The sequence below is a fragment of the Lolium perenne genome, chromosome 1, assembly GCF_019359855.2.
Source record: "Lolium perenne isolate Kyuss_39 chromosome 1, Kyuss_2.0, whole genome shotgun sequence".
In the NCBI taxonomy this organism is placed as follows: Eukaryota; Viridiplantae; Streptophyta; class Magnoliopsida; order Poales; family Poaceae; genus Lolium; species Lolium perenne.
Window position 1 is genome coordinate 52,479,277 of NC_067244.2, and position 72,089 is coordinate 52,551,365.

General features: G+C 44.7%; 1 protein-coding gene across 3 annotated transcripts; it reads left to right on the top strand.

Annotated features, from left to right (window-relative positions):
* The first annotated feature begins 18,142 nt into the window (after window positions 1-18,142).
* LOC127292240 (E3 ubiquitin-protein ligase UPL6) lies at window positions 18,143-31,896 on the top strand. Of its 3 annotated transcripts, none has more exons than XM_051321614.2 (27): window positions 18,143-18,261; window positions 18,356-18,553; window positions 19,328-19,425; window positions 19,503-19,627; window positions 20,244-20,355; window positions 20,780-20,960; window positions 21,560-21,742; window positions 21,970-22,152; window positions 23,213-23,282; window positions 24,715-24,833; window positions 24,929-25,233; window positions 25,389-25,485; window positions 25,628-25,771; window positions 26,313-26,399; window positions 26,481-26,567; window positions 26,660-26,800; window positions 26,911-27,036; window positions 27,239-27,337; window positions 28,143-28,210; window positions 28,602-28,668; window positions 29,050-29,220; window positions 29,305-29,394; window positions 29,677-29,757; window positions 30,758-30,831; window positions 31,167-31,238; window positions 31,323-31,412; window positions 31,532-31,896. In XM_051321614.2, exons 2-27 carry the CDS (start codon window positions 18,395-18,397, stop codon window positions 31,596-31,598), a joined length of 3,096 nt encoding a protein of 1,031 aa, XP_051177574.1. In that variant the 5' UTR covers window positions 18,143-18,261; window positions 18,356-18,394; the 3' UTR covers window positions 31,599-31,896. The 3 variants fall into 3 exon arrangements, with proteins under 3 accessions (XP_051177574.1, XP_051177560.1, XP_051177568.1); XM_051321600.2 differs by having other exon boundaries at window positions 18,160-18,261; window positions 18,369-18,553; XM_051321608.2 differs by having other exon boundaries at window positions 18,163-18,261; window positions 18,366-18,553.
* Window positions 31,897-72,089: the final 40,193 nt, after the last annotated feature.

The following is a 72,089-nucleotide window of genomic DNA, read 5'->3' on the forward strand; positions in this document are numbered from 1 at the left end:
TAACAATTTAACGAAGAAGAAACTTCGCCATGAATACTATGAGTAGAGCCTAAGGACATATTTGTCCATATGCAACAGCGGAGCGTGTCTCTCTCCCACACGATGAATGCTAGGATCCATTTTATTCAAACAAAACAAAAACAAAAACAAACCGACGCTCCAAGAAAAGCACATAAGATGTGATGGAATAAAAATATAGTTTCAGGGGAGGAACCTGATAATGTTGTCGATGAAGAAGGGGATGCCTTGGGCATCCCCAAGCTTAGACGCTTGAGTCTTCTTGATATATGCAGGGGTGAACCACCGGGGCATCCCCAAGCTTAGAGCTTTCACTCTCCTTGATCATGTTGTATCATCTCCCTCTCTTGATCCTTGAAAACTTCCTCCACACCAAACTTAGAACAACTCATTAGAGGGTTAGTGCACAATCAAAATATACATGTTCAGAGGTGACATAATCATTCTTAACACTTCTGGACATTGCACAAAGCTACTGAAAGTCAATGGAATCAAAATATCCATCGAACATAACAAAACAGGCAATGCGAAATAAAAGGCAGAATCTGTCAAAACAGAATAGTTCGTATTGATGAATTTTATCGAGGCACCAGACTTGCTCAAATGAAAATGCTCAAATTGAATGAAAGTTGCGTACATATCTGAGGATCACTCACGTAAATTGGCATAATTTTCTGAGTTACCTACAGAGAATTTTGCCCAGATTCGTGACAGCAAAGAAATCTGTTTCTGCGCAGTAATCCAAATCTAGTATGAACTTTACTATCAACGACTTTACTTGGCACAACAAAACACTAAACTAAGATAAGGAGAGGTTGCTACAGTAGTAAACAACTTCCAAGACACAAAATAAAAAAAAAGTACTGTAGTAAAAACATGGGTTGTCTCCCATAAGCGCTTTTCTTTAACGCCTTTCAGCTAGGCGCAGAAAGTGTGTATCAAGTATTATCAATAGACGAAGTGTCAACATCATAATTTGTTCTAATAATAGATTCAAAAGGTAACTTCAATCTCTTTCTAGGGAAGTGTTCCATACCTTTCTTGAGAGGAAATTGATATTTTATATTACCTTCCTTCATATCGATGATAGCACCAACAGTTCGAAGAAAAGGTCTTCCCAATATAATGGGACAAGATGCATTGCATTCAATATCCAAGACAACAAAATCAACGGGGACAAGATTATTGTTAACGGTAATGCGAACATTATCAACTTTCCCCAAAGGTTTCTTTGTAGAATGATCAGCAAGATTAACATCCAAATAACAATTTTTCAGCGGTGGCAAGTCAAGCATATTATAAATTTTCTTAGGCATAACAGAAATACTTGCACCAAGATCACATAAAGCATTACAATCAAAATCTTTGACCTTCATCTTAATGATGGGTTCCCAACCATCCTCTAGCTTTCTAGGAATAGAGGCTTCGCGCTCTAGTTTCTCTTCTCTAGCTTTTATGAGAGCATTTGTAATATGTTGCGTGAAAGCCAAATTTATAGCACTAGCATTAGGACTTTTAGCAAGTTTTTGTAAGAACTTTATAACTTCAGAGATGTGGCAATCATCAAAATTCAAACCATTATAATCTAAAGCAACGGGATCATCATCCCCAATGTTGGAAAAAATTTCAGCAGTTTTATCACAGGCAGTTTCAACAGTTTTAGCAGTTTCAGGCAGTTTTTCGCGCTTTGCATTAGAAGTGGAAACATTGCTAACACCAATTCTTTTTTTATTAATAGTAGGAGGTGCAGCAACTTGTGTAGCATTAGCATTACTAGTGGTGGTAATAGTCCAAACTTTAGCTATATTATCTTCTTTTTCATTTTCTTCTCTTTCCCACCTAGCACGCAATTCGGCCATCAATCTTATATTCTCATTAATTCTAACTTGGATGGCATTTGCTGTAGTAACAATTTTATTATGATGATTTTCATTAGGCATAACTTTCGATTTGAAGAGATCAACATCAGCAGCAAGACTATCGACTTTAGAAGCAAGTATATCAATTTTCCCAAGCTTTTCTTCAACAGATTTGTTAAAAGCAGTTTGTGTACTAATAAATTCTTTAAGCATGGCTTCAAGTCCAGGGGGTGTATTCCTATTATTGTTGTAAGAATTCCCATAAGAATTACCATAGCCGTTGCCATTATTATAAGGATATGGCCTATAGTTGTTACTAGAATTGTTCCGGTAAGCATTGTTGTTGAAATTATTATTTTTAATGAAGTTTACATCAACATGTTCTTCTTGGGCAACCAATGAAGCTAACGGAACATTATTAGGATCAACATTAGTCCTATCATTCACAAGCATAGACATAATAGCATCAATCTTATCACTCAAGGAAGAGGTTTCTTCGACAGAATTTACCTTCTTACCTTGTGGAGCTCTTTCCGTGTGCCATTCAGAGTAATTGATCATCATATTATCAAGAAGCTTTGTTGCTTCACCAAGAGTGATGAACATAAAGGTACCTCCAGCAGCTGAATCCAATAGGTTCCGCGAAGAAAAATTCAGTCCTGCATAAAAGGTTTGGATGATCATCCAAGTAGTCAGTCCATGGGTTGGGCAATTTTTAACTAGAGATTTCATTCTTTCCCATGCTTGTGCAACATGCTCAGTATCCAGTTGTTTAAAATTCATTATGCTACTCCTCAAAGATATAATTTTAGCAGGGGGATAATATCTACCAATAAAAGCATCCTTGCATTTAGTCCATGAATCAATACTATTCTTAGGCAGAGATAGCAACCAATCTTTAGCTCTTCCTCTTAATGAGAAAGGGAACAATTTTAATTTTATAATGTCACCATCTACATCTTTATACTTTTGCATTTCACACAATTCAACAAAATTATTGAGATGGGCAGCAGCATCATCAGAACTAACACCAGAAAATTGCTCTCGCATAACAAGATTTAGTAAAGCAGGTTTTATTTCAAAGAATTCTGCTGTAGTAGCAGGTGGAGAAATAGGTGTGCATAAGAAATCATTATTATTTGTGGTTGTGAAGTCACACAACTTAGTATTTTCAGGAGTACCCATTTTAGCAATAGTAAATAAAGCAAACTAGATAAAGTAAATGCAAGTAACTAATTTTTTTGTGTTTTTGATATAGCAAACAAGACAACAAATAAAGTAAAACTAGCTACTAATTTTTTTGTATTTTGATTTAGTGCAGCAAACAAAGTAGTAAATAAAGCTAAGCAAGACAAAAACAAAGTAAAGAGATTGGGATGTGGAGACTCCCCTTGCAGCGTGTCTTGATCTCCCCGGCAACGGCGCCAGAAAAAGTGCTTGATACGCGTACAGCACGCGTCCGTTGGGAACCCCAAGAGGAAGGTGTGATGCGTACAGCGGCAAGTTTTTCCTCAGTATGAAACCAAGGTTTAATCGAACCAGTAGGAGTCAAGAAGCACGTTGAAGGTTGATGGCGGCGAGATGTAGTGCGGCGCAACACCAGGGATTCCGGCGCCAACGTGGAACCTGCACAACACAAACCAAGTACTTTGCCCCAACAAAACAGCGAGGTTGTCAATCTCACCGGCTTGCTGTAACAAAAGATTAGATGTATAGTGTGGATGATGATTGTTTGCAGAAAACAGTAGAACAAGTATTGCAGTAGATTGTATTTCAGTATAGAGAATTGGACCGGGGTCCACAGTTCACTAGAGGTGTCTCTCCCATAAGATAAACAACATGTTGGGTGAACAAATTACAGTTGGGCAATTGACAAATAAAGAGGGCATGACCATGCACATACATATTATGATGAGTATAGTGAGATTTAATTGGGCATTACGACAAAGTACATAGACCGCTATCCAAAGATGCATCTATGCCTAAAAAGTCCACCTTCAGGTTATCATCCGAACCCCCTCCAGTATTAAGTTGCTAACAACAGACAATTGCATTAAGTATTGCGCGTAATGTAATCAGTAACTACATCCTCGAACATAGCACCAATGTTTTATCCCTAGTGGCAATAGCACATCCATAATCTTAGAGGTTTCTGTCACTCCCCCAGATTCACGGAGACATGAACCCACTATCGAGCATAAATACCCCCTCTTGGAGTTACAAGCATCTACTTGGCCAGAGCATCTACTAGTAACGGAGAGCATGCAAGATCATAAACAACACATATATATAAATTGATAATCAACATAACAAGTATTCTCTATTCATCGGATCCCAACAAACACAACATATAGAATTACAGATAGATGATCTTGATCATGTTCGGCAGCTCACAAGACCCGACAATTAAGCACAATGGGGAGAAGACAACCATCTAGCTACTGCTATGGACCCATAGTCCAGGGGTAGACTACTCACACATCAATCCGGAGGCGACCATGGCGGCGTAGAGTCCTCCGGGAGATGATTCCCCTCTCCGGCAGGGTGCCGGAGGCGATCTCCTGAATCCCCCGAGATGGGATTGGCGGCGGCGGCGTCTCTGGAAGGTTTTCCGTATCGTGGCTCTCGATACTGGGGGTTTCGCAACGAAGGCTATTTGTAGGCAGAAGGGCAGGTCAAGGGGCGTCACGAGGGGCCCACACCCTAGGTCGGCGCGGCCAGGGCTTGGGCCGTGCCGCCCTGTGGTTTGGCCACCTCGTGGCCCCACTTCGTTGACTCTTCGGTCTTCTGGAAGCTTCGTGGCAAAATAGGACCCTGGGCGTTGATTTCGTCCAATTCCGAGAATATTTCCTTACTAGGATTTCTGAGACCAAAAACAGCAGAAACAAAGAATCGGCACTTCGGCATCTTGTTAATAGGTTAGTTCCAGAAAATGCACGAATATGACATAAAGTGTGCATAAAACATGTAGATATCATCAATAATGTGGCATGGAACATAAGAAATTATCGATACGTCGGAGACGTATCAACCACTGAAATTATCAGCGGTCACCCGTTGCAGGTACAACCATGTTTCATATTTTTGTGTGCTTGTAAGATCATAGATTCTCTACGTGTCCAAGTAAACAGGTGGAAGTTCAATTGATTATCAGATTCTGAATAATTCGTTACCATTTGTTTACTCACAGCCGGAGCCGGAGTCCGCATGCGTCTATCCTGACTACTAAAATCATGAGTGAATTTACAATCAATCCACGTTTTGACACTGGAAATGTAGCTCCAAATTGTACGCGTTTAAGATTAAAACCATTAAATGATTTATAAATATGTCAATATGTCAGGTCAAAGAGGTGATCACTGTGGTGGACACAGCGCTGGTTTGCTAAAGGTCATCTATTTCAAGCTTTATACTGCCTACTTGGACAAAGACCACGGTTCAGTAGCTCCCCTGTTACGCAGCAAACATCTCTTGTTTACTCATCTTGCCTCCACTGTTCTGGCATTATCACTTCCATTCGCCTGATGCAAAATGAGCTTCTGAGGCAGCATACTTCTTCAAGGAAGGCATGGACATCATCCTTGGCGCTGGCCCTACAAAAGAACAGAGGACTACGTGGAGTGGCCAAGCGGACCAAACCGAGTAAGCTTCACGATCTGGCGACGGGCCACAAAATGTTGCTCTCTTCATCTTGGAAGGCCTCCATGGAGTCGCTCCTTGGTCACACTTCTTGTGGAAGGGTGATGGTGAGAAGCTAGCTGGTTCACACCGTTGACTATAAGCACTGAAATTATCTGTAATTATTAGTTGCAGGTTTCACCATCTTCCATATTTTTTGTTCTTGTTCAAATCTTAGTTCTTTGTATATGCGCAAATAATAGGACAAAATCACTATGAGGACTGGGTATAGCCAACACGCCAATGACGGCCACGGCGCACTGGCAGAGACAGGGGGACCAGCAGGGCCCCTGCCACCCCCCCTTCCCTAAAATTTGTATTTACGCGTAGATCCCTGCCTCTCTATGCCAAACTACAGCTATAAGCTACAGATTTTTTGCTCCGCCCCCTCTAATAGATGTTGTTTTCACTTTGGCCCCCCTGATTCAGTTTTGCTGCATCTGCCATTGCCACGGCGGAATAGCCTACCACACGTCCACACGATGGTGAGAAAGGCATTTTATACAACGGCACAACGACATCAAAGACCACGTTCAAAGGAGCACGAAGACAGTTAATTTTTTTTCCAACATGGGGAATGATCCATCACTTTGCTATACGTTGTTAGATAGAATATAAGACCCCTATGTGCCTTTTCAGCAAAATAGTACCTCTAAGAAGGATGGGCGAGTTCAACACCTTGAACTCCAGCCACTGAGTTACTTAGTTCTCAAAGATGACAGTTAAGATTATTTACCTTCATTATCCAGATTAGGATTCAATTTTGCATCTTTTATGGTCACTCGCCATTTGCATCACCTAAACTTTAGGTTGTTGTGATGCTGAGAGACACGCCTAATCTAATATGCTGTTCCTGGACTAAGATGTTAAGTGAGAAAGATTATTACTGCTTGGAAGCTCTTAACTGGGGTCATTACTCTAGATAAAGCATATGAGAAACTTGATGTTTCACCCTTCGTAGGAGATTCTATAACCTCACTTGCACTGAAATTATTTAATGAGTTTTATGCTCTATTCATGCATGTTTACTATGATGGGAATTATAACTACAACAGTGAAATGTCAAACGCTATTTTAAAATAAATAAACAAATAAACATATCAAAATCATGTTAGTATGACATGTCATCATAACAGACACGACCGTACCATATTTTATCTATTATATTGGCATGTAATTAAGAATTCCAATGGCGTTGATCTCAGTGCATGTAACACCTATTCATGTGACAATCTATGAGGATTTGTAGGTTCATATTTACTTCTTGTACAACTTAAATAGTTTGCTTCGTAGAAACCTAATTACATGTACTCAACATCCAGTGAAAAGAGCTTGCCCACGGTACGAAAGGTTTGGCATAATTCTATCTGAAATGGTAAGGGTCATACAATGCAGATTCGACTTTGCCAATGTTCTCGAGTACAAGGGTAACACGACAAATAATTATGTCGAAGTTTGCTGAGTGGATGCACTAGGTGGAGTTGGAGGCAGTAAAAAAAGTTGAGGCATAAAGAGAGAGGAGAGAAGACAGATGGTAAGAAGTGAGGGAGCACCTTGGTGTATTGTGGTCGTTGACAAAGAAAAAATACAAGTTTGTTCCAACTTCCATGAACTTGATCGAGTTTGTGTCATGTGCGATAAGTTGACCTTTCAGTTGATCTCTCTATATTTGTTTTGTTGTTTTGTGGCAGCGGACCAACTCGAATATAATGGGAGTATAAATAATATGTTCAACAAGCACCTCTTGTTCTCCAAACTCGGTTATATATAGTTGGAAATAAGAATTTCAACTATATTTATATAACCTTTATGTAGATTTTAATTGCAAATCTGGAAGATTAATGTAGAATTCAAAATAAAAACGTGTTGTGTTCACAAAATTAAAACGAGAGAGTGACTATGGTTCCATAAAATAGTTAACTATAATGAGTGCAAAGGAGTCCAATTTGTTTCGTGTTCACAAAATTAAAGGACCGTTTAACAAGCATTTTTCAGTGACGGAGGCAAGTTTTTTGGACACCCGTTAAGCCGCTCTAAGACGAGCGTGAGCCGCCTCTGGTTCAATTGGATAATATCACGGATGACTACGACAAGTATAATACATAGACGAAGCCTAACTGGCTAACTCCCGGGCATAACAACATCATGCGAATTTTGTACATTGCAGAGTCCATTGAGATAAATCTCCCAGTGAAAGTTTACTCAACAAGATATAATTTTTGGGTTGTTGATTTCTATGATGTCGAAGTAAACTTTGTACTCGGATAGATATGCCATTCGTGACAAGAAATAACTTGATGGAACCGTAGCAACGCACGGGCATTCAACTAGTAGAACGAGTATTGCAGTAGATTGTATTCGATGTAAAAGAATGGACCGGGGTCCACAGTTCACTAGTGGTGTCTCTCCGATAAGAATAAGCATGTTGGGTGAACAAATTACAGATGGGCAATTGACAAATAAAGAGGGCATGACCATGCACATACATGTTATGATGAGTATTGTGAGATTTAATTGGGCATTACGACAAAGTACATAGACCGCTATCCAGCATGCATCTATACCTAAAAAGTCCAACTTCAGGTTATCATTCGAACCCCCTCCAGTATTAAGTTGCAAACAACAGACAATTGCATTAAGTATGATGCGTAATGTAATCAATAAATATATCCTTAGACATAGCATTGATGTTTTATCCCTAGTGGCAACAACACATCCACAACCTTAGAGGTTGCTGTCACTCCCCCAGATTTAATGGAGGCATGAACCCACTATCGAGCATAAATACTCCCTCTTGAAGTTACAAGCAAAAACTTGGCCAGAGCCTCTACTAGCAACGGAGAGCATGCAAGATCATAAACAACACATAGATGATAGATTGATAATCAACATAATATAGCATTCATTATTCATCGGATCCCAACAAACGCAACATGTAGCATTACAGATAGATGATCTTGATCATGTTAGGCAGCTCACAAGATCCAACAATGATAGCACAATTAGGAGAAGACGACCATCTAGCTACTGCTATGGACCCATAGTCCAGGGGTGAACTACTCACACATCACTCCGGAGGCGACCATGGCGGTGAAGAGTCCTCCGGGAGATGATTCCCCTCTCCGGCAGGGTGCCGGAGGCGATCTCCTGAATCCCCCGAGATGGGATTGGCGGCGGCGGAGTCTCTGGAAGGTTTTCCGTATCGTGGCTCTCGGTACTGGAGTTATTCTCGACAAAGGCTTAAGTAGGCGGAAGGGTAGGTTAGGGGGCGCCACGAGGGGCCCACACCACAGGCCGGCGCGGACAGGGCCTGGGCCGCGCCGCCCTGGTGTGTGGCCGCCTCGTCGCTCCACTTCGTTTCCTCTCTGGACTTCTGGAAGCTTCGTGGAAAAATAAGATCCTGGGCGTTGATTTCGTCCAATTCCGAGAATATTTCCTAACTAGGATTTCTGAAACCAAAAACAGCAGAAAACAGCAACTGGCTCTTCGGCATCTCGTTAATAGGTTAGTGCCGAAAAATGCATAAATATGACATAAAGTATGTATAAAACATGTGAGTATCATCATAAAAGTAGCATGGAACATAAGAAATTATCGATACGTTGGAGACGTATCAGGGGATTCAGGAGATCGCCTCCGGCACCCTGTCGGAGAGGGGAATCATCTCCCGGAGGACTCTTCATCACCATGATCGCCTCCGGATTGATGTGTGAGTAGTTCATCCTTGGACTATGGGTCCATGGTTGTCTTCTCCTCATTGTGCTATCATGTTAGATCTTGTGAGCTGCCTATCATGATCAAGATCATCTATTTGTAATGCTACATGTTGTGTTTGTTGGGATCCGATGAATATGGAATACTATGTCAAGTTGATTATCAATCTATCATATATGTGTTGTTTATGTTCTTGCATGCTCTCCGTTGCTAGTAGAGGCTCTGGCCAAGTTGATACTTGTAACTCCAAGAGGGAGTATTTATGCTCGATAGTGGGTTCATGCCTCCATTGAATCTGGAACAGTGATAGAAAGTTCTATGGTTGTGGATGTGCTGTTGCCACTAGGGATAAAACATCAATGCTTTGTCTAAGGATATTTGTGTTGATTACATTACGCACCATACTTAATGCAATTGTCCGTTGTTTGCAACTTAATACTGGAAGAGGTGCGGATGCTAACCCGAAGGTGGACTTTTTAGGCATAGATGCATGCTGGATAGCGGTCTATGTTTGTCGTAATGCCCTGATTAAATCTCATAGTATTCATCATGATATGTATGTGCATTGTTATGCCCTCTCTATTTGTCAATTGCCCAACTGTAATTTGTTCACCCAACATGCTATTTATCTTATTGGAGAGACACCACTATTGAACTGTGGACCCCGGTCCATTCTTTTACATCTGAAATACAATCTACTGCAATACTTGTTCTTTACTGTTCTTCGCAAATCCCAAACATCATCTTCCACACTATACATTTAATCCTTTGTTTACAGCAAGCCGGTGAGATTGACAACCTCACTGTTACGTTGGGGCAAAGTACTTTGATTGTGTTGTGCAGGTTCCACGTTGGCGCCGGAATCCCTGGTGTTGCGCCGCACTACACTTCGCCACCAACAACCTTCACGTGATCCTTGACTCCTACTGGTTCGATAACCTTGGTTTCTTACTGAGGGAAAACTTGCTGCTGTACGCATCACACCTTCCTCTTGGGGTTCCCAACGGACGTCTTGCTTTACTTTATTTTATTTACTGCTTTGTTTGTTCATTATATAAAAAATACAAAAAAATTAGTTACTTGATTTACTTGATTTACTATCTTGTTTGCGTTCTCTATACTAAAAACACAAAAAAAAAATTAGTTACTTGCATTTACTTTATTTTAATTCATCATGTTTCCTCCTAAGTTCACTCTGAAAGATATACCGGTAGGACGAGGGTCTATCATTGGAATAGATAATATAGAAGCCACCCATGTTAGTATGGATGAAGATTTTGAAGATACACCCTTGGTAAAAGCTGTTCCTACTTATGAAAGTGCTACTGCCTATTTAGTACACATGTTGGAAACTAGATTTGTTAATCTCAATCCCATAATTCAACATATGTTTCTTACACTCTCTGATATGGAAATGGGAGAAAAGAGAAATTTTGTTTTAGATGTCCTTCTTAGAGAATTTGGTGATGTAGCAAGAGAAGCTAGAAAAGTCTTTATTAAATATAAGATGCTTGGCTTTTATACCAACTTTGCTAGTACCCTTGAAAAAATAGAAAAAGATAGATTAAAGTACACTAATAAAGTTAATTGTGAAGGGGAGATTAAAGCATCAATACCTTGCAAGCTCTTAGGAATGTGCGAGGCACTAGAAAAGAATTTTGATTGGATTGTTCCTGAAAATTTGTTTGATGAGAATAGCAAGCCTAAGAGTAATGAAAAAGGAGCCTCTGAAACTTACATAGATAAGATACAATGCATAGTTGAGAAAACTCCAAACCCCTCTATCGATGCTTCATCTTTTGATAATACTTGATTCACACTTTCTGCGCCTAGCTGAAAGGCGTTAAAGAAAAGCGCTTATGGGAGAGAACCCATTATTTTACTTCTGCACTTTTATTTTATATTTGAGTCTTGGAAGTTGTTACTACTGTAGCAACCTCTCCTTATCTTTATTTTATTGCATTGTTGTGCCAAGTAAAGTCTTTGATAGTAGGGTTGATACTAGATTTGGATTACTGCGCAGAAACAGATTTCTTACTGTCACGAAATTGAGCAGCCCCGTCTGTAGGTAACTCAGAAAAATCTGCCAATTTACGTGCGTGATCCTCAGATATGTACGCAGCTTTCATTCAATTTGAGCTTTTTCATCTGAGCAAGTTAAGTGCCCCAGAAAAATTCGTCTTTACGGACTGTTCTGTTTTGACAGATTCTGCCTTTTATTTCGCATTGCCTCTTTTTGCTATGTTTGATGGATTTTTTTATTCCATTAACTTTCAGTAGCTTTGTGCAATGACCAGAAGTGTTAAGAATGATTATGTCACCTCTGAATATGTGAATTTTTGATTATGCACTAACCCTCTAATGAGTTTGTTTTGAGTTTGGTGTGGAGGAAGTTTTCAAGAGTCAAGAGAGGAGGATGATACAACATGATCAAGAAGAGTGAAAGGTCTAAGACTGGGGATGCCCCCGTGGTTCATCCCTGCATATTTTAAGAAGACTCAAGCATCTAAGCTTGGGGGGCATCCCTTCTTCATCGACAACTTATCAGGTCACCTCTAGTGAAACTATATTTTTATTCCGTCACATCTTATGTGCTTTACTTGGAGCGTCTGTATGTTTTTATTTTTGTTTGTGTTTGAATAAAATCAGATCCTAGCATTCTTTGTTTGGGAGAGAGACACGCTCAGCTGTTGCATATGAACACATGTGTTCTTAGCTTCACTTTTAATGTTCATGGCGAAGGATGAAACTGCTTCGTTCATTGTTATATGGTTGGAAACGGAAAATGCTTCATGTGGTAATTGGTATAATGTCTTGAATAATTTGATACTTGGCAATTGTTGTGCTCAAATAGATCATGTTTAAGCTCTTGCATCATGTACTTTGCACCTATTAATGAAGAACTACATAGAGCTTGTTAAAATTTGGTTTGCATGATTGGTTTCTCTAGAGTCTAGATATTTTCTGGTGAGGTGTTTGAACAACAAGGAAGACAAATGTAGAGTCTTATAATGCTCGCAATAGTTTTTTATGTAAGTTTCGTTGTACCGGTTCATACTTGTGTTTGCTTCGAACAACCTTGCTAGCCTAAGCCTTGTATTGAGTGGGAATACTTCTCGTGCATCCAAAATCCTTGAGCCAAAAACTATGCCATTTGTGTCCACCATACCTACCTACTACATGGTATTTCTCTGCCATTCTAAAGTAAATTACTTGAGTGCTACCTTTAAAATTCCATTCTTTGTCTTTGCAATATATAGCTCATGGGAAAATAACCTTAAAAACTATTGTGGTATTGAATATGTAGCTTATGTATCTTATTTCTTATAAGTTGCTTGTTGAGCGGTAACCATGTTTCTGGGGACACCATCAACTATTACACCTTTGTTGAATATCATGTGAGTTGCTATGCATGTTCGTCTTGTCTGAAGTAAGGGTGATTTATCATGATCAAATGGTTTGAGTATGCATATTGTTAGAGAAGAACATTGGGCCGCTAACTAAAGCCATGAATCATGGTGGAAGTTTCAGTTTGGACACTAATCCTCAATCTCTTATGAGAATATTATCTGTTGTTGAATGCTTATGCATTAAAGAGGAGTCCATTATCTGTTTTCTATGTTGTCCCGGTATGGATGTCTAAGTTGAGAATAATCAAAAGCGAGAAATCCAATGCGAACTTTCTCCTTAGACCTTTGTACAGGCGGCATAGAGGTACCCCTTTGTGACACTTGGTTGAAACATATGTTATGCAATGATAATCCATGTAAATCCAAGCTAATTAGGACAAGGTGCGAGCACTATTGGTATTCTATGCATGAGGCTTGCAACTTATAGGATGTCTTATGCATAACACATATGAATTATTACTACCGTTGACAAAATTGTTTCTATGTTTTCAAAAATAAAAGCTCTAGCACAAAAATAGTAATCCATGCTTCCCTCTGCGAAGGGCCTTTCTTTTACTTTTATGTTGAGTCAGTTTACCTACTTCTTTCTATTTTAGAAGCAAACACTTGTGTCAACTATGTGCATTGATTCCTACATACTTGCTTATTTGCATTCATCATATTACTTCGTGTTGACAATTATCCATGAGATATACATGTTGAAGTTGAAAGCAACCGCTGAAACTTATATCTTCATTTGTGTTGCTTCAAAGGTTTCTACTATGAATCTATTGCTTTATGAGTTAACTCTTATGCAAGTCTTATTGATGCTTGTCTTGAAAGTACTATTCATGAAAAGTCTTTGCTATATGATTCAGTTGTTTAATCATTGTCTTTGCCATTGCTTCGAATCACTGCATTCATCTCATATGCTTTACAATAGTATTGATCAAGATTATGATAGCATGTCACTTCAGAAATTATCTTTGTTATCGTTTACCTACTCGAGGGCGAGTAGGAACTAAGCTTGGGGATGCTTAATACGTCTCAAACGTATCTATAATTTCTTATGTTCCATGCTACTTTTATGATGATACTCACATGTTTTATACACACTTTATGTCATTTATATGCATTTTCGGCACTAACCTATTGACGAGATGCCGAAGAGACAGTTGCTGTTTTCTGCTGTTTTTGGTTTCAGAAATCCTACAAAGGAAATATTCTCGGAATTGGACAAAATCAACGCCCAGGGTCTTATTTTTCCACGGAGCTTCCAGAAGACCGAAGGGGTTACGAAGTAGGGCGACGAGGTGCCGCCACCATAGGGCCGCGCGGCCAGGGTGGGGCCCACGCCGCCCTATGGTGTGGGTCCCTCGTCAGCCCCCGACTCTGCCCTTCCGCCTACATATACTCTCCGTCGCGAAAACCCTATTACCGAGAGCCACGATACGGAAATACTTCCAGAGACGCAGCCGCCGCCAATCCCATCTCGGGGGATTCAGGAGATCGCCTCCGGCACCCTGCCGGAGAGGGGAATCATCTCTCGGAGGACTCTTCATCACCATGATCGCCTCCGGATTGATGTGTGAGTAGTTCATCCTTGGACTGTGGGTCCATAGCAGTAGCTAGATGGTTGTCTTCTCCTCATTGTGCTATCATGTTAGATCTTGTGAGCTGCCTATCATGATCAAGATCATCTATTTGTAATCCTACATGTTGTGTTTGTTGGGATCCGATGAATATGGAATACTATGTCAAGTTGATTATCAATCTATCATATATATGTTGTTTATGTTCTTGCATGCTCTCCGTTGCTAGTAGAGGCTCTGGCCAAGTTGATACTTGTAACTCCAAGAGGGAGTATTTATGCTCGATAGTGGGTTCATGCCTCCATTGAATCTGGGACAGTGACAAAAAGTTCTAAGGTTGTGGATGTGCTGTTGCCACTAGGGATGAAACATCAATGCTTTGTCTAAGGATATTTGTGTTGATTACATTACGCACCATACTTAATGCAATTATCTGTTGTTTGCAACTTAATACTGGAAGGGGTGCGGATGCTAACCCGAAGGTGGACTTTTTAGGCATAGATGCATGCTGGATAGCGGTCTATGTACTTTGTCGTAATACCCTGATTAAATCTCATAGTATTCATCATGATATGTATGTGCATTGTTATGCCCTCTCTATTTGTCAATTGCCCAACTGTAATTTGTTCACCTAACATGCTATTTATCTTATTGGAGAGACACCACTAGTGAACTGTGGACCCCGGTCCATTCTTTTACATCTGAAATACAATCTACTGCAATACTTGTTCTTTACTGTTCTTCGCAAACAAACATCATCTTCCACACTATACATTTAATCCTTTGTTTACAGCAAGCCGGTGAGATTGACAACCTCACTGTTACGTTGGGGCAAAGTACTTTGATTGTGTTGTGCAGGTTCCACGTTGGCGCCGGAATCCCTGGTGTTGCGTCGCACTACACTCCGCCATCAACAACCTTCACGTGATCCTTGAATCCTACTGGTTCGATAACCTTGGTTTCTTAGTGAGGGAAAACTTGCTGCTGTACGCATCACACCTTCCTCTTGGGGTTCCAACGGACGTGTGCTTCACGCGTATCACTCACTAAATGTGTGTGTCACATTGCATAGTCCACTACAGAAAAGACTAACTAGATACGATTCGTTTGAGCTTATTGTTGCCGCTATGAATGACAACATTATTGAAACATTATTCTCGACATTGCCACCGTCAAAACACCGTCACTCAAAACCCTAACCCTAATATGTGTACGCTCGAGTAAGGACCTGTCAGCGGAGTAACATTGTAAGAAGAAGGAACACAACACCCACCGGCGGCGACACGAGGGACTTGGTTGCCAACTTCACCTTTGTGGCCTCCTTTGTCGCGGAGTTGGTTATCCTAACCGATCTGTGAATCCGTCACTCCTGCTGTGCTACATGTACGGCCTGATTGTTTGCTCGCAACGTTTGTTTGCATCTATAGAATATGGCTCTATGGATGCTGCCTGGGTAAATGCACCTCTAATCCACATTGTGCAAGTTGTTTGGTTGCCAACAATTTTTACTCCGCATCAGTTGTGAAGCAAAGTCCCTAGCGTTTGGTTGCCCACAAATTGTGTTTCAGCAAATGCACGTATGTTTGGTTACATCCAGCATGCTCAATACGATCACCTCCACACTTCTTACTGAGCTTGCCCAGTTCACCGAATGTGCCCACAAGGTGTTTGACGAAATAGGAAATAACATGACAACAACCATAGATCACATAATCAGCAAGGCTAGAATACGTATATTAGTTCTAGTAGTGGAGCTGCAGCTCGTGATGCAACATAAGTTCATCAACCGAGGGGTTACGTAAATACCACTTCACAAAATATACATACGTGACATCAATGGATGCGGTGTTCATCATCAGCAGCAAAACAACCAAGGCAACAAGCATCCAATGCTCCGACTCCTCACATGTGATACTTCATCAGGAAGGCGTTAAACTAGACCATCCTGCCATCAAGGGTCATCGTGAGATACCTGGTCCCCTATGCCTTGTGATCCATGAGGTGGCTCAGAGCACGGTGGACCGCTGCGGGAGTGAGCGGAGCAGCTGGAACACGGCCGATGTAGATCCTCTTTATTTGAGCATAGTTCTCTATGGGCTTATTGAGGAACTATGCATCCCTAGGGTGACTTCCTCATGTGCAAGCTAACATCATCCATCATAATTTACTTAGAATTAAGTGCAAGAGAAGTGGCAATGCCCTAACCTTGGTCCATAGTATGCATCATCGTCCATCATGATAGCTGATGTCTTCTCCACCCAACGCACCCCTCCATCTTCTTCAGTCTGCATATATAAACCCACTTTGCTCTCCAGTGCCTCAGATGGTTGTAGACCTGAGTGACACAGACCTGACGGCCAATGTACTTCAGAATAGCCTCAACAATCGCTTCCAGGTCACGGTTCCTGAACAACGACACTCCAGCCTTATCCTCCGTGACCAACTCGTACACCCCTATTCAACACGAAGGTGGACAGAGCGGCATGCCATATCATATTGTTGTTCTTCCTGATGGAGCATTACTTATCATGCACCAGGATATACCGGAGTGGCACAACATGCAACACAAACTTGGGCGACATATCAGGAGAGGTCGCGTCCTATACAAACAACCGAAGTATCAAAGTGCAAGAATAATGGTAAGCAAGCTAGATTTGTGACGCATATAATCTCTGGGGACAACATTATGCAACAATGGGAACCAAGCAAACATGGTAACAAGCTTCAGTGAAGTTCCAAACATGTTGTGGGCACACAGATTGACCGTAACATAGTAGTAATCTTCTCCGCCTGTTGCCATGTATAAGTGCATAGATGGTACAAGGAGTAGTTGTACACATTGTAGAACCAATCCTCGTACCAACTATCGCACTTATACATGTACGACGTAGTTTAGAAGAACCTAGAAATAGGTGTTCAACAAAATAACGCACTGTAGGCTTACAGATCTAAGCAAGAACTAAGCAAAACTAGTCTACGGTTATAGATTGAAGCAAGAACTAAGCAAAGCTACTGTACTCTTACAAATTGAAGCAAGCCCTTATAGATCAAAGCATAAACGTAGCAAAAGTACACTAAAAGTACAAATCGAAGCATCAAACTAAGGTAAAGTACTTTAGATCTTACAGATCGAAACAACAAGTAAGCAAAACAAGTAGATCGAACCAAGATCCCTACACACACCAGAAGCCTTAGTGTAGGTGTAAGCTAGGGTTGGGAGGTACTCACAATGATATGGTAGTCCGACCCAACGGAGGAAGATGACGACATGTCGATCTGGCAGCGGAGGAAGAAGAGCCGCTACGGAGGTCCACCGGTTTGAGAAGAGCCCGTCCCTTACTTTGGACGCCGGCGAACATCTATGGACGAAGAGCTCGAAAGGTGGAAAATGGTGGCGCGCCTTTGGACGGTGAGGCGGGGATATGTAAATAGGGGTGGGAGTCTTGGCGGGAGGTGACAAAATTTCTTCCGTTGTAGTTTCCTCTACGCGCGCAGGATCCCGCCATCCCTCCCTCGCATGACTGCGACACATTTTGACTCCAGCGAGCGTGAGACAAGGCTGCATCGGTAGAAACCGTCGAATTGAGGATTCCTCCGCATACATTTTTTCAGATGCTTTAAAGTTCGTGCGATGCAGTGAATCTTTCTCAACCAAAATCCGATTTTCGTCTCCCGCATGCGAGAAAATGCATTTTTTTTACGTGCGAGAAAATGCATTGTTGGCAAGGAAACATGGAGAAAGTTTCTTCCACGAGGGACGGGAGCTCTTCCACGTCACCACGCGTGGACGCCCACGTCACTGCCTGCGCGGGTTTGCACTACGATCGGCAGGGGCAGAACCGTCATACGGAAATATCACCCACCCCTTGTCTTCTCTTCTCCTCCCAGGCCCGAGACGAGACCGCACCCATCTCCTTTCCCCTCTCGACTCGCAGCTTCCGAACTCGGTCGCTGCATCCATCTCCCGTCCTCGCAAACCCTAGACCCCCGATCGAGCCGAGCCCCATTCCGGTACGCCCCGATCGGCCTCGCATCCCCTTCCGACGCGATTTTCTTGCGGATTTTTCCTGATTTTTTCCCTCTTTTCCTGGGGTGGTGGCGGCAGTGGTGTCCAGCAGGCGCGCGGGCGGGCGGAGCCGGCAGGATGTTCTTCTCCGGCGACCCGACCTCGCGGAAGCGGGTCGACATGGGCGGCCGCAGCAACAAGGAGCGCGACCGCCAGGTGCTGCTCGAGCAGACGCGCGAGGAGCGACGGCGACGCCTAGCGCTGCGCCTACAGAACTCATCCGCTACCAAGATCCAGGTATGTCCCTGCGGGTGTTCGCTCACTCGTGATCGCTACCCGGGGGCATGCCCTCATGGGGGTTGCGACTTGCGCTTAATTAAAGTGGCGATGTTTCGACTTTCGAGGGAGGGTTTATTTATGCGCTCTCTAAACTGTGTTTACAGTTTATTATACCTGAGATCCAGACTCTGAGCATTCTGGCCTAGCGGTATTTCACTCCGTGTCACCAGATAGGAGAACTTTTCAGCATTGTTGCAAGTTTTAGGTTGAATAGTTCTACTCCAAGAATTACACTGTCAGTGTTTTGTGCTTGTGTGAAGTTTTAGGTTGAATAATTCTCCAGCACGATAGGGTCTGTCGGAAGAGTAAATGTAGTTGAAGGAATTTATTTTCGCATGATGCGGCAGGACACGGGGGAGTTCAGGTTGCGTAGGCTGGTCGAGGAACTATAGCGATTCCTATTGGTTTTTGGGTGTGACGAGGCAAATTAATCGAGTGTTCAGGTTTGTATGAATGTGCGCTTCTACTGGGATCAAGGGGGTGTTAAAAGCTGAGAAGCTTTAATGGTTCCACTTTTTTGTTTGTCGGGCGTTACGAGGCGTGCGTGGGAAAAGTTCACGCGTAGTCGTTTCGCCTTAATCGACTATGGCATATCCGACGACCTAACATCTTATTAAACCGCAATCCTGTTTCTCGTGACAAGCTGTTGCGTCCAGAATCGCTTTCAGCTTCCCGTGTATATGCATATTCATGTTCCCGAAATAGAATTTGACTAGTAATTGTGAGCTGCAGAAATGCTTCAGAGGGAAGAGGGCATTCGAACTGGCACGCGCTGAAGTTCGAGAAAACTTCTGTTCTACTTTTGGGGAGCACTGCCAGAGGGTAGATAGGTAAGCATTACACTAAATATATTAAGTTTAGTCTTTTCTTGTCTCTCTCTCTGACCAGCTTTGTGGTACTGAATCAGGAACTGCTTCAGCGCTAATTCTGACTTTCTTCGTCAATTGCTCTTCTTCTTCAATGCAAGTAAAGACGATGACATTGCTATACTTTCTCAAGTCTGCAACTTACTTCTGCAGTATGTTAAAAATGGTACGTATCAATCTTCTCTTTACCAGTGTTGCTGTTCTTTCCACCGTATGCTAAGTTTGATCCTAGTGTTATTGGGGTATTTATCCTCTTTCTATATAATATCCACCAGATATGCCTTTATGTCATTCCGTTTAGCGTATTTGAATCCCTTTATGACAGCTGCCATACTGGTATCATATTCTCAATTTAGAGCCTTTATTCGTGGACCTAGTTACAACTGCCTGTTCTCCTAGGTGCAAACAGCTACTTCTTGTTTAGTATGCTTCATGAGTGGCATTTGACTAATGCCAATAACTTGAAATAAAAACTATGCCAATAAATTTATTCTCTGTAAACTCTTGATATTATTGATTCAGTATGAACTTCCTAGGCATTATTAGACATTTTTAGGTACTCCCTCCGATCCATATTAATTGTCCCTAATATGGATGTATCTAGACACATTTTATTCCTAGATACATCTATACTGGCGACAAGTAATATTATTCGGAGGGAGTAGTATAATGTTTTTCTATTGACTTGTATTCTATTTGTGTGCAGCCTCATCGACATGATATTCATTTTCACTACTCCTATGACATTAGCTGTATTCATCTTTTTTACCTTTCGGTTGTAGGAGATGCTGTAAGTCTCTTCGCTGGTGTGAATTACTCCTCAGTGGAACCTCTCGTTATACATAGGGTAAAAAAACTCGCACTCATCTGTGTGTATGCAGTCCATCAGAAGAGGTGAGTTCAATTATTGATAGCTAATATTTCGAATATTCTTCTTTATCTGTTCTTACTAATCACATGATTCAAAAATACATTTATTCATCCTAAGTGGAATGAATACCCTATGAAGTTCTATTTCTGCTCAAGATCAGCTTGTGCCGAGTGAACTTTTGTGAATGGAACATGCAGTTACCATCTCACTAGGGGATGCCCTACATCTTAATTTGATTTAAGTTTTGTTGTGTGTTGCCAGCACATGAAAATTGTATCGATATAGTTGCTTTATTGATATTGCCTTCTCAGTTGATATTTTATCGTCTGCTTCTTTTTCTTGCTGAACTTATGTAGCCGATGTGCATGCTCCAGCTGGTGCTATTTTTCTATCATTAATGATGAAATGAATAACATTGTATTTGCCTTGTTTATTTTGTTTTGATAGGTATGATTGGAGTAACCAACTTTTGATGTCAGTGGAAAGCACAGAAATGCCCTTTGTCCGGTTACTAGAAGCTGTGACTTGTTTGTTAAATCCTAAACTACCGTGGATTTGCAAAGTCGTTGGGTATCTTCAGCACAAAAGGATCTATTGCTTATTTCGGGGGATTATTATTGCAGTACCGGTATGTTCTATTTCTATACTAAGGTTGTTTATTTGTTGTTACCATTGTCTCTACTCTTTTAGTTGACTCGTTGACCAAATATATTATCCACAAATAATTCTACTTTCACTTGAGGATATATGGCTGTATTAGTTTAAATCCTTTAACAGTAAAAAAAGTGCCATACACTTCGGATTTCTTTATTACTCGCATCTATCTTTATATTACATCTTACTACAAGGTGTTGTATGCTACCTAAACAAAAATAATATTCTGCTTCACCACTTCAGCTATGCTCATCTTATTATTAAGATTCTGAAGGCAATAACACGGCAGTGAATTCTTGAATCAAATATCAGAACTTCTGAAATTTAAGTTTTTATTTTAGTTGTTTCTTGGTGTATCAAGCATAAAAAGTTGATGTTCCAACAATAGCAGGTACTACCGACTTTGTTTTGATTAGCATCTGTTGGTAGGTAGTGTGGGATTGTCTAGTGCAGTGACCTTGCTCTGAGTATTTAGTTGTTTGGTGGAAGAAGAATTGAATTGATCACTATGGCCACAGTTAATCTTCAATGATTTGCTTTGTGATGTTTTTGATGGATCTGATCATTATTCAGCAAAATGCAAGAAATTTGGAGCACCACCATAATACATCTGCGCTGGAGCAAGCTCTCATGCTTGTTGCTTCGCATGTTGGCGATGATCCATGCTGCTGTCCAATTGTCGATCCAAGATGGAGTTTTTCCTCGCAACTTCTATCCATTCCTTTTCTCTGGCATCGTTTGCCACTCTTCAAGAAGGTGAGCTGTTTCCATATTTTCTTGTTTGACTAATTCAAGGTTTTTACTCATGGCTGGCGAAAATATGAACTGCATATTATTTTACCTTTTGTAATCTGAAACATAATGTCTGAGAATACAATTTTTTATTATGAATTGAACCATTTCCCTGTTAAAAAATTTAATTTGTTTGAATTTATTTTGAGGAATGCGTATATTTGACTGTTTCTACTGCTTATTTACTTCAGGTTTTCGCTGCTAATGGGCTCAGCAAATATTATATCCATCAGATAGCTTGCTATTTGCCTAGTCGTGCTGATGTTCTTCCAAAGGATATATCAGTTAATCATCCAGGATATGCTTGTGTTCTAGCAAATGTACTTGAAGCTGCAACCTGGATTTTGGCTGAACCAATGTTCGCTTCTGATAGAGTAGGTGTTCTTCTACCTTTCAAGTTCCTACATCAATTTCTTATCTACTGGATATCTGGCAATATTGCACAAGGCTGGAAATGCACGAAAATACCATAATCAGGGAAAAGACCAATCTGGTTTCTGTACTAAAAAACATTCATTGCAAGCCCATTTGCTCCCAGAAAGGAGCATCGTTAGGTCCTTTTACTTATTCAATGCCAGCATTGGGCTGTTAGGCCCCATCATTTGCTTTGGCGCATTTTGTCTATCCTTGTCCAGCTTTTGAGCTGGGTTGAGAAGGTTGAGTTGGTACCCAAATCTATTTGGTATATAGCAGTTTTTTTTTTTGCACACCAAATCCTCTGCTAATTATTGTTCTTCTTGGGTGTCATTTATGGGACTATGGTGCATGTGTGTACACACATTTTGCATTATATATATTTTTCTCTCTACAAATTCACTTATCATCCTACAACTGGGATTGATGTGAAATGCAAAAAATTCGAGTGAGAAATTGTAAAAGCTTTCGCTTATCTAAAAGTTATATATACCATAGCCATGCTTTGATTTGTTTACGTCAAAAATGCGGCAAGGTGTTTCTAGGTTCTAACTGCTTCGCTTAAATCACCAGTTAAGCCTGTATGATGTTGCAAACCCTTGCAAAGATGTATTATGTTCCTTGTATGTGCTCTCATGTTCAATATTCTTCTATATTTGCTGTGTGTCATTTACTCTTGAGTTATATGATCTCAACAGAGAGAAAAAGTGTATTCATTTGTGAGGTTCACAAGCAAATGTGTTGTTCTTCTTGTGATGCTAAACATGTATGCATAAATTGATATATGGTTGATTTCATATCTGATTTCTGAAATCGCCTTGGTCATGTAAATAGCTGAATTATGCATGTATTATTATATTGTTGACTTGTTATCATATATGTAATATTCTTGGTTGTGGAAACAGCTCTCTTTTTCCATTTTCTATTGGATGTCCTTTTGTGGATTATTTAAAAGATTGATGCCACTTTAATAATTGTGAGTGATAAATATCATTTTTGTATGTTTTCTTTCTGTACCAGGCAGCTGACATCATTGCTGTTGCTACGTCATTGCTGGATGCGTTGCCAACGATCACATCCCCTACTGAAAGTAAGTTACTTGCCAGTAAATGAACAATCTTCTATCTTTTGGCAGTCTAGCTCGCTAGTGTTTATGTAGCATTTTGTGTTGTCATTCATTTGCATAGGTCCTTGTCACACAATGAATGCTTGCAAACTGCTTTGAAGTTGTCATGATTTTATGATTTAGCGATTGCAGAAAAAGTCATAATATACTACTCCCTCCGATCCATGATAAGTACTCCAAATTTCTTGCTTTGAAGTTGTCATGGTTTATGATTCAACTTAATACACTTAATTTGACACTTATTATGGATCGGAGGGAGTGTATTAAGTTGAAATTTGAACACCTTAAATAGGTAAACACTGCAGTGTTCTGAAACGGGGCTAGCTAAGGGGAATCTTAGGCCGAGTAAAAGGAGGCTTGGTATGCAGATAAAAGGGCTGCTTACCATTACAACACCGTTTAATATGTTGGTGTGAATGGGAAGTATAAATATGCAGACTTGGTCTCTGTCCTTTGATGAATCGATCCTTTTTGCAGCCTACACACTTGAAATTGATACATCAGGTCTTTGTTTCACTGTTGTATGAGTGTATTATTCCCGTTATTAAAAAGTAAAGCCATAAACAAGGTCGATTTTCTTATTTTGTATACTTGTTACAAAATAGTGTTGTCCATAGGTAGAGCATCAATATACTTCCAACCAGTGGCGGCGCTACGGGTGGGCGGCCCACCCTTCTCTCTAGCATTCCTTTACTATTTGGCACGAATTCGGCCTAATAACAGCAGATATCTCATTTCGGCCCATTCTTTGCAGTACTGTATTGAACTGGCCTAGTCTTCTATGCGGCCCATGCTCCGCCACTGCTTCCAACATATTACTTACTCTGTTTTACTATATTTTTCCGTGGCCCACTGTACACACAGGTCAAGAAAACACTTCATGACTAAATCTAAGAAAAATCTTAGTTGAATTGACTGGCATAAGCCTGTTTATTGATGTACTACGAGCACTTCATGACTTCTGAAGCATTCAAGTAGGACGAGAGAGTGCAACATCGCTAGAAGCCTATAAATACATTGCTAAATCCTGATTCACATTTTGAAACATAGTTTTTGGAGCCCATGGAAAAATATAGCAAACTGGTGGAATAAACGATTGCGATCTGATGTGCATTAATGAAGAATGGAACTCATATGCACCATATATACATTCACACCGTTAGAAATTAGACCCTATAAGAGCACACACCACATTGAGCTGGACCTGACTTTTCAAGAATTTGAAGAACATCACAAGTACACAAATGTTTGAGACAGCTCTAAATTAGCAGTATTGTGGTGCCCCTTTGCGGCTTAAGATTCGTTCCTACTAGTCGTCTCCTTAACTTGCATATCTCTTTCAGTCTTTCTGTGATAGAGTCTTATGCATGCTGTATTCTTCTTAAACTACGAACAGGAGCAGATGAGGACGATGACATGCCGATGGACGTTGATGTTAAAGGTGGTCTTGATATTGATTTGCAAAAACAGATAACTGCAGCATTTGATTCAAATACACGATTACTCGATCATTTGGTATGCTGAACAGCCATACAGAAGTTATTCACTGTCAAGATTATTGGGCTCCATATTTTGCTTTCTTCTGTTTGACTTTAGACTGTCATGCATAGGTGAATGCACTGTTCAGAGGCACATTAAGCACAAACTATTCTGATCTATCTGGACCATCAGATGCTGAAGTGGAAGCTGTAGGGTCCATTTGTGCTTTCCTTCATGTCATGTTCAACACACTGCCTCTAGATGTAACTATGACTGTGCTGGCCTACCGTACCGAAATTGTTCCTGCACTATGGAATTTTATAAAGCGGTGCCATGTAAACCAAAGATGGCCATATTTTTCCAAGTATATCTCTCCTTTGCCTGCAGATGCTCCTGGTTGGCTACTGCCAGTGTCCGTATTCTGTCCCATATACAAGTAAGACGTCTATTTCAAATTGCCACAAACTGTTGCTGGCTAATTTTTTGTAATTTAATTTTGTGTTTTTTGTCAATCAATCGTACTGTGGACAAATTTTCACATCTTTTCTCAGAACACACTTTATCAATGCTTTGTATTTTACCCTGTACTAGGTACATGTTAAAGATCGTTGATAACGAGGAATTCTATGAACAAGAGAAACCTCTTTCACTTAAGGATTTGAAGTCCCTGATTCTCATTTTAAAGCAGGTACATACAAAACAATACCATCAATGTGTTATTATTAGTCATCCACTCTGTTGAATTTATAATTACTTGAAACATCAGAGCTGTTGCTGGGATATACTCATGTTTGGTATTACATTGATATGAATTCAACTTCAATCTGCAGGCTTTATGGCAACTTCTTTGGATTATTCCTTCACACACCTCTTCTACTCAGAAGCCATTACCTAATCCTTTAGGCCTTAAGAAAATGTCGATTGATAATCTCAAGAGCCGGGCTAGGACTGGGTTATCTGAGTTACTCACACAGGTAGATATCCTGCCTTGATATATCATGTTACTGTTTGTTATATCTAGTGATTTTGATTTTCAATTTCTGTATATTGTCTGCTTCCTGTCTTTAGTGCCTTGAACTCTAATGGTGGTATTGAGGTACTGTAGTTCACTAGTCATTATATTCTGGAGCACTTTTGGGAAGAGCATTCATTATTATTGTTGGTTAGGAACTTAGTATAACCTTAAGAAATTGTTCTTGCTTTCTCTTCTTAATCTAAAATTGCAGTCCTTCTCATAGTCAGTCCTTGGTTTTTGAGCTGCATGGTTAGTGTATGAACATTGTTTTTTTCTTTATCAAACACAACTAATTTCTTTCTTTGTTTGTTTATTAAACACAACCATTTCTAGTTTATATTCCAGATTGTTTGATACAAATTACGTGAATTGGTTTTGATGGATGTAGCTGATTAACATCGCACTGTTCTGTTAACGATTTGCCAGAAGTGGTTGCTACTTTATTTGTTGTTCCATGGAGAAAGTGCATAATGTGAACTAAATTCTGTACCTAATTGCAGTTACAAGACTGGAACAACCGACTCCCATTCACTTCCGATAGTGATTTCTATTCCCAAGAAGCAACAAGCGAAAATTTTGTCTCTCAGGTAGTGGAGCTATGTGCTGCTTGAATTACTAATACATATTTCAGAAGAACATCTCTTTAACACCCTTTACATGCTTTTCAGGCAATACTTGGCAACACTCGAGCATCAGAGATTATAAAGCTTGCTCCTTTTTTGGCGCCTTTTACCATCAGAGTCAAGATATTTACTGTATGTTATTATTTATTAGTTGTACAACGTTGAATACGACAGGTGCATCTTTCAGGATAATGTCTTAATTAATTAATTTATTTTTTCCATAGTCACAATTGGCAAATTCTAAACAATCAACGACGTCCCATTCTTCCTTGACAAGACACCGGTTCAAGATAAGAAGAAGTCGACTTCTGGAAGATGCTTTTGACCAGCTAAGCTTGCTATCTGAAGAAGATCTTAAAGGACCAGTATGATGACAATATCTTTCATCTTTGCTCCTTTGTTTGTTTAAGACATATTCTCCTAATATACAGGAAACCGGTCTTCTGACTTTTCAATGAAACCTTGATGCTTGTAGATTCGAGTATCGTTTGTTAACGAGCATGGTGTGGAAGAGGCTGGAATTGATGGAGGCGGAATTTTCAAAGATTTCATGGAAAATATCACTCGTGCTGCGTTTGATGTGCAGTATGGCTTGTTCAAGGTATCTGCTCTTTTATTCTTTAGTCACAGAATCACAATCTTTACTAATGTGTGAGTAGACTTTATGTTCATTAATTTGTGGCAATATGCTGGTAGCTTGGTATACAGTAGCTAAGAACTGGCAGAAATACTATATGGAGTTGTTTTGCTTATCGCAGTTACGTTACTTCACATTTTTTGTATCCTGTTTGTTTTCTCTGTAGGAAACGGTCGATCATCTTTTGTACCCGAACCCTGGATCGGGATTGGTTCATGAACAGCATCTGCAGTATTTCCATTTTCTTGGAAGTCTCCTTGGGAAGGTGCTTTGATCGTACATATTTTCTTTGCCATTTCTGAGCAGATGTTCAACCTGTTAGAGCTTGTTCTAGAACTTGTATATCTGATATTCTGACATTTTCCGAAGGCATGCAAGTATCTTCGAGCTAATTTCCCAGTATTTCCTGAACTTTTGTCCTATATTGGAGGCATGTCGTGCTTTTTTTCTTATGGAAATGTATATTGAGTTTGAAATTATTAGTGTTATCTCTATTCTTGAGGTTATGCTGTATGGTAGCTAGCAGTGATGTAATATGTGTTTAAGATTAGATGGCTGTTCCTGTGATATGTGCATATTCGAGTACTTGACTTATAGAAAGAACATAATGAGTATTCCTGATCTTGGTATCGTGAATTTTGTTATGTAGAATAGTTTAGGTTCAATATCTGTAAACATCTTCATGGCATTCTTGTGTACTGCGTCACACATTCTGAATCCGTGACAGGCTGCACTGTTGCCCTAGAGGGATCTGTCTGTGTTGATCAATTGTATTATTGGAGCATATATCACTGGGGTTCTGTTGAACTGTTTGGTCATCCACAATTTTATACTTGGAACCAAAGTTGCCTTTTGAGTTTGGGCACATGCATGTAGATTGTACTAAAACGGCATAGATATGCTAATTGTGTCCATCAGTGCAAAGTTGCTGATTATTCTACATTAGTCTTACTGATTTTGTAACTTCTTTTGTTCCTAAGCTCTATCATCGCAATCACATAAGTTATACATCTTTCTGTAACTATATGGGTATCATATCATCTGACATGTGCTTTATTCATGTCTTCCAGGCGATGTATGAGGGAATACTTGTTGACTTGCCATTTGCTACCTTCTTCTTGAGCAAGCTGAAAGAGAAGTATATCTCTCCCTCCTTCTCCCTTAAGCAAGTTGCAACAAATTACTTCCTGTGATTCTGTTGACCTGGATTATGGTTCATTTGTTACGAGATATGGTTCAGAACTTGCCAGCATGGATTAAATTTGCTTCTAGCCTACTAGGTAAATTAGTTCGAATATAGGAGGAGTGGTTTGGGCCCTTGCAGTGTTGTGGATTTTGTTGTTAACTACAATTAAATTTAACAGAGTATGGTTGGGCATACTATGAGACAATGTTAGAATGACTTGTGATTTTTCCCTTCTACAAATCTGTTAATATATTATGATGTCACATATACAATTCCATTATGCTCGTTATGATTTATTTTTAATGAGTTTAACATCCACGTCTACCTTTTTGCCACCAATCAGGTCCAACTTCTTGAATGATCTGCCTTCACTGGATCCAGAGTTGTATCGACATCTTCTGTTTTTGAAGGTTTGATCCTATTTACATCAATGTGTGAAGAAGAATATAGTTATTGATAGGTTTAGAAGCTAAGATTTTTCTAAATGTTGTGTGCAGTTTAGAGATGAAGTGTTTATCTAATAGTATCAGTTTTGTCAAATGTGGCATATGAAACTATCATAAGTTTAATACTCCATATTTAAGATAAAATACCAATTACCAAGTTAATATATGACCCATGAAAAAAAGTCTTCTTTAATTGTGAGGTCGCAATCCAGATTTTCAGAGGGTATTGTTTCTTTGTAGCATGTCATTATATAGCTATATAAGGATCCACTATCTTAATGAAGTATCTTTTTCATCTGATGTTCATTTTGCCACGCTCTGATCACTTTTCGTTCCTATGCCCAGCATTACCAAGGCGACCTCTCAGATTTGGAGCTGTACTTTGTTATCCTGAATAATGAATATGGCGAACAATCAGAAGAAGAGCTGCTTCCTGGCGGGAGAGAGATGCGCGTTACTAATCAGAACGTTATTATGTTTATCCACCTTGTTGCTAACCATCGATTAAACTATCAGGTATGCTATGAGTTCAGTCATTTACTGCTTGTCATGTCGTATTGTAACGTTTTGATACGTAATTTGCTTTTCTTCTGATAACAGATTCGTGGACAAAGTAGACATTTTTTGAGAGGTTTTCAACAACTTGTACCAAAGGAATGGATCGATATGTTCAATGAACATGAAATTCAGGTACTTTGACTTGCAGAGTTTACATAAATATTACAAATGGAGAAATTTAGTTCCACTACCTCTTTTTCAAAATGTGTATATTAAGTGAATGCATTGTGACATTTTGTCTTATTTTGATGTTTTCCCTGTGGTTAAGACTAATATGTTACTATGCTTTATGTATTACTGTATTGCATAATGCTGTGCATGTTTACTGTTGTCGAAGGATACTTATTCCTAGCATTACCATACATATTTATTTCTTACTTTTCTCACTTTCTCTTGCGTATTTTGCTCTGGCAGCTTCTCATATCTGGTTCTGTGGAAAGTTTGGACATTGATGACTTGCGTTTGAACACCAACTATTCTGGAGGTTATCATCCGGTATGTTTGCTTTGTTATGTAGGAAAGGCCATCATTTCATTACTCAATAATGCAGCTGGCTATCATATAGTAATAGATACCCGTCGTTGGTTATCCTTCACTCATGTGGGCTACCCCTCAATTTTTAACAATTGAAAGTCGTGGTATGAGAGCAGTCTTGCTTTATATATTATTAAAAAACTATATGGTTTGTTGATGCTCCTTTTTTACCGCTGCCGATGTTACGATTGTGCAAAGGGTTTATCTCCAATCTTACGATAGTATAAGGACTTCGGCGAGGCCATATCGTCTGGGACTTACCTAGATTCATGCCCCCTCCCCCCACCCCCCCCCCCCCCCCAGATAGGTAATGGCGTTACGTCATGTTGGTGTATATTGATGTTGAGGAGTGTTAGAAGAGTTACAGGAGCTAGATTGGATCTACAAACAAGGTCTTGTGTGTCAAGAGTTGAGCTATCTTGAATGGCCTGGTAGGCTCCCGGGTCTTGTGTGGTCATGAGAGCTAGCACTCGCCCACTCAATTTTTCCTCGTTTGTTTGCTTGCACTGCGACAAAGGAATAAAATGTGCATTTGCTGAATAACAGGCATGCTCAAACCAAGTCAATCCTGCAAGCATGACCTACTGGAGTGGTAGAAACAAATATAGTTCTTTGAAGCTTAGAACACACTTTTTCTTAAAGTGTTTTATGAGCTAATCTTACAAACCACAAGGCAATGTTAGTGGACTGCACGACTTGCCATGCCCTAGGATCAATCTCAGTGATGGATCAGCTTCAAATATTAATGCCAATTTAAATACAAAAACTAGCTAGTTCAGGCAATGTCCCTGCTTAATAATAATTTATATGCATACTGCGAATATTTATATTGGCCAGTTCCAGAGGTACTAGTGTTGAATCATGTGTTCTTTATGTTTATATATTTATGTTGTTATTTTGAATGGTGAATTATTTTGCATCTTCCTACTTTAGAGAAGGATTAATTATGGTTTTCTTTCAGGACCATGAGATCATTGATATGCTCTGGGAGGTTTTAAAGAGCTTCAGTTCAGATAATCAGAAAAAGTTTCTCAAGTATGTTACTCTCCTTTTTTGTGGCACGAGTATTAGTTTTTGTAGAAATTGACCGCCTCTCCTATTCCTCTTCTACTCGTGGGCAGTTGTGCTAACTGTATAGTTTTGGTCTTATTAAACCTAGAGGAATAAAGAGATAACATACTAAGTTACGCTGACAGGAGCTTGAATGTTTAGATTCATCTATTTCCTTGAGACTTCTTGGTTTACACATGTTTTTCTTTTATTTGCATGATGCACAAGCCTGAGCCGTGATTAGTTGAAACATACTTAATCCCTTATATCAAATCAATGCTTCTCTTAATCTCACTATACGGATGACAACAAATGCGTAGGTTTGTGACTGGATGTTCTCGTGGGCCACTCCTTGGATTTGAGTACCTTGATCCAAAATTTTGCATTCAAAGGTTCGATTCACCTGTATATACATGGTTCGAGTTTCACATCTTGTTCTGTTGGGTATTTTGATCTTAAGCTTCTTTTGGATGCAGAGCTGGTGTCCCTGGTGTGGAGGAGCATGGAGACCGCTTGCCCACCTCAGCTACTTGCATGAACCTTCTTAAGCTCCCTCCGTACAAAACGTCAGTAAACCATAGTAACCACATTTCTACATCTGGGCAAACCATGAGTCTTTTACATTTTATCTGTTTGCTAATTCATTTCAGCAGGACTAACAGATTCCCTTGTTCATGTTAAACAGCAAGGAGCAGTTGCAAACAAAACTGTTGTATGCGATAAATTCAGAAGCCGGTTTCGACCTGAGCTAATTGCCTTGTGGATTCAAACATTGTGCACAGTGTAGATAGTTGCTAGATAATAGCTTAAAAGGCACCCAGGGCCGAAGAACCGACCATTCAGGCCAAAATGGAAGCCCCATAAACAGAAATCAGAGGTTTCTTAGTGTCTTGGAGGAAATCAAGGGGAGGCACCTGCAGTAGTTGCTGATAGATAGAACTTTGACCACAGGGCGGTAAAAGCAAGCAAATGCGGATGCTGTTGTAAGCAGCCAAGGACATGTACATATGTATTTTATTCATTGTGGTTGAAGTTCCCTGAACATTTTCATTTGGATGCCTATAGGGCAATATTGACGTGTTGACTAGGGGAATTAGTATTGCATCCTGCACTGCTGGAGGTATAGCAGGACTAGGTGGGGCGCTACAGGTTGCTGGTTCACTTGTGGAAAGCGAAGCAACAAATAATATGTCAAAGTTTGCTTGGACACTGGAAATCCAAGGATTCTTGCTTCTCAGCTTCACAATCTTTCTGCAGTTTTGCACATATCCTGAGTCGTGATTAGTTGCATTGATTCTATCTCCAACGTGCCTGCGTCATCTGAAGCTGAATCTAATATTTTACCACGGAAACTTCAGAGGGGTTTTTACAAGAAGCAGAGAGCTACCTTCACCAACTAAAGAACGAGATCACACAACGACAGGAGGAATTTTACTCAACTGCAGTGATCCTGCCGAGTAAACCAGCTCCCAATTAGAACTGCACCCGATTTATGCCTCCACTGGCAAGTCATAGCTGTAACACTAAAGAGTGGCTGACATCAGGAGAGAAAGTGAATGATTTTTGAGAGATACAAGGTCACTTGTAGATCCATCACATCATGCCGCTGAGAGGATTCACAAGCTCTTGATACCAATTGGTAGATATTGATAGTGAAATTCAGTAAGACCAAAAGATTCAAAGTTTCAGACTTCGATTACTCTACTTTAAAAGGAATGTTTAAGCTTGCTCTCCTGGAAACTAGATCTGGTCTAGGTGGAAGATGGCGATTAGGGTTTCAACCTAGTACAATAATTGATGCACTGCCACAATAACTTAGACCACCTCCAATTATGCCTCATGTGGGGCTATGCCACCATAGCCCTCCCAATAGTGCTGTTGGACGTGCTGGACGAAAAACATGCCTAGTTGTGGGCTCGTGGCCACAATGACGTTACTCTATCCAATGTGGCCACACGAATGTCAACCGACTGGTCAGCCTTGGCAGTGGTGCATGCTAAACCCTATTTAACTTTCCCCTTTTACCCCTCCCATTTTATTTCTCTGCCCGTCGCCCCATACTTGCTCACCCCACGATGTCATCACCGATGCACCATGTTCACCCTCGTCGCAATGGGGCCGAAAGTGCCAAACACAAAGGGGTCAAAGGGTATGTCTTTCGTCAAGCCTCCCAAGAAGCCGATGTTAGAGGGGATGTCAGACGAGGTGCGCAAGAGATATTGTATCTCCACGGAGGAACACATGCAGAGGCGTGAGAATGCCGACATGAAGAAGTCAGCAGCCATGATGGCGGCGAACTTTGCCGCTCTAAGCCAAAGGTTTAGCATGGGTACCATCGACAGCGCCGCCGGAGGAAGCCAAGGCTGCACCACGGTGGCTTTTCATTCGAGGAGCATGTCGACGTCTTCCCCGGCCTACTTCTAGGAAAGCGCAGGCGTGAGACCGTTGTCAAGGTTCTTCCCCAAGTTTGTCGAGAGCGAGCATGGTTGATTTGACCCAATCGCCATGGTTTCCCTGATCACCTTCGAACACCGCCATTGTGCGGATGGTAACATTGCCATCGACCTCAATCATCCTTACAATGGCTCGCTGGCCCTACCGGCCTAAAGGGCCACTCACGTATGGTGATGTCGACGAGTTCACCAAGGTTGGATGCAGCTTGTCCGATGCTCCCGTCTAGGTCCCATCAACATGTTTTACTGAATGCCGCTCGGTAGATTTGGCGATTAAGAGATATGGGAACGCCATAATTGTGTTTTGAGTGCATACCATGATTGTAGGCTTATGCAAGGCGTGTGTTTGTGTGCATAGAGGGATGGCGATGCAGTCATTCATGATGGAACTGAGGTCGGATGCCACAAGAAATCCAAAATAAGAAGAGGAAGATGATGAGAAGGGGTATGAAGAAGATGAGGAGCAATCTCCTATAGGGGGGGGGGGGGGGCTGAATAGGTGTTTAAAAAATTGAAGATATTAGCTCGAAATAATCACCACCGGGGTCACAAAGTCGCCCAGGGTTCCAATAACCCATGAGGAACAAGCTCCGGGTACAAGCACCCGAGAGTAATTAGCTTCTCTATTTCACCAAATCGAATCTCTGTAAAGAAATAAAACCGATGCACTAAATACAATTGCAAGAACACAAGTGTTCAAGTCCTTCACTCCCCAAATTCCACCAAACCTACAAAAACTATGGGGGGGGGGGGGGGGAGAGGAAGAACAAGGGGGGAGAACACCAAATTATTCAAGATCTAGATCCAATGTGTTCCCCTCAAAACAAAAAGGGATTGGTTGATGGAGATGTGGATATAGATCTCCTCTCTCTTTTCCCTCGAAAACATGCAAAAAATATGGGACGAATAGGGAGAAGGAAAACTCAAGAGGGTCTGTAATGGAGTTCAAAAACGTGCTCAAGAACTTGGGAACCATTGCGGAAGAAGACCCCCTTAAATAAGTTCCCATGAATCTAACCGCTGTGAAGGAAATCCCGCATGCCCGGAATGGCTGGCCAGTCCGGACCACCCCGACCATGAAATCCAGCTCAGGGCTAATTTGCCTAGGCCAACCAGACCATTACGGGGAAGACAAAGGCGAGCAACACCAAGTCAGAACGAGCCTGGACCACTCTGGCTGGTTGGACCATCCCCCACCCCCTCATCTAGACCACCCTGGCCTAGCAGATAACCCAAACCGAAACACTGCTATTTTCTCATACAAATTTTGATTAAGATGAAACCAATTTTGCCGGAAAGATAATGACAAGGGAGAATTACCAAGAATTTATAGGTGTGGATCCTCCTTCAATAAAGAACAAGTAAAAACTCTAGCATCAAAAATGCTATAAGTTTTCATACAAAATTCATTTTCGATGAACTAGAGCTTGTCATGTAAAGACAACAAGATCTAATATCTCACAAGGATAAGAACCAAATAATTACAAAGAAAGATGATTCCAATGATGTAAACTTTTGATCTCTCTCCAAACAGCATGATTAAGATACTCACTCAAGAACTCCTCTTGATATTACGATTATTGATTCTAAAACCCGATCTCCCAACTAACAACAATAGAAATATCAAGGACAATCCTTTGCATTGCACATATTCCATTTGAACTAGATGATGAAGCTCTTGACCTCTTCAAGTTGGAACACTTTCTTGATTTCCTTTGTTTGGTGAAGTCTAGTAAATTGCTCCCCCCATACTCCACTATGGAGATTCTCTTCTTAGGCATATCTTTACATATCCATAGCCACCAAATGTACGGCAAGATCAAGCATATGATATCTTCTAGATGGATCATCTTTAACTTGCACTTAATTTTTTCATTTTTAATATTATGTTGATGTCTTGAAGGTACACATGAGAGCTCACTCAATCTTCTTCTCCACGACATACTTCCCATAGTCTCAGCTCTCTCATGACCAATCTTCTGATCACTTCTTGAATAACACCTTGGTCGACACTTGATCTTCTTTGCTTTCTTCTTTCAACCTTACCGCCACAAATGGTCCAAGCATTTCCAGAGGGATTGTCATCAATTACCAAAACAACACATGGGGGCTCCACGCTCATTCACCATCGCAACCGCCGATGTTGGAACGGGGGAGAAAGACGAGGGAAAGCCGAGGAATGGGAGTCGAGGCCTTAAGTGGAAGTCAAAGGAGCATGGGTGCACATGTGATTTTTGCAAGGTAGAGATTCTAGTCCCCATGACATGTTCCAATAAAACTAGTGGCGCCTATTGGAAGAGGTTTAAAACCGAATCTGATGAGCACAAGTTAGTCAACAAATAGTATGCCAAAATGCACACGAGCCACAATCAAAGTTCTATGTAGCATAGGTGAAGTGTTATACAAGCGGTGGTCAACAAATTCCACGGATTTCTTTAGAATTCTCGAGATAGACCCGAGAGTGGCAAGTCTATGGAGGATCAAGTTAGTGGTCAACTAGTTCAATTTGGCACACTACTCCTTGGCTATGTATTGATGTGTGTATTTTTCATAGTTGATGGGGGCGATATACATGTTTTGAGAGAACAAGGACAAGGACAAGGAGTTCAACTTGATGCATTGCTTCAAGAGACTCCAAACTTGCAAGAAAGGGAAGATCATCCGTAAGAAACTCTACAAGAGAGGAAATGGGAGCATCATAGATGTGGATGGGCCCTCCAAGGAGGCATCGGCGAGACAACCCACCGGGATCAAGAAGGCAAAGGCGTCCGTTGATGCGGAGCATCATCGGAGAGGGTGCAAGCGTCGATTGACAAGTGTCTCGCCGATGTCTTATCGAATTGGATCTTTGAGGCGGCAAGATAATGATGCAAGGTGGGTGGTTTTGATGGAAAAGCAAGACATGAAGATTGATGTCGAGAAGGCAAGATTTGCATCGGCAAAAAAGAGAGGAAAGATGACCTCATGATCATGTGGAGGACATTCTGAAGATACGACCGTCACGTAGAAATGAAGCCGATTTTGTGGCCTGGAGCCCGAACAAGCATGGTTTATTCTCTGTCTAGAGCGCGTATCGGCTCGCCCTTGAGGAACAGCTACGCGAGGACGGACGCCAGACCACAAGTGAGAGGCCAGGTGGTGAAAGCTCGGAATGGAAAATGATATGACAATGTCCAGTGCCCGTATTCGACTGGAAACTAAGCCGAAACTCCCTAGCCACGCAGGCCAACATTTTCCGACGCGGTATGGACACAAGAGCGACATGCTTGATATGTGGTCGAGAAGACGAAACAACTTTCCACGCTATGCGCTTGTGCCCACACGCGACAAGACTCTAGGAAGTGATGTGCGAGTGTTGGGACCTGCCAACGGATGAGTCCCTGTTTGGCCATAACCCGGACTGGTTCCTTCACTCCCTCAGAAACTTGACTGAGATCCAGCGAGCCATGTTCATGATAACGTTGTGGTGCATGTGGCACAACCACAATGAGCTAACACACCAAAAAAAACCAGTCCTGGTGGAAAGTTCCAAAAGATTCCTCCAAAGCTATTTGAAATCACTCCTAGTGATCAAGCAAAATGAGGTGGTGAATGTCGATAAGGGCAAAAAAGTGGCATCGTATGTGCAAGGGTTTCGAAAGGAGAATGAAAAAGGGGAGGTGATCCTTGCGGCCTGTTGGCAGCTGCAGAATTTTAGTGATGCACTGAAGGCAGAGCTGGCGGCGATGAAAGAAGGAATAGACCTGGACATACATTGGTCATCTGGAGCAATCACACTTGAGTCCGACTGCCTGATGGCGATCAAGCTAACTAGAAACAGATGTTGAATGCGGCTTGCCATGCCGTGCCAATAAATGTCATCCGTGAAAGGTTTAAGGAAAGAGGTAGTAGTAAAGAAAGTTAGCCGTGAGGCCAATGGTGTTAGTCATGGTTTAGCACAGCTAGCCATAGTACAAGGTAGAACAGCAGTGTGTGTGCGTAGTTTTCCACCGGAGATTGTTTCGTCGATTACATATTATCTCTTTCTCTTGTAAAAAAAAGTCCAAACCAAAAGAAAAAGAAATTGCCAGAAATTAGGGGGTAAAAAAAACTTCAAAAAAAAAAGTTGATTGTACATAGAGGATGGCATGCGGATCCCATGAGTCAGCAGCTTACTCAACGTTTCCAAAGCGGCAGGGGATCAAAAAGAAAAGGAAATAGCTAAAAATCATAGGGTGAAAAAAATCCAAGAAAAAAAACTTTTATAGTATATAGAGGATGACATGCGGGTCCCATGAGCCAGCAGGTTCCTCAACGTTTCAAAGATGGCATGAGATAGAAAGAAAAAGGCAAGTGACCAAATATCAGGAGCAAAAAATAATCCAAAAAAAGAAACTTTTATTGTTCATAGAGAATAACATGCGGGACCAATGAGGCAGCAGCATCCTCAACGTTTCCAAGGCGACAGGGATCAAAAGAAAAAAGAAATAGCTAAAAATCAGATGGTGAAAAAAAAATCCAGAAAAAAACTTCTATAGTACATAGAGGATGACATGCGGGTCCCATGAGCCAGCAGGTTCCTCAACGTTTCAAAGGCGGAATGAGATAAAAAGAAAAATGCAAGTGACCAAATATTAGCAGCCAAAAATAATCCAAGAAAAGAAACTTGATTGTACATAGAGGATGACATACGAGTCCCAATTTGCAGCAGCGGTCTCAAAGTTTCAAATGTGGCATGGATCGAAAGAAAAAGGCAAGTGAACCAAATATCAGGTGCCAAAAATAACTACAAGAAAAGAAGGTTTATTGTACATAGATGATGATATGCGGGTCCCATTTTGCAGCAGCGGTATCAACGTTTCAGAGACGGCACATGATCGAAAGAAAAAGGCAAGTGACCAAATATCAGGTGCCAAAAAATCCAAGAAAAGAAAGTTTTATAGTACATAGAGGATGACATGCGGGTCCCATTTAGCAGCAACGGTATCAACGTTTGAGAGGCGGCACGAGATCGAGAGAAAAAGGCAAGTGACCAAATATCAGGTGCCAAAAATAACTCCAACAAAAGAAACTTGATTGCACATAGAGAATGATATGCGGGTCCTATTTTGCAGCAGCGGTATCACCGTTTCAGAGGCAGCACGGGATCGAAAGAAGAAGGCAAGTGATCAAATATCAGGTGCTAAAAATAACTCCAAGAAAATAAACTTGATTGCACATAGAGGGTGACATGCGGGTCCCATTTTGTAGCAGCATTCTCAATGTTTCCAAGGCGGCACGGGACCGAAAGAAAAAGGCAAGTAAACAAATATGAGGTGCCCAAAATAACCACAAGAAAAGAAACTTGATTGCACATAGATGATGACATGCGGGTCCCATTTAGCAGCAGTGGTATCACCGTTTGAGAGGCGGCACGGGATCGAAAGAAAAAGGCAAGTGACCAAATATCAGGTGCCAAAAATAACTCCAAGGAAAAGAAACTTGATTGCACATAGAAGATGACATGCGGGTCCCATTTTGCAGCAGCGGTCTCAACGTTTCCAAGGCGGTGATGTCTACGGGTGCTTCTATTCTTGTAGACAGTGTTGGGCCTCCAAGAGCAGAGGTTTGTAGAACAGCAGCAAGTTTCCCTTAAGTGGATCACCCAAGGTTTATCGAACTCAGGGAGGAAGAGGTCAAAGATATCCCTCTCAAGCAACCCTGCAATCACGATACAAGAAGTCTCTTGTGTCCCCAACACACCTAATACACTTGTCAGATGTATAGGTGCACTAGTTCGGCGAAGAGATAGTGAAATACAAGTGGTATGAATGAATATGAGCAATAGTAACAGCGCCAGAAAAGTGCTTGCTGGCGTGCAGTTGATGGTAGTAATATTGCAGGAAGTAAAGATGCAGTAAAACAGTAAACAAGCGATGATTGCAGTATTTGGAAACAAGGCCTAGGGATCATACTTTCACTAGTGGACACTCTCAACATTGATCACATAAATAAATAAGTTCTCTTCCTTTGTGCTACATATACTCTTGTTTGATAATGAACACCATTCGTTGTGTAGGGCTACAAGAGCACCTCAATGCCGGAGTTAACAAGCGCCACAACATTCGGCATTCATGTTTAAGTAACCTTTAGATCATAATAGATCTTTGCAAATTAAACCGAGTACTAACATAGCATGCACACTGTCACCATCACACTATGAAGGGGAATAAATCACATCAATACTATCATAGTAATAATTAACTCCATAACCTACAAGAGATTATGATCATAACCTACGCCAAGTACTACACGATGCACACACTGTCACCATTACACCGTGAAGGAGGAATAGACTACTTTAATAACATCACAAGAGTAGAACATAGACTAATAGTGATACAAAGCTCATATGAATCTCAATCATGTAAGGCAGCTCATGAGATCATTGTATTGAAGTTCATAGGAGAGAGATTAACCACATAGCTACCGGTACAACCCTTAGCCTCGATGGAGAACTACTCCCTCCTCATGGGAGACAGCAGCGTTGATGAAGATGGCGGTGGTGTCGATGGAGATGCCTTCCGGGGGGCACTTCCCCGTCCCGGCGGTGTGCCGGAACAGAGACTCCTGTCCCCCAGATCTTGGCTTCGCGATGGCGGCGGCTCTGGAAGGTTTCTCGTACCGTGGCTTTTCCGTCTCGAGGTTTTAGGTCGAGGAGGCTTACGAAGAGGTGGAATCGGAGGGCTGACGAGGCGGTGACACAATAGGGGGGCGCGGCCCAGGCCCTGGCCGCGCCGCCCTATCATCTGGTGGCCCTGTGGCCCCCCTCTGCTGGCTCTCGGGTGTTCTGGAAGCTTCGTGGAAAAATAGGATGCTGGGCATTGATTTCGTCCGATTCCGAGAATATTTCCTTACTAGGATTTCTGAAACCAAAAACAACAGAAAACAGGAACTGGCACTTCGGCATCTCGTCAATAGGTTAGTTCCGGAAAATGCATAATAATGACATATAATGTGTATAAAACATGTGAGTATCATCATAAAAGTAGCATGGAACATAAGAAATTATAGATATGTTTGAGACGTATCAAGCATCCCCAAGCTTAGTTCCTACTCGCCCTCGAGTAGGTAAACGATAACAATGATAATTTCTTAAGTGACATGCTACCAACATAATCTTGATCAACATTATTGTAAAGCATATGAGATGAATGCAGCGATTCAAAGCAATGATGAAGACAATGAGTAAACAACTGAATCATATAGCAAAGACTTTTCATGAATAGTACTTTCAAGACAAGCATCAATAAGTCTTGCATAAGAGTTAACTCATAAAGCAATAGATTCAAACTAGAAGGTATTGAAGCAACACAAAGGATGATTAAGTTTCAGCAATTGCTTTCAACTTGTAACATATATATCTCATGGATAGTTGTCAACATAAAGCAATATAACAAATGCAATAAGTAAACATGTAAGAATCAATGCACAGTTGACACATGTGTTTGCTTCTAAGATAGAAAGAAGTGGGTGAACTGACTCAACATAAAGTAAAAAAAGGCCCTTCGCGGAGGGAAGCAGGGATTAAATCATGTGCTAGAGCTTTTCAAGTTTTGAAATCATATAGAGAGCATAAAAGTAAAGTTTTGAGAGGCGTTTGTTGTTGTCAACGAATGGTAGTGGGCACTCTAACTACCTCATCAACCAGACTTTCAAGAGCGGCTCCCATGAAGGACGTTATCTCTACTAGCAAGGTAGATCATCCCTCTTCTCTTTTGTTTACACATGTACTTTAGTTTAGTTTATTTTTATATATATATATTTTTTAGATGACACTCCTCCCAACCTTTGCTTTCTCAAGCCATGGCTAACCGAATCCTCAGGTGCCTTCCAACAATCACATACCATGAAGGAGTGTCTATTTGCAAAATTAAGTTGCTTACTAATAGATCAGGGCAAAACATGTGAAGAGAATTATTAATGCAAGTTAATTAATTGGGGCTGGGAACCCCATTGCCAGCTCTTTTTGCAAAATTATTGGATAAGCGGATGAGCCACTAGTCCATTGTGAAAGTCTGTCAAAAGTAAATGACAAGGTTGAAAGATAAACACCACATACTTCCTCATGAGCTATAAAACATTGACACAAATAAGAGATAATAGCTTTTGAATTGTTTAAAGGTAGCACATGAAGTATTTGCTTGGAATGGCAGAGAAATACCATGTAGTAGGTAGGTATGGTGGACACAAATGACATAGTGTTTTGGCTCAAGGATTTGGATGCACGAGAAGAATTCCTCTCAATACAAGACTAGTCTAGCAAGGTTATTTGAAGCAAACTCAAGTATAAAACGGTGCAGCAAGACTCACATATGAACATATTGTAAGCATTATAAGACTTTACATCGTCTTCCTTGTTGTTCAAACACCTTAACCAGAAAATATCTAGACTCTAGAGACCAATCATGCAAACCAAATTTTAACAAGCTCTATGTAGTTCTTCATTAATGGGTACAAAGTACATGATGCAAGAGCTTAAACATGATCTATATGAGCACAACAATTGCCAAGTATCAAATTATTCAAGACATTATACCAATTACCACATGAAGCATTTTCTGTTTCCAACCATATAGCAATTAACGAAGCGGTTTTCAACTCCGCCATGAACATTAAAGATAAAGCTAAGAACACATGTGTTCATACGCAACAGCGGAGAGTGTCTCTCTCCCACACAAGCATGAATTTATTCAGAGAATGAAAATAGCAAAACAAAAATAAAATCACACAGGCGCTCCAAGTAAAGTACATAAGATGTGACCGAATAAAAATATAGTTTCAAGAGAAGAAACCTGATAAGTTGTCAATGAAGAAGGGGATGCCTTGGGCATCCCCAAGCTTAGATGCTTGAGTCTTCTTGAAATATGCAGGGATGAACCACCGGGGCATCCCCAAGCTTAGACTTTTCACTCTTCTTGATCGTAGTATATCATCCTCCTCTCTTGACCCTTGAAAACTTTCTCCACACCAAACTCGAAACAAACTCATTAGAGGGTTAGTGCATAATCAAAAATTTCACATGTTCAGAGGTAACACAATCATTCTTAACACTTCTGGACATTGCCCAAAGCTACTGGAAGTCAATGGAACAAAGAAATCCATCCAACACAGCAAAAGAGGCAATGCGAAATAAAATGCAGAATCTGTCAAAACAGAACAGTCCGTAAAGATGAATTTTATAGGGGCATTTAACTTGCTCAGATGAAAATGCTTAAATTGAATGAAAGTTGCGTACGTATCTGAGGATCACGCACGTAAATTTGCAGATTTTTCTGAGTTACCTACAGAGAACCATACCCAAATTCGTGACAGCAAGAAATCTGTTTCTACGCAGTAATCCAAATCTAGTATGAACCTTGCTATCAAAGACTTTACTTGGCACAAAAATGCAATAAAATAAGATAAATAGAGGTTGCTACAGTAGTAACAACTTCCAAGTTGCAAATATAAAACAAAAGTGCTGTAGTAAAATAAACACATGGGTTATCTCCCAAGAAGTTCTTTCTTTATAGCCATTAAGATGGGCTCAGCAATTTTAATGATGCACTCGCAAGAAATAAGAGTTGAAGCAAAAGAAAGCATCAAAAAGCAAATTCAAAACACATTTAAGTCTAACATGCTTCCTATGCATAGGAATCTTGTAAATAAACAAGTTCATGAAGAGCAAAGTAACAAGCATAGGAAGATAAAACCAGTGTAACTTCAAAAATTTCAGCAAAAAGAGAGGTGTTTTAGTAACATGAAAATTTCTACAACCATATTTTCCTCTCTCATAATAACTTTCGGAGGCATCATGAACAAACTCAACAATATAAGTATCACATAAAGCATTATTATTCACATGCATAAAAGTATCATTACTCTCCACATAAGCATAATCAATTTTATTAGTTGTAGTGGGAGCAAATTCAACAAAGTAGCTATCATTATTATTCTCATCAAGTGTAGGAGGCATAGTATAATCATAATAAAATTTACTCTCCATAGTAGGCGGCACCAAAAGAGCACTATCATTATAATTATCATAAATAGGAGGCATATCATAATCAACATAAACTTTCTCCTCAATACCCGGAGGGCTAAAGAGATCATTTTCATCAAAACCGACCTCCCCAAGCTTAGAATTTTCTATATCATTAGCAACAATGGTGTTCAAAGCGTTCATACTAATATCATTTCTACTAGCATGCAAATAAGGTTCCATAGGTTTTTTAATTTTCGCATTAAACCATTCATGTCTTGACTCAGGAAATAGTTTAAAAAGCACACACATGTTTTCCATTATGCCTTACTAGTGTAAAACAAGAAACAAAAAGATGCAATTGCAGGATCTAAAGGAAATAGCTTCGAGCACACACACAACGGCAACAGAAAAGTACTTAGTTACCTGGGACCGGAGTATGAGTGCCTTTTACCTTTCCTCCCCGGCAACGGCGCTAGAAAAGTGCTTGATGTCTACGGGTGCTTCTATTCTTGTAGACAATGTTGGGCCTCCAAGAGCAGAGGTTTGTAGAACAGCAGCAAGTTTCCCTTAAGTGGATCACCCAAGGTTTATCGAACTCAGGGAGGAAGAGGTCAAAGATATCCCTCTCAAGCAACCCTGCAATCACGATACAAGAAGTCTCTTGTGTCCCCAACACACCTAATACACTTGTCAGATGTATATGTGCACTAGTTCGGCGAAGAGATAGTGAAATACAAGTGGTATGAATGAATATGAGCAGTAGTAACGGCGCCAGAAAAGTGCTTGCTGGCGTGCAGTTGATGGTAGTAATATTGCAGGAAGTAAAGATGCAGTAAAACAGTAAACAAGCGATGATTGCAGTATTTGGAAACAAGGCCTAGGGATCATACTTTCACTAGTGGACACTCTCAACATTGATCACATAAATAAATAAGTTCTCTTCCTTTGTGCTACATATACTCTTGTTTGATAATGAACACCATTCGTTGTGTAGGGCTACAAGAGCACCTCAATGCCGGAGTTAACAAGCGCCACAACATTCGGCATTCATGTTTAAGTAACCTTTAGAGCATAATAGATCTTTGCAAATTAAACCGAGTACTAACATAGCATGCACACTGTCACCATCACACTATGAAGGGGGAATAAATCACATCAATACTATCATAGTAATAATTAACTCCATAACCTACAAGAGATTATGATCATAACCTACGCCAAGTACTACACGATGCACACACTGTCACCATTACACCGTGAAGGAGGAATAGACTACTTTAATAACATCACAAGAGTAGCACATAGACTAATAGTGATACAAAGCTCATATGAATCTCAATCATGTAAGGCAGCTCATGAGATCATTGTATTGAAGTTCATAGGAGAGAGATTAACCACATAGCTACCGGTACAGCCCTTAGCCTCGATGGAGAACTACTCCCTCCTCATGGGAGATAGTAGCGTTGATGAAGATGGCGGTGGTGTCGATGGAGATGCCTTCCGGGGGCACTTCCCCGTCCCGGCGGCGTGCCGGAACAGAGACTCCTGTCCCCCAGATCTTGGCTTCGCGATGGCGGCGGCTCTGGAAGGTTTCTCGTACCGTGGCTTTTCCGTCTCGAGGTTTTAGGTCGAGGAGGCTTAAATAGGCGAAGAGGCGGAGTCGGAGGGCTGACGAGGCGGTGACACAATAGGGGGGTGCGGCCCAGGCCCTGGCCGCGCCGCCCTATCATCTGGTGGCCCTGTGGCCCCCCTCTGCTGGCTCTCGGGTGTTCTGGAAGCTTCGTGGAAAAATAGGATGCTGGGCATTGATTTCGTCCGATTCCGAGAATATTTCCTTACTAGGATTTCTGAAACCAAAACAGCAGAAAACAGGAACTGGCACTTCGGCATCTCGTCAATAGGTTAGTTCCGGAAAATGCATAATAATGACATATAATGTGTATAAAACATGTGAGTATCATCATAAAAGTAGCATGGAACATAAGAAATTATAGATACGTTTGAGACGTATCAGGCGGCACATGATCAAAAGAAAAAGGAAGTAGCCAGAAATCAGGGGATTAAGAAAACCAAGAAAAGAAAGAATTTTCGTTCATAGAGTATGACACGCGGGACCCATGATCCTGCATCGTAAATGGCTCGATCGGAGAGCGTTGAATGAGATGCCGCGATCGAGAAAAAAAATGCTAGAGAGGCTGCCATATGGGCCCTACATCCCTGGACGGTGCGGATTTGCGTTGACTCGGCCGGCGCACCCGAGAATTCATGATGCACCACGTCCCGGACCACCATACGCGACGTTATCAACGTTTTCGTCGGGCTAGGTGGCCTCAAAAACGAGATTTTTTTTGACATGCACCACGGAGACAGCAAAAATCGTCGACCATGGTGCATCAGCAACCACGGCGCGACTTCAACTTCGTCGGCTATGACAACTTTTCTTGTAGTGTTAGTAAGCGGGCCGTCTAGATTATCTGTTTGAACGGTTGCTTGTGACGGTAAAGCACACGTCCGTTGGGAACCCCAAGAGGAAGGTATGATGAGTACAACAGCGAGTTTTCTCTCAGTAAGAAACCAAGGTTATCGAACCAGTAGGAGATGAAAATCACGTGAAGGTTGTTGCTGAAGGAGTGTAGTGCGGCGCAACACCAGAGATTCCGGTGCCAACGTGGAACCTGCACAACACAATCAAACTACTTTGCCCCAACTTAACAGTGAGGTTGTCAATCTCACCGGCTTGCTGAAAACAAAGGATTAAACGTATGATGTGGAAAATGATGTTTGCTTGCAGAAAACAAAAGAGAACAATGATTGCAGTAGGTTGTATTTCAGATGTAAAAGAATGGACCGGGGTCCACAGTTCACTAGTGGTGTCTCTCCAATAAGATAAATAACATGTTGGGTAAACAAATTACAGTTGGGCAATTGACAAATAGAGAGGGCATAACAATGCACATACATATCATGATGACTACTATGAGATTTACTTAGGGCATTACGACAAAGAACATAGACCGCCATCCAGCATGCATCTATGCCTAAAAAGTCCACCTTCGGGTTAGCATCCGCACCCCTTCCAGTATTAAGTTGCAAGCAACGGACAATTGCATTAAGTACTGTGCGTAATGTAAACAATACAAATATCCTTAGACAAAGCATTGATGTTTTTTCCCTAGTGGCAACAGCACATCCACAACCTTAGGGGTTGCTGTCACTCCCCCAGATTCAATGGAGACATGAACCCACTATCTAGCATAAATACCCCCTCTTGGAGTTACAAGTATCAACTTGGCCAGAGCCTCTACTAGCAACGGGGAGCATGCAAGATCATAAACAACACATATATGATAGATCAATAATCAACTTGACATAGTATTCCATATTCATCGGATCCCAACAAACACAACATGTAGCATTACAAATAGATGATCTTGATCATGATAGGCAGCTCACAAGATCTAAACATGATGGCACAATAGGAGAAGACAACCATCTAGCTACTGCTATGGACCCGTAGTCCAAGGATGAACTACTCACGCATCAGTCCGGAGGCGGGCATGGTGATGTAGAGCCCTCCGGTGATGATTCCCCTCTCCGGCGAGTGCGGAGGAGATCTTACGAACCCCCCCGAGTTAGGGTTGACGGCGGCGGCGTCTCTGGAACTGTTCTGGTATTTTGGCTCTCGGTACTAGGGTTTTCGGGGACGAAGGAATAAATAGGTGAAGGGGCAGCGTCGGGGGAGCCAGGGGGCTCCCTCCCCACGTCTCGACGCGACAGTGGGCCCCCCCCCCGCGCCGCCATATGGGGAGGGCCCCCTGGCTGGCCTTCCTCGACCCCTCTTCGGTCTTCTGGAACACTCCATGGAAAATAGGGCCGTGGGCTTTTGTTTCGTCCAATTCCGAGAATATTTGTAAAACAACTTTTCTGAAATCAAAAACAGCAGAAAACAGGAACTGGCACTGTGGCATCTTGTTAATAGGTTAGTCCCAGAAAATGCATAAAAACATTATAAAGTGTGAATAAAACATGTAGGTACTGTCATAAAACTAGCATGGAACATAAGAAATTATAGATACGTTGGAGACATATCAAGCATCCCCAAGCTTAGTTCCTACTCGCCCTCGAGTAGGTAAACGATAAAAAGAATAATTTCTGAAGTGACATGCTACCAACATAATCTTGATCAATACTATTGTAAAGCATATGAGATGAATGAAGTGACTCAAAGCAATGGTCTATAGTTTGCTAAGAAAAAGATAATGACTAAACAACTGAATCATATAACAAAAACTTTTCATGAATCGTACTTTCAAGACAAGCATCAAAAAGTATTGCATAAGAGTTAACTCATAAAGCAATAGATTCTTAATAAAAGGTTTTGAAGCAACACAAAGGAAGATTTAAGTTTCAACAATTGCTTTCAACTTTCAATATGCATATCTCATGGATAATTGTCAACACAAAGTAATATAATAAGTGCAATAAGCAAGCATGTAAGAATCAATGCACACAGAGTTGACACAAGTGTTTGCTTCTAAGATAGAAAGAAGTAGGTAAACTGACTCAACATAAAGTAAAAGAAAGGCCCTTCGCAGAGGGAAGCAGGGATTAAATCATGTGCTAGAGCTTTTCAAGTTTTGAAATCATATAGAGAGCATAAAAATAAAGTTTTGAGAGGTGTTTGTTGTTGTCAACGAATGGTAGTGGGCACTCTAACCCCCTTGTCAAACAGACTTTTCAAAGAGCGGCTTCCATGAAGGACGTTATCTCTACCAGCAAGGTAGATCATCCCTCTTCTCTTTTGTTTACACATGTATTTTAGTTTTATTTATAGATGACACTCCTCCCAACCTTTTGCTTTCACAAGCCATGGCTAACCGAATCCTCGGGTGCCTTCCAACATTTCACATACCATGGAGGAGTGTCTATTGCAAAATTAAGTTGCTTACTGATAAATCAGGGCAAAACATGTGAAGAGAATTATTAATGAAAGTTAATTAATTGGGGCTGGGCACCCCATTGCCAGCTCTTTTTGCAAAATTATTGGATAAGCGGATGTATATGCCACTAGTCCATTGGTGAAAGTCTGCCCAACAAGATTGAAAGATGAAACACCACATACTTCCTCATGAGCTATGAAACATTGACACAAATAAGGAGTGATAAAGTTTTGAATTGTTTAAAGGTAGCACATGAAGTATTTACTTGGAATGGCAGAAAAATACCACATAGTAGGTAGTTATGGTGGACACAAATGGCATAGGTTTTGGCTCAAGGTTTTGGATGCACGAGAAGCATTCCCTCTCAGTACAAGGCTTTGGCTAGCAAGATTGTTTGAAGCAAACACAAGTCTAAACCGGTACAACAAAACTTACATAAGAAGATATTGCAAGCATTATAAGACTCTACACTGTCTTCCTTGTTGCTCAAATACTTTTACCAGAAAATATCTAGACCTTAGAGAGACCAATCATGCAAACCAAATTTCAACAAGCTCTACGGTAGTTCTCCACTAATAGATTTAAACTACATGATGCAAGAGCTTAAACATGATCTACTTGAGAGATCAAAACAATTGCCAAGTATCAAATTATTCAAGATAATATACCAATTACCACATGAAGCATTTTCTGTTTCCAACCAAATAACAATAAGTGCTGCGGCTTTCAGCTTTCGCCACAAACATGAAAAATAAAATGAAGAACACAAGTGTTCAAATGAAAAAGCGGAGCGTGTCTCTCTCCCACACAAGCATGTTAGGATCCGATTTATTAAGAAAACTTAAATAACAAACGAGAATAAAAGCACACGGACGCTCCAAGTAAAGCACATAAGATGTGACGGAATTAAAATATAGTTTCACTAGAGGTGACCTGATAAGTTTGATGAAGAAGGGGATGCCTTGGGCATCCCCAAGCTTAGACGCTTGAGTCTTCTTGAAATATGCAGGGATGAACCACGGGGGCATCCCCAAGCTTAGACTTTTCACTCTTCTTGATCATATTATGTCATCCTCCTCTCTTGATCCTTGAAAACTTCCTTCACACCAAACTCAAAGCAATCTCATTAGAGGGTTAGTGCATAATCAAAAATTCACATGTTCAGCAAGGACACAATCATTCCCAACACTTCTGGACATTACCCAAGGCTACTGAAATTTAATGGAGCAAAGAAATCCACTCAAACACAGTAAAAGATGCAATGCGAAATAAAAGGCAGAATCTGTCAAAAACAGAACAGTCCGTAAAGACGAATTTTTTCGAGGCACTTAACATGCTCAGATGGAAAAGCTCCAGTTGAATGAAAGTTGCGTACATATCTGAGGATTACTCATGAAGTTTTTCAGAATTTTTAGATTTTTGTACAGAGATAAAAGCTCAAATTCGTGACAGCTAAAAATCTGTTTCTACGCAGAAATGCAAATCTAGCATCAACTTTCTATCAAAGACTTTACTTGGCACAACAATGCAAGAAAATAAAGATACAAAGGTATTGCTACAGTAGTAACAAGCACCTTGACTCAAATATAAAACAAAAATTGCAGAAATAAAATAATGGGTTGTCTCCCATAAGCGCTTTTCTTTAACGCCTTTCAGCTAGGCGCAAAAAGTGTAAATCAAGTAACATGAAGAGAAGAAGCATCAACATCATAATTTGTTCTAATAATAGAATCAAAAGGCATCTTCATTCTCTTTCTAGGTAAGTATTCCATACCTTTCTTAAGAGGGAATTGATATTTAATATTTCCTTCTTTCATATCAATAATAACACCAACGGTTCGAAGAAAGGGTCTTCCCAAAACAATAGGACAAGATGCATTGCATTCAATATCCAAAACAACAAAATCAACGGGGACAAGGTTATTGTTAACCGTAATGTGAACATTGTCAATTCTCCCCAAAGGTTTCTTTATAGAATTATCAGCAAGATTAACATCCAAATAACAACATTCCAAAGGTGGCAAGTCAAGCATATCATAAAGTTTCTTAGGCATAACAGAAATACTTGCACCAAGATCACATAAAGCATTACAATCAAAATAATTGACCTTCATTTTAATGATGGGCTCCCAACCATCTTCCAACTTCCTAGGGATAGAAGCTTCAAGTTTTAATTCCTCTTCCCAAGCTTTAATGAGAGCATTTGTAATATATTCTGTAAAGGCCAAGTTTATAGCACTAGCATTAGGACTTCTAGCAAGTTTTTGCAAGAACTTAATAACTTCAGAAATATGACAATTATCAACATCAAAACCATTATGATCTAAAGCAATGGGACCATTGTCCCCAACACTTTGAAAAACTTCAGCACTTTTATCACAAACAGTTTCAGCAGTTTCAGGCAATTTTGCACGCTTTATAGTAGAAGTAGAAACATTGCCAACACCAATTATTTTACCATTGATAGTAGGAGGTTTAGCAACATGTGAAGCATCAACATTACTAGTGGTGGTAATAGTCCAAACTCTAGCTTTATTATTCTCTTTAGCAAGTTTTTCTTCTCTTTCCCACCTAGCATGCAATTCAGCCATCATTCTAATATTGTCATTAATTCGAACTTGGATAGCATTTGCTGTAGCAAATGACTTAGTATCTTTAACTTCATTAGGCATAACTTTCAGTTTCAAAAGATCAACATCAAGAGCAAGACTATCAACCTTAGAAGCAAGAACATCAATTTTACCAAACTTTTCCTCAACAGATTTGTTAAAAGCAGTTTGTGTATTAATAAATTCTTTAAGCATGACTTCAAGTTCAGAGGGTACACTCCTACTATTGTTGTAAGAATTACCATAACCATTACCACTATTAGAAGGATATGGCCTATAGTTGTTGTTACCAAAATTATTCCTATAAGCATTGTTGTTGAAATTATTATTTTTAATGAAGTTCACATCAACATGCTCTTCTTGAGCAACCAATGAAGCTAAAGGAACATTATTAGGATCAACATGAGATTTACCATTAACAAGCATAGACATAATAACATCAATCTTATCACTCAAGGAAGAGGTTTCTTCAACAAAATTTACCTTCTTACCTTGAGGAGTTTTTTCAGTGTGCCATTCAGAGTAGTTGATCATCATATCATCAAGAAGCTTTGTTGCAGCACCCAAAGTGATGGACATAAAAGTACCTCCAGCAGCTGAATCCAATAGGTTCCTTGAAGAAAAATTTAATCCTGCATAAAAGGTTTGGATGATCATCCAAGTAGTTAGTCCATGGGTAGGGCAATTATTTACCAAAGATTTCATTATCTCCCATGCTTGGGCAACATGTTCATTATCCAATTGCTTAAAATTCATAATGCTACTTCTCAAAGATATAATTTTAGCAGGAGGATAATATTTTCCAATGAAAGCATCTTTAAATTTAGTCCATGAACTAATACTATTTTTGGGCAAAGATAGCAACCAATCTTTAGCTCTTCCTCTCAAGAAGAAAGGAAACAATTTCAGTTTTATAATATCCCCATCTATATCCTTATACTTTTGCGTTTCACAAAGTTCAACAAAATTATTAAGATGGGCAGCAGCATCATCAGTACTAACACCAGAAAATTGCTCTCTCATAACAAGATTTAGTAAAGCAGGTTTAATTTCATAAAATTCTGCTGTAGAAGCAGGTGGAGCAATAGGAGTGCATATGAAATCATTATTATTTGTGCTAGTGAAGTCACACAACTTAGTGTTCTCAGGAGTACTCATTTTAGCAATAATAAAAATAAATAAAGCAAAACCGAATTAAATAAAGTAAAACAAGTAACTAATTTTTTTGTGTTTTTGATATAAAGAAAGCAAACAAGACAGAAAATAAAATAAAGCAAGACAATAAACAAAGTAAAGAGATTGGATGTGAGAGACTCCTCTTGCAGCGTGTCTTGATCTCCCCGGCAACGGCGCCAGAAAAGTAGCTGCTTGTGACGGTAAAGCACACGTCCGTTGGGAACCCCAAGAGGAAGGTATGATGAGTACAGCAGCGAGTTTTCCCTCAGTAAGAAACCAAGGTTATCGAACCAGTAGGAGATGAAAATCACGTGAAGGTTGTTGGTGAAGGAGTGTAGTGCGGCGCAACACCAGGGATTCCGGTGCCAACGTGGAACCTGCACAACACAATCAAACTACTTTGCCCCAACTTAACAGTGAGGTTGTCAATCTCACCGGCTTGCTGAAAACAAAGGATTAAACGTATGGTGTGGAAAATGATGTTTGCACGAGAAAACAAAAGAGAACAATGATTGCAGTAGGTTGTATTTCAGATGTAAAAGAATGGACCGGGGTCCACAGTTCACTAGTGGTGTCTCTCCAATAAGATAAATAACATGTTGGGTAAACAAATTACAGTTGGGCAATTGACAAATAGAGAGGGCATAACAATGCACATACATATCATGATGACTACTATGAGATTTACTTAGGGCATTACGACAAAGAACATAGACCGCCATCCAGCATGCATCTATGCCTAAAAAGTCCACCTTCGGGTTAGCATCCGCACCCCTTCCAGTATTAAGTTGCAAGCAACGGACAATTGCATTAAGTACTGTGCGTAATGTAAACAATACAAATATCCTTAGACAAAGCATTGATGTTTTTTCCCTAGTGGCAACAGCACATCCACAACCTTAGGGGTTGCTGTCACTCCCCCAGATTCAATGGAGACATGAACCCACTATCTAGCATAAATACCCCCTCTTGGAGTTACAAGTATCAACTTGGCCAGAGCCTCTACTAGCAACGGAGAGCATGCAAGATCATAAACAACACATATATGATAGATCAATAATCAACTTGACATAGTATTCCATATTCATCGGATCCCAACAAACACAACATGTAGCATTACAAATAGATGATCTTGATCATGATAGGCAGCTCACAAGATCTAAACATGATGGCACAATAGGAGAAGACAACCATCTAGCTACTGCTATGGACCCGTAGTCCAAGGATGAACTACTCACGCATCAGTCCGGAGGCGGGCATGGTGATGTAGAGCCCTCCGGTGATGATTCCCCTCTCCGGCAGGGTGCCGGAGGAGATCTTCTGAACCCCCCCCCCCCCGAGTTAGGGTTGACGGCGGCGGCGTCTCTGGAACTGTTCTGGTATTTTGGCTCTCGGTACTAGGGTTTTCGGGGACGAAGGAATAAATAGGCGAAGGGGCAGCGTCGGGGGAGCCAGGGGGCTCCCTCCCCACATCTCGGCGCGACAGTGGGGCCCCCCGCGCCGCCATATGGGGAGGGCCCCCTGCTGGCCTTCCTCGACTCCTCTTCGGTCTTCTGGAACACTCCGTGGAAAATAGGGCCGTGGGATTTTGTTTCGTCCAATTCCTAGAATATTTGTAAAACAACTTTTCTAAAATAAAAAAAGCAGAAAACAGGAACTGGCACTGTGACATCTTGTTAATAGGTTAGTCCCAGAAAATGCATAAAAACATTATAAAGTGTGAATAAAACATGTAGGTATTGTCATAAAACTAGCATGGAACATAAGAAATTATAGATACGTTGGAGACGTATCAACGGTCAAACAAATTATTCGCCTGGCACACTTACCAAGTGGGCCTTCCATTTTAGCTATTTGACCAGTCAAACATATTATTCGGCCTAGCCCGCTTACTAAGTCAACCAAATAATATATCCTAGCCCTTTAGTTAAATGGGTCGACCAGTTAACTAGTTGACCAGTCAAACCAAGCCAGCTTTATTGGGCTGGCCTGCTTAAGGCGTATCAAGCGTTGTGTGGGTCTGTCATATACCACGGGTTTTCAACCAGTTAATGATGTTACCGCCCAGTTAACGACGTCTGCCACATCTTAGTTAGCATGACGTCACCTATCAACGGCTTGCCGAAACTTTTTTTCCACAGTCTGATTTTTCGTAGCTAAAGGCCCCTCAACTTCCATAGACCAAAAAATATGTGATTTACCCTTAGGTGACGAGATATGCACCACATAAGCCGTTTCGTCGTCTTAGACTCATAAACCATGAAAAACACCCCTTAGACAACAATTTTTTGACGTGGTAGATAACAACTTTTTTGTAGACATAACGGCTAACATATGAGACCTATTGCCATGTCCCTCAATATTAATAATTTTGCAGCGGATGTCGGGGGGAAGACCCCGGGTAGGGCAATGGACGCGGAGCAGCCGGCTGGCGGCAAAGGCCGGCTGAGGAGCAGCTGGCTGGAGCCGTGGCCGGCTGACCCAGGAGCCGGCTGGCTCTAAGTCCTAGTCGGCCTGGCTACGGACTTCAACGCTGTGGCTGGGCCGGCTTCTACAAGCCATATCCGACTGGGGTTTATACTCTAGACCGACTCGAGGCTGGCGAGTCTTGCACGAGAAGGAACTGGGTAGGTGGTCCGGGTTCAAAGGTCCACGCTGACCTCATCTCCCGTAAAGCGCGGGGCACTATGGAGCTACAGTGCCACGCGGCGGACAGGCCATCATGGCGTACGTTGGTCCGTACCGGCTACAGGGCATGATGGCGACAGGGACACCTCCTCGCCATACCGCTGACCCCGGTAGGTGGATGGGACAGGCCATGAGGCCTCAACGGCTCCATGACGTCAACGCCTCGGGACGGAGCGGAAGCCGGAGCCGGCCAAGCCGGCCACTAGACTATAGGGACTTCTATGTAAAGTGCCAGCGCCTATATAAGCTGGGCTACCCCCTTCGTGCGGGGGAGGACCGATCACTTCTTACTCATTCTAGTCTTAGCGCTGCCCTGTGAGAGAGACCTTCGTCTACCTTAGCCTCCCAGGAGCAGCCGGGTACAGCTCTAGGAGCACCGTTGTATTGTGATATCATCATATACACTCATAGCAGGAGTAGAGGTGTTACCTCCATCGGAGGGCCTCGAACCTGGGTACGTCGCCGTGTTGCTCGTGCCCATACCCGCATCCGGATACCGCCATGAGACCACTAGGAACCACTTCGATTAGCCACCCTATGGCATATGTCGTGACGATACCACGACATTTGGCGCCCACCGTGGGGCCTTCAGCGTCCGCGGCCGGTGTCTTCATCCGGACGGGTCTCACCATCACCACCGGTGAGCGGGTCGCTTCAGGCTTGATCTGGAGATTCGGCTCCCTCGACTGCATCAGCGACAACGCTGGCTGCTTCGCCGACCGGCCATTCCCTGCCGGCGGCAACATTATCAGCTTCGGCGGCTTCGACGTCTACGTCGCCACCGTCGCACCACCGCGCTACCCGCGCCAGATCCTGCGCTGCGCAAGCCCTCCTCTTGGAGCCGGCGCCAGCTTCACCACCGCCAGCCCCTGCATCATGCACGAGGTCATGGCAACCGGCGACGAGCAGCCCACCAAGTCCACGCGCATCCGTGGCCCGGAGCTGGAGCGTCACCTCGCGGCCGGCGCGTCCGGCTCAGGCGCAAAGGCGCCGCCACCACCGTCCCGGCTGGAGGAAGTCCGGACGAAGCTGAGCACCCCGCTCACGCCTGGCGGCGACCCCACCACCATCGAGGCGGAGTTGGAGGCGCACCGCCAGCTCCTCCTCAAGCAAACCGAAGAACTGGCCGCTGCTAAGCGCCAGATGGAGATCACCCAGCGCGAGTACAACCGCGCCCACGGCCTCACTCCAGGCGGCGACGGTCCCAGCCGAGCCGGCCAGATCCGCCGCAGGGGCCGAGACCTTGGCGCCGAGATCGCCCGCGACGGCGCTCCCTCGCCGGCTCCGTCCGCGGAGCAACCCGTCTACAACACCCCCGACAAGAACATGCGCGCGGCACAAGCCGCCGCAGAAGAGCTGAACCGCCTCGAGGGCGAAGAGTTACACCGCCAGACCAAGCGGGTGACTGAGCTGCTCAACGCAGCCACCAAACAGGCGGCCGACCCCAGGTATGTCAATGCCCCCAGAGCTTCTCACGCTCGTGGCGCTGCAGGCAACGACAGGGAAGGCGCCAGGGACACGGCCGAGTCTGCCTCCCCAGCACCAAGCCGGCACCGTGACTCCCGGGCCACGCACACAAGCTCGAGCCGGCCGAGCCACCATCCGAGCGGTAGCAGCCGCAGCCGACCTCCGCCAAGCCGGAACCATGAGCAAGACTCCGAGCCCCACCGCCAGCACCGGCCGGCTCCAGAAGCAAGCGGCGCACGCCAGCCGGCACGATCCCGGCTGGGCCCGCGCATCGAGCCAACCGACGCCCGAGAACGCCTCAACCGGCTGGTCGAATCCCGCATCGTGGAAGAAGAAGCGCCAGCCGGCCCAAAGTGCTTCGGGCCGCGCATCATCAATGAGCCCATGATCGACGGCTTCCAGCTCCCGCGCGACACCCCCAAGTACGACGGTACTGCCAAGCCGGAGGACTGGCTGCTGGACTACTCCACCGCAGTCGGCATTGCCAAAGGCAACAAGCGCTGGGCTGTGCGCTACTCCCCCCTCATGCTGCTCGGCTCCGCCCGCACATGGCTCAACAACCTGCCAGCCGGCAGCATAAACGGCTGGCTGGACTTCGAAGCTGCCTTCATCAGCAACTTCACCGGCACTTACCGCCGGCCGGGTCGGCCCCAACAGCTGGAGATGTGCAAGCAGGGCCCGGACGAGACGGATCGCGCATACCTAACGCGCTGGTGCGAGACGCGCAACTCATGCGAGGGCGTGCACGAGATCCAGGCCATCAGCTTCTTCATGGGAGGCTGTCGGCCCAACACCATGCTGTGGCACAAGCTACGCCGTAGCGACCCCCAGTCGATGGCCGCCTTGATGGCCATCGCCGACAAATACGCGCTGGCTGAGGAAGCCGGCAAGCCTCCGGCTGAAATTTCACCGGCCCCCGCCAGGCGGGACAACAACAACAAGCCGGCCGAGGGCGGCTCGCATGGCAGCCGGCGGGACAACTACCGCGGCAAGCGGCACAGCGACCAGCCGGACCGCCGGTACGCTTCCACCCAGGTGGCAGCCGTGTCGGACCATGCGGCGGCTGGCGGAAGCCGGCGCCAGAAGCAAGACCGGCCCTGGAAGCCGAAGTACACCTTCGAGCAAATGCTCGACTCGCCGTGCAAGTACCACAGCGGCAAGAACCCCTCCAACCACACCACCCGCGACTGCCACTTCATGAAGCGGCTGACAAGCGGTGAACCCGCCTCCACCCCCGCTTCCACCAGCCGGCGGGCCGGGTGGCCAAGCCGGCGCAGAGAACGCCAACCTCGAGCACCACGAGGCTAACCACGTGCACCATGGCCGCTACTTGGCCGAGGATGCTACCTACATCATCTTCACCTCCGAACCCGAGGACAGGACGAGCCAGCAGAGCCGTTCCCTCGAGGTCAACGCGGTCATACCGCCGGTCCCCCAGTACCTAAACTGGTCAGAGCAGGCCATCACATTTGATCGCCGCGACACACCGGCTGTCCTGCCAAAGCCGGGCAGCTACGCCATGGTCCTCGACCCCACCATCGGCACAACCCGGCGCAGCGTGCGCTTCTCGCGCGTCCTCATCGATGGGGGCAGCAGCATCAACATCCTCTACCGCGACACCGCCCGCAAGCTGGGTATCCAAGAGGCCGAGTTGCGCCCCACCCCCACCGTCTTCCATGGCATCGTGCCAGGCCACTGCTGCCAGCCGATCGGCCGGATCACGCTGGAGGTGATGTTCGGGAAGCCGGATCACTTCCGCACCGAGAAGGTCGAGTTCGAGGTGGTGGACCTCGTCAGTCCCTACCACGCGCTCCTGGGCAGGCCGGCCCTGACCAAGTTCATGGTGGTGCCCCACTATGGGTACCTGAAGATGAAGCTACCTGGCCCAAAAGGGGTCATCACCGTAGCCGGCGACTACCGCCGCTCCATGGACTGCGCCACGCAGAGCTCCAAGATGGCCCAGACGCTGGTCATCGCCACCGAGAAGCAGCTCATCCACGAAGCCGTCGCCCTGGCTAAGGCCGCGCAGGCGGACATGCCGGCAGTAGGCAACCCGTCTGGGACGACTCACTTCCAGCCGGCCGACAACACCAAGAAGATCCTGCTCGACCCGGCGCAGCCGGACAAGTACGTCACCATCGGTGCCGGCTTGAGCAGCAAATAGGAAGGCGAGCTCACCAGCTTCCTCCGTGAGAATCGGGACATCTTCGCATGGTCTCCAAGGGACATGCCGGGTGTACCGAGGGAGTTGGCTGAGCACCACCTCCACGTCAGGCCTGAAGCCAAGCCGGTGAAGCAGCCCCTCAGGCGCTTCGCCGAAGAAAGAAGGAAGGCCATCGGTGAAGAAATCGCCCGGCTCCTAGCTGCCGGCTTCATCATGGAAGTGCTGCACCCGGACTAGTTGGCGAACCCGGTCCTGGTTTTGAAGAAGAACGGCTCCTGGCGCATGTGTATCGACTACACCAGCCTCAACAAGGCGTGCCCGAAGGACCCCTTCCCCCTGCCGCGCATAGATCAAGTCATAGACTCGACTGCCGGCTGTGAACTGTTGTCTTTTCTAGATGCTTATTCAGGCTACCACCAGATTCCTTTGAATCCGGTTGATCAAATAAAGACTTCGTTCATTACCCCGTATGGGGCTTACTGCTACACGACTATGCCATTCGGCTTGAAAAATGCAGGCGCCACCTACCAAAGGTGCATGCAAAAGTGTTTGCAGGATCAAATCGGCAGAAATGTTCACGCATACGTGGATGATGTCGTTGTAAAAACCAAGGAGATGCCTACCCTCCTTGATGACCTGAGAGAAACCTTCACCAATCTGCGAAGATTCCGGATGAAGTTCAACCCGGCCAAGTGCACGTTCGGCATGCCAACCGGCCAACTCCTGGGCTACCTCGTCTCTCAGCGAGGAATCGAAGCCAACCCGGAGAAGATCAGTGCCATTGAGAAGATGGAGCTGCCGCAGTGCCTCAAGGACGTCCAGAAGTTCACCGGATGCCTGGCCTCCTTGAGCCGCTTCGTCAGCCGGCTGGGGGAGAAGGCACTGCCCCTGTACCAGCTGCTGAAGAAATCGGACAAATTCGTCTGGTCACCGCAGGCGGATGAAGCCTTCCGTGACTTGAAGCGCGTGCTTTCGACCGCGCCCATCCTCGCATCGCCGGCTTCAATGGAGCCGATGCTGTTATACATCGCTGCCACCAATCGTGTGGTCAGCGTCGTCCTTGTGGTGGAGCGCAAGGAGGCCGGCAAGGAAGCCGGCAAGGAGCAGTCGGTCCAGCGCCCAGTGTACTATCTCAGCGAAGTGCTATCCCAGTCGAAGCAAAACTACCCCCACTACCAGAAGGTCACCTACGACGTATACATGGCGGCCAAGAAGCTCAAGCACTACTTCCAGGAGCACCCCATCAAGGTGGTGGCCACAGCACCCTTGGCGGAAATCATCGGCAGCAAAGACGCCAATGGCCGGGTTGCCAAGTGGGCCCTGGAGCTAGCCGCCCACACCATCATCTACGAGCCACGCACGGCCATCAAGTCGCAGATCCTTGCGGACTTCTTCGTCGACTGGGCCGAGATGCAATACTTGCCGCCGGTGCCTGATTCCACACACTGGAAGCTGCACTTCGACGGCTCAAAGATGCGAAATGGCTTGGGCGCCGGCATCGTCATCACCTCTCCCAAGGGAGATCGGCTGGACTACGTCCTGCAGATCCACTTCGCCGCATCCAACAATGTGGCGGAGTACGAGGCGCTCATCCATGGGCTGAAGCTGACCAAGGAGATAGGCGTGCGTCGCATTCTTTGCTTCGGCGACTCCGACTTGGTCATACAACAAGCATCTGGCGACTGGGACGCGAAGGACGCCAACATGGCCTCGTACCGCTTCCACGTCCAGCAACTGTCCGGCTTCTTCGATGGCTGCGAGTTCCATCATGTGCCGCGGGCAAACAACGAGGCGGCTGATGCGCTGTCCAAGATAGGCTCAACCCGGCAAGCAATTCCGCCGGGGGTTGCCTTGACGCATCTACGGAAGCCGTCCATCATACCATCACCGGACTCGAATTCCATATTCGTGCCGGCTGACCCGGGGGCTTCTCAGCCGAACACGGGGGCTTCATCGCCCAAGTCGGGGGCCCATCAGCCAAACCCGCCGGCTCCACAGCCGAACCCGGGGGCTTCTCAGTCCAACCCGGGGGCTTCTCAGCCAAACTCGGGGGCTTCTCAGCCAAACCCGCCGGTTCCACAGCCGAACCCGGCGACCATGCAGTCGAATCCGGAAGCTCCGAAGATGGAGGCCTTGATGGTCAGCGTGTTCGAAATAAGATGCGTACCATCATGGGCACAAGAATTCCTCTCCTACCTCACTGATGGTGTGCTGCCCAATGACAGGGTTCAAGCCAGGCAGATTGAGAGAAGGGCCAAGGCCTATACAATCATCAACCACGAGCTGTACAAACGCAGCGTAAGTGGGGTGCTCCAGCGGTGCGTCGAGCCGGCTGAAGGGATTGAACTCCTACGGGAAATCCACCAGGGAGAGTGCGGCCATCACGCCTCCTCCAGAGCCATAGTGGCCAAAGCCTTCCGGCTCGGTTTATCTTGGCATTGCTGTTGAGAGACGCAGAAGAACTGGTGAAGAAATGCAACGGCTGCCAACGCTTTGCCAAGCAAAAGCACACGCCGGCTTCCGCCTTAAAGACCATCCCCATTACCTGGCCGTTTGCCGTATGGGGCCTGGATATGGTGGGCCCATTCAAAACAGCCCGAGGCGGCATGACTCATCTCTTGGTGATGATTGATAAATTCACTAAGTGGATTGAAGCCAAGCCAATCAAGAAGCTAGACGGCTCCACAGCCGTCACGTTCCTCAAAGAAATAATCGTGAGATATGGCTACCCCCATAGCATCATCACCGACAACGGCAGCAACTTCGCCGAAGGCATCTTCAAACGCTATTGCGGGGAGATGGGGATCCGAATGGACCTATCGTCCGTGGCGCATCCGGAGTCAAACGGCCAAGTGGAGAAGGCAAACGGCCTGATCCTAGCCGGCATCCGACCCCGGCTGGTGGAGCCGCTTGAGCGCTCAGCCGGCTGCTGGATTGAAGAGCTGCCCAGCGTACTGTGGAGCCTGCGCACGACGCCAAACCGCTCAGTCGGCTTCACACCCTTCTTCCTTGTATACGGGGCCGAAGCCGTCCTGCCAACTGACATCGAGCACGACGTGCCAAGGATCAAGCTATACACAGAAGCTGAAGCCAAAGAAGCTCGCGAAGATGGAGTCGACCTGGTTGAAGAGGTCCGGCTGATGGCCAAATCCAGGTCTACCGTATACCAGCAAAGCCTCCGTCGCTATCACAGCCGGAAGGTCCAGTCCTTAGCATTCCGAGAAGGAGACCTAGTGCTCCGGCTGATCCAACGGACAGCCGGACAACATAAACTGTCATCCCCATGGGAGGGTCCCTTCATCGTGAGCAAGGCAGTAGGCAATGATTCCTACTATCTCATAGATGCCCAAGAGGCTAAGAAAAACAAGGCGAACAAAACTGACGAGGACTAAACGTCCCTGGAATGTCAGGTTGCTTCGACCATTTTACACTTGAGAGCAGGAATGTATGTATCCCTTGTACTCCCTTTTGTAAGCTATGAAAAAGCAAGCGCTAAGAGCGCCGATTTCGACAAGTTTTTCGCGTATTCTATTGTTTCCGCCGATTGGCTAACACCCTCTCACGCGGCCGGCTTAGTAACGTGATCCGGCTTCCGACAGACGGCTTCCGACCAGCTACAGACCGCAACCCGGCTGTCCGGCTGGCGGGAGTAAGCGCCTAGGGAGCCGGCACGCGAAAGACGGCTAAGGGAAAGAGTGAAAGCGAATTGATTCTTGCACAACTCTTCATAAAAGTGCCGGATTGTCGAACTCGGCTCGTTCGACTGAAATACTGTCGGCCTCACCCAGCGGCCCGCTCTTGATCCGACGACGGACCGCAAGTCGGACGTACGATCGGCAAGGGCAAAGCCAAAGAGTGGGGCGGACGGGAAAAAGCGAACAAGTTGAAAGAAAGCAAGCCGGCACACAAATGATTAACAAACACATTAAAGTGTGCCCTAATAAAAGGATAATAACATTGTCTTACATATGCACCCGGCATCCCGGGGATTTAACGAATTGTCTTGTCAAAAGCAACATCTTAACAGATAAATTTAGGCACCGGCTGGATCAGGACCAGCCGGGGGAGCATCAGCGTTGCCGGTTGCCGGATCCGCCTCCGGCGTGTCCGCATCGTCTTCCGCATCGTCTTCCGCCTCCTCCTCGTCGTCAGATGGCGGGTTCGGATCCTCGATGAAGATGCGCTTGTCGACGAAGTCGGCGATGACGCAGGCGCGGGCAAGCCGGGCGGTCTTGTTCTCCGCCGGAAGGTTTTCCTCCACATCAGCCCGCCGGCACTCCAACTGGTCAAGGTTGACCTCATCATACCAGGAGAGCACGAAGGAGAGGGCCATATCGGCTCCGGCACGTGCAGCCGACTCCTTCCAGTCGAGGAAGCGGTCAGGCGCCGTCTCCAGCCACTTGATGAGGTTGGAGAGATCTTGCGGCAACGTCTTCGTCGGCCACAGCAGCCGGATCAACTCTTCCGCCGCCTTCCGGAGCTCCCAGCCAAGCTTGGTGATTGGCTCCACGCGGGCGGCCATGGACGCCAGATAGTCCTCCATGGTGAAGCAGGCGGAGCTCTGCTCCCCAGTGGCCTGCCGGCGCTCCTCCCGCGCCTTGCCAACGGCCGCTAGTGCCGCATCCTGCGCCTCAGGGAAGGCCGCTGCAAAGAAGAAGCACGTCAGAAGCCTATCAAAGGCACAAAAATGCAAATTTTCAAAGTAAGACTGGCGGCAGCCGGCAAGAATCGACTGCCCCCAGCCTGAAGATGGAGATTGTCGAAGTCTAAAAGACTGGCGGCAGCCGGCAAGAACCGACTGCCCCCAGCCCGAAGATGGAGATTCCGAAGCCCTAAAGTAAGACTGGCGGCAGCCGGCAAGATCCGACTGCCCCCAACCTGAAAATGGAGATTGTCGAAGTCTAAAAGACTGGCAGCAGCCGGCAAGAACCGACTGCCCCCAGCCCGAAGATGGAGATTCCGAAGCCCTAAAGTAAGACTGGCGGCAGCCGGCAAGATCCGACTGCCCCCAGCCTGAAAATGGAGATTTCGAAGTAAAAGAAAAGACTGGCGGCAGCCGGCAAGAACCGACTGCCCCCAGCCTGAAGATGGAGATATCGAAAAAATCAGTTTCTGCTGCCGGCTGCCAACCTAAGCCGACAGCCGGCAGCCGAAAGCCGGCAAAGGGGAAGGAAAGAGAAAAATACGAAAACTCACCCGCCAAGCCGCGGTCGAGCGCGCTAATTTCATCCACCCACCGCTTGGCGGTGGCCGACAGCACATCAGACTTAGCGGTCACCTCTTGGCGAAGCGCAAGCCGCTGCCGGTCCACCTCCTCCAGCCGCTTGCTCAGGCCCTCCAGCTTCTCCTCCCCATCCTTTTTGAGGGCGGCCAGCTCCTTGAGGTGGTTATCCTCAAGTCGGCGCAGCCGCGCCAGCTCCCCATCAGCCACCTTCAGCTTGGCGGCGACCGCCCGCCTCCTCGCTCTCGGCGCATTGGGCGCGGGCGGCCCGAAGGTCCGACTCCAGCTGTGGGACCCGGGCAGCCTCAGCTGCAAGTCGACAAGAAAAGTCGTCAGCCGAGTAAAATCAAAGAAAAAGAAGCTAAGTCAAAAAGAAGAAAACCTTACCCTTGGCAACCTCCAGCTCGCGAGCCAAGCCGGCCCGCTCAATTTTGGCCTTGTGGTAGCTGGTCACGACTTGGTTGTACAAGACGGTGCGCCGCTCCGCAACCACCTGAGAGAAACGGTCAGATATCTAGACGAAACCCGGACCGGCTCCAAGCAGCCGGCCCACGCCTCGGAGGGCTACCAGGATAACAACAAAATTGCAAAAAATAAGATAAGACACCTACCTTGTCAGCATCCTCCAGCGTTGCCAGCTGGGCAATGGTCTCGGCGGCCTTGGCCTTAAGGCTGGCACGGTAGCCGGAGAAGAACATCTTCATGGGCGCCACGCCCGGACGCCCCTCCCGGTTGGTCACCTCGCAGGCATCCGCCTGATGCCACGCCTTCTCCATGGTGCCAGCCGAGCCAAGGCTGGAATCGGAGGCGGACGGCACGTGCACCAGCCGAGCCCCCTTGGCCACATGGAGGCCTTCAGATGGGTCCGACGGGCCCTCCTTCCTCACCAACGCCCGGGAGTCAACGTCCTTCGAGCGCGCTGGCTCCTCCCTTGCCGGCTCCTTCCCGGCCGGCTCCTCCCTCGTCGGCTCCGAAGTCGGAGGCGGCACGGTCGAAGCAGTCGGACCGGTGGGGGCCGCCTTCTCCGGCGTCGGATGCGTTCCCTCAGGCGGCGCAGCCCCGCTAGCTCCAGCTTCAGGCGGCGCAGCCCCGCTGGCCCCAGCTCCGGCATCAGGCGGCGCAGCCCCGCCGGCTCCAGCTCCGGTCGCTGGCGGCGCACCCTTGCCGGCCCCGGTCCCAGGCCCCAACAGTGGAGCGCGGCGCGGAAACAACTCGTCCAGAGTAGGCCGGCGGACCGGCTCACCCTGGGCGCCGCGGCCAGGCGCCGCAGAAGGAGGTGCAGCTGAAGAGGCTCCCACAGGCGGCACGACGACAACAGGCGGCGCGCGCATCGAAGACTGCGGGGTCGACTCCCTCCTTTGCCGCGAGAGCGTTGGCTGAACGCGGGGAGCCGGCCGAGAGCCGCCGCCCTGGGCGAACTTGATGGCAGCCCTAGCCGAACAAACAAGAGAAGATAAGTAAAAAGAAAGGAAAGGAAAGGAATCAAACAACGAAGAAAAGGGACTCACCCGGCCGCCTCTGGGACCTTCTTAGGCTCCAGCCGGCGCTGTTTCTTGGCCTTAGCCTCCAGCTTGGCCGTGGACCCACCGCCGGCCCGCTTCTTCCCCTTGGGCGTAGAAGTCGCCGAGGCGCCAGGCGGCCTCGTACGCAGGGGCACCGCAGGTATCGGCCCCGTACCGGACTCCGCCGGCTCCTCCCGCTCCTCCTGATGCTCCGGCGAAGGCGGCGGGTTGTGTTCCCCCTGGCCGCCTTGGTCCGGCACCTCCGGCAGATCGTCGTCGCCGGCTTGGTCGCCGGCTTGGTCAGCCGGATCAACATGATCCGCCGCCCAGACCCTCTCCGCCAGGTCGCCGTCCTCGATGCCTTGGCGGTCGAAAAGCTGAAAACAAAACAAAACACAGTAAATATCAAGTCGGCCACGCAGCCGCAAGCCGGAAGTCGGCCACTTACCAGCTCAGGCGGTGACGCCCGGTCGAAAGGCAGCAGCCCCCAATCCCAGTTCTCCGGCATGTTGGCCTTGGTGACGTTGTTCACCCGGCGGGCGACCTGGGCCTTGGTGAGCTCAAGCTTGGACGTTCGGGTTGGATCGAGCCGGCCAGACATGTGCCCGATCTTGTGGACACGCATCTGGAGCGGCAGCACCCGGCGCTCGGTGTAGGTGCAGAGGAGGTCCTCGGCGCTCAGCCGGCCCTCGGAGACGCTGGCCCCCAGAAAATCCCACAGAAGATTTACCTCTGCGTCCGGATCCGTTGTCCTGGCGTTGTGGCCCCAGTTGAGCCGGCCGACTGGCGGCGCCGGGTTGTACTCCGGCAAGTTGAGTCGTTCGAAGGCCGGGTTGTCGTTCCGCACGTAGAAGAAAGACATTTGCCAATTCTTCACGGAATCCACAGTCGGGATCCTCGGAAAGGGCGTGCCCGTGCGAGAATATATCGACGCGGCGCCGCAGGTCCTCAGGTGGCCTTCAGTCGTCTGCGCCTTGATGTAGAACAGCCGGCTCCAAAACTCCACGTCCGGCCACAAGCCGGCGTAGCCTTCCATGAAGGCCACGTAGCAGCTGAGAAGGATGCAGGCGTTGGCCGGTAGGTGGTGAGGCTGCAAGTCGAAGAAATCCAGAAACCGGCGGAAGAAGTGTGAAGCCGGCAGGCCCAACCCTCTGTCGAAGTGCGCTCCGAAGACCACACGTTCGCCGGGTTCCGGCCTGGGCTCGATCTCCTCGCTGGGCACCCTCGTGATCACCTCCGGGGGAATCCGGCGGAGGCACACCAGACGCGCGATGTCATCCTCGCGCATGTAAGAACCCCTCCAAGAACCGCTTGGTTGGGCCATCGACGAAGAAGAAGAGGAAGAAGACCACGAGAGGCGAAATGGCGAAGAAGAACCGCTCCTCGCCGGAGGAGAGTGCGGTGGCGATGAACGTACCGTCGAAACGCGGGGCCCCGTGGCGTCGGCTTGGCGCGCGGACGGCTGCCGGGCGGCGAAAGAGTGCGGCCGCGCTTGGTCGCCGGAGTTCGCCAGGAGGTCACCGGAGAAGAAGTGGAGGTGTGCGGGGAAACGCTCGAGCGAAGGAGAGAGAGAGCCTGGGCGAGAAGATGAAGTGTTTAGGAACGGCACCTCGGTACCGCTCCCAGGGGCATTTATAGCCGCCTGCCGCGCCCAATGCGCTGCCACGTGGTGATCGTGGGCCACGATCGGGATTTACTGCGCCATAACTCCCCCCACGACGGCATCGGTTACCGGAAACGGCCACACCACGTCCCCCACTACCGCACCGGATCCGGAGAAAACATTGATGTGACCAGACGAAACGGCAGCAGGAGCCAGCCGTCAGACCGGTCAAGTCGGGCGCAGGGCCCGAGGCGGCGGAGACTCCGGCGCGCCCAAGCCGGAGCCGGACATTAAAGTCCATCCGGCCCCAGATTCTCTCAGCAAGGCGGAGACATCGTCGACACTTGCGAAGAAGCAAAAGCTGCAGATGCAAAAGTATCGTCCGGCTAAAAGCAGTCGGACGAAGCGAGCCGGATGAGGGCGCAGCCGGCTGAATAGAAATCTTCAGTCGACCCCTCCGAATGCCGCTGAAACACATTGGAAATATCTAAAGCCAGGAAAACCTGCCTAGGTCCCTCTCAACGCAGGACCTTGCCAGCTTCGGGGGCTAATGTTGGGGGGGAAGACCCCGGGTAGGGCAATGGACGCGGAGCAGCCGGCTTGAGGTTGGCCGGCTGGCGGCAAAGGCCGGCTGAGGAGCAGCCGGCTGGAGCCGTGGCCGGCTGACCCAGGAGCCGGCTGGCTCTAAGTCCTAGTCGGCCTGGCTACGGCCTTCAACACTGTGGCTGGGCCGGCTTCTACAAGCCATATCCGACTGGGGTTTATACTCTAGACCGACTCGAGGCTGGCGAGTCTTGCACGAGAAGGAACTGGGTAGGTGGTCCGGGTTCAAAGGTCCACGCTGACCTCATCTCCCGTAAAGCGCGGGGCACTGTGGAGCTACAGTGCCACGCGGCGGATAGGCCATCATGGCGTACGTCGGTCCGTACCGGCTACAGGGCATGATGGCGACAGGGACACCTCCTCGCCATACCGCTGACCCCGGCAGGCGGATGGGACAGGCCATGAGGCCTCAACGGCTCCATGACGTCAACGCCTCGGGAAGGAGCGGAAGCCGGAGCCGGCCAAGCCGGCCACTAGACTATAGGGACTTCTATGTAAAGTGCCAGCGCCTATATAAGCTGGGCTACCCCCTTCGTGCGGGGGAGGACCGATCACTTCTTACTCATTCTAGTCTTAGCGCTGCCCTGTGAGAGAGACCTTCGTCTACCTTAGCCTCCCAGGAGCAGCCGGGTACAGCTCTAGGAGCACCGTTGTATTGTGATATCATCATATACACTCATAGCAGGAGTAGAGGTGTTACCTCCATCGGAGGGCCTCGAACCTGGGTACGTCGCCGTGTCGCTCGTGCCCATACCCGCATCCGGATACCGCCATGAGACCACTAGGAACCACTTCGATTAGCCACCCTATGGCATATGCCGTGACGATACCACGACAGCGGATCGAAAGAAAAAAAGTCAAGTAGGCAGAAATAACCCGCAAAAAATAAATCTAAGAAGTTTAGAGAGGCTAACATATGGGACTCATCTTCCAACAACGTCCTCAGCATTAACAAGGCAGTAGGATATAGAACGAAAAAGTCAAGTAGCGAGAAATCAAGGGTAAAAAATAATTCAAGGAAAGAAATGTTTATTGTTTGGAGAGGCCAACATCAGGGACCCATCTGCCAGCAACCTTCTCAACGTTAACAAGGTGGTAGGAGATCGAAGGAAAAAACCAAGTAGCTATAATTAGGGATAAAAAATAATCCTATAAAGAAAACATTTATTGTACAAAAAGGCTGACATATGGAACTCATCTTGCAGCAGCGGCCTCAACATTAGCAAGGCAGCAAGGATAAAAAATAAGAAGTCAAATAGCCAGAAATAAGGGATAAAATATAATCCAAGGAAGGAAACATTTATTTTGTAGAGAGGCTGGCATATGTGACCCATCTTGCAGCAGCGGCCTCAACGTTACATAGGCGGCAGGGGATCGAAATAAAAAGTCATGTAGCCAAAAATCACCGCTAAAAAAATAAATCAAAGAAAGAAAACGTTTATCGTTTAGAGAGGCTGACATCGGGGACCCATCTACCAGCAGCATAAATGGCTCTATCGGAGAACATGAACCAGGTCGAAACTAGGCGCGGTCGAAAAAAAACAACGCTAGAGACACTGTCATCTGGGCCCTACAGTCCGTGGGGGTGCGGATTTGCATTGAATTGGTTGGTGCACCCGAGAATTCATAATCCACCACGTACCAACCGACTATATGCGATGTTTTTCCGATTCCGTTGTGTTAGATGGCCTCAAAAACGAGAAAAAAAAGGTTTGTGATGCACCATGGAAAGAGCAAAAATCGTTGGGAATGGGGCATCAACAACCACAACCGGACCCCAACTTTGTCGCCTATGGCAAGTTTTTTTTAGTGCACCAAAAGACTTTGCAGTCCGTTGTCTCTTTCTCCTTGTGGGAGCTTTATTTTTATCCTCATCAGAATCTGAACTCTCATCATTAGATTCCTCACCAAACTCCATAGGAGTTGCAGGAATTGGATCAGATTCCCATCTTGACATGTCATGCATATCTCTCATAGTAAATGTATCCTCAAAGAATGTAACATCTTTTTATTCAAAGATGGTACCGACATTCTTGTCATCCACTCAAGATTTCACCACAAGAAATTTATAAGAAACAATGGGCGGCATAGCCAAGATACATTCCACGGTTATTGGTCCAATCTTTCTCTTCTTGTTGATTGGAAAATTCACCTTCGCCAAACAAACCTAAGTTCGTAGGTAGGAGAGTGTTGGTCTTTTCTTTTCCCATTCATAATATGGGGAATCTCTTTATTCTTAGTTGCAACACGGTTTAGGACATGGCAAGAAGTCAATATAGACTCCCCAACCATTCTTTGGATAAACCTGCTGTATCTAACATGATGTTAACCAAATGTGTTAGAGTATGATTTTCCCCCTTTCCACATTCCAATTGGATTGTATGGATTTGGGAAGTGTCCTCTATTGGATTATATCATATTCCACATGGATTAAATTCAACTCATTAGAAAAGTACTCTCCACCACAATCGGATCAAATCCTTTTTGTTTTTCTTTCAAGTTGATTCTCAACTTCAACCTTATATATTCTAAAGAAATCAAGAGCCCCATCTTTAGTTTTCACGAGATACACATAACAATACCTAGTGGAATCATCAATCAAAGTCATGAAATATTTCTTTCCACCTCTTGTCAACTCGCCATTCATCTCACATAAATTTGAATGTATGAGCTACGGTGATGCCATGTTTCTTTACTTCGCGGGCTTGTGAGGCTTCAGAGGTTGATTTGCTTGCACACAAGCATGACACTTAGAGCTTTTGACAAAGGTGTATTTCGTAATTAAACTCATATCAACAAGCCACGTCATACAACCCAAATTAGCATGACGAAGTCGTGAATGCCAAACATTAGTATCATTAACACTAGTGCTTACATGGTTCACAACATTATCACATAATTCTTCCGAAGAGAAGCGAAACATGCCTTGATATTCATAACCATTTCCAACAAAAGTTCCATACCTAGACAGTACAAAAATAGATTCAAACACCAACTTAAACCCATCTTTCAGAAGATATGAGACAATAAAAAGATTCTTCTTGATAGAAATGACATGCAACACGCTCCTCAATTGCATGATCTTGCCCGAAGTAAACTTCAGATCTACTGTGCCAACATCAAGAACAGTAGCATGTAACACATTCCCCGTCATGATGGAGGAACCTCGGGCCTAATAAGAGGTAAAAATGGAGATGTTAGAACACACATGAACAATAGCACCCATATCAACCCGCCATTCTGTGGGCTGGAACACCGAAAGAAGAGTAGGTAATAAATTACCGTACCCTGAAGTTCCTTCCTCTATATATGTTCCCAATGACTATGTTCACATAATTAGAATATGGACCAGCTTGAACTTTTTTCCCTTTGCATTGTGGACAACGATGATCCCAATGGTTTGTCTCGCCACAAACCCAACACATGTCTTTCTTCTCCGTTTTCCCTTCTTCTTGAAGTTGGTAGTCTAGGAGACTTTTCCTTGGAGTTGTGGGTATTTTTCTGCACCCATATTGGCAGCAGAATGTCCCTCGGTTACTCCAGGTTTTTTCCTTTTGCTCTTGCCTTCTCCTCAATATCCAGAGAGCCAATGATATTTCAACAGAGAACTCATGCCTCTGATGTTTCAGAGAAGTGGAAAAGTTCCTCCATGAAGGATAAAACTTAGCGGCAATGCATCCAGCGACAAACTTGTCTAGTAGCACACACTTGAGGAGCTCGAGTTACTTTTCCATGATCTGTATCTCATGAGCCTTTGCAAGTACAGAACGGTTCTCAACCATCATATAATCATTGAACTGCTCCATAGCATACAATTCACATCCAGCATCGGCAGCACCGAACTTAGCATCCAGTGCATCCCACAATTACTTCCCATTTCGGATGTGCAGATAAGCATCAACAAACTTGTCTCCAAGCATACTCAGGACGGCACCCAAAAGACAATGGTGGCCTCCCCGAACGCATTATTCTCACCAGGAGTAAGCGGACCTATGAGAGTACCTTCCGCAACTCGGTGCACGTCCATAGAAGTGATCCACAAGAGGGTTTTAGTCTGCCATCTCTTGAAATGAGAACCTGTAAACAAGCTCGGTTTGAGCACAACAACAAAACCATACGGTGAAAATTGCCTAAGCATATAAGGTTTTTGGATTGTTAGTTTATTAGTCAATTTATGAGTGAGTTTGATTACCAAAAGAAACTTCACAAAGGCACTAGCATACTTAACCGTACACATCAGACTAAGCACGTGCAACATATCTAAATATGGAACAAGTAGTAGCACAAGATTTGACATGAGAAGCACATACATCGGGACCGGGAAGGTCGCTACATCATAAGCATCACCATGACCGTTGTTGATGTCTCCCATGGTGTTGTTGGAGTATTCGGATATATCGAAAAAGCAGACGAACCAACGAGAAAGAACTCGAACCGCAACAACCAGTCGTGCCGAGACGCTCCCCAAAAACATTATCGCCATCCTCCCGGTGCAGGATCTCGATGGATAGGGTTTCGGAGCCCTGCTCTCCCGAACGATAGTGCATGTAGTCGGCAAAATGGGGAAAACTAGAGAGCAGCAAAACAAAGAAACGAGAGGCGGGAGAGAGAGAGAGAAAGAGAGTAGTATTCTCTAGATTTTTCTGTCTCATTGTATAGCCTGGAAAGGGAGCGCCGACCAAACCGCCACGCATAGAATCCAGTGACATGTGACGAGCATGCAGACGCATGCCGACACGTGTCCACCATAGTTGGTGTACCAAGAAAAAATTTAGGCTTCCACAAAAGGAGTTTCTAACTCGAACTCGATTCACGAAACGTGACGCGTGTGT

Coding starts and splice junctions, on each gene's coding strand:
- LOC127292240 (XM_051321614.2), top strand. CDS start 18,395: ATGTTCTTCTCCGGCGACCCGACCTCGCGGAAGCGGGTCGACATGGGC. Junction 31,239..31,322: donor CCAAAATTTTGCATTCAAAG/GTTCGATTCACC, acceptor TTTTGGATGCAG/AGCTGGTGTCCCTGGTGTGG. Junction 31,413..31,531: donor AAGCTCCCTCCGTACAAAAC/GTCAGTAAACCA, acceptor CATGTTAAACAG/CAAGGAGCAGTTGCAAACAA.